The sequence below is a fragment of the Drosophila novamexicana genome, unplaced genomic scaffold, assembly GCF_003285875.2.
Source record: "Drosophila novamexicana strain 15010-1031.04,08,12 unplaced genomic scaffold, DnovRS2.1 tig00000877-arrow-arrow-pilon, whole genome shotgun sequence".
NCBI classification, from domain to species: Eukaryota; Metazoa; Arthropoda; class Insecta; order Diptera; family Drosophilidae; genus Drosophila; species Drosophila novamexicana.
Window position 1 is genome coordinate 2,265,010 of NW_020824831.1, and position 70,278 is coordinate 2,335,287.

Genomic DNA, 70,278 nt, shown 5'->3' on the forward strand with positions numbered 1-70,278 from the left:
TTTTAGGAAATGCACTAAAATGCAAAGACTAATGTAACAGCAATTTAGTATTTACAACTTTAACTCATGGGTTAAACTAGATATTAGTACATACTAGTATAATTACTGTATATTGACCCAGTCATTTCTGTAAAGTTACAACGAGTTTCGAGTCCAGGATAGTTTATGAATGTTGCAATTACTATTCCAAGTCTCTAGCTGTTATGGTGCTCGAGTCGCCGAGATAGACGGACTTAGCCAGATCAACTGTTCGCTAGATAGGCTATTGATCCAGACCAAATATATATCCATTTTTTCCTATTTTAATGGGTTCAGGGTATATATACATATATTCATATATATGTAAAAGCGAGGGTTTTCAAATACTTGAACAATAACATGTTTTGTAAATTGCCATCTGCGGGGGAGGGAAGCTAGCTAGACGGCCAAACAAAGAGTGAGACTTATGAATACGAGTGCATAGGCGGCACTCGACCTGAAGCATAAGATTGGGCATGGCCACAGAGGCGGCACTGTGGTGCAAATATATTCGCAGCCATGGTTAAGGGTTTGCCGTTGCGCTGTCTGTCGCAATTACTCTGTTCAAAAGCTAAAAAATTATTTTCACTTTAGTGTCAGTGCAACAAATACGACGAGTTGAGGCTGTCCATGGCTTGAGCTGTATGAGAATGGGGCAGGACTGCTAGCTTGCCATATTGCTGAAGTGGCGACGTTGACGATCGTAGCCATAATACAGACAACGACGACAACATTGTGGGCGTCAGGCATTAAGATTGTCTTTATGTGAGCTCGTGCTGTTATTGTTCTTTATTTAGCGACTGGTCGTCTTACTCGAAATTTTAATTTCCAACTTTAGTTGGGCAACACTATATACCTTAAGCAGCACAGCTGATGCATGGGAAACATTTTCGTTACACGTGTTACACGTGCTGGAAAACAAAAGACTTAAGCAGCATACGTGTATATATATACATTTTGACACCCATTTTATTTCAGTTCTGGATTCTAAAAGTATTGTTATTGTCAATGCGTTGATCGAAAGCGTTTGAACTACGTTCTCGTATTTGGCTTTCATAATGAGAGAACACCATTGGAGCTTTTATGATTATGGCTAGTTTCTTAAATCCAATTAAACTTGGGTGTTAAATGTATCATTATCGTTATCATTGTGCCCCTCGCGGTGTATTCCATTTTTGTTATGCGGCAATAGCGATGGTGCGATGGCAATGGTTGTTGTCTTATGGCCTGTACTGCATAGCTTTGACTTGCCTGGTATTCTACAAGCCAAAGCAAAATACTTGCAAAACTCGCAACACGCATGGGGCTCCACATCAAATGTTTGCATTATACTTATATAAGTTTGTTAGCTTCGTACATAAATTGTAAAATGCCGCGCAGCTGTCAATTTGGCACTGCGGCGTCTAATGTGGGTCAGACAAGGTCGATTTCGAGTTGTTTTTCTCTACTTTAACTGAATGGAGCCGGCGTCCATAGCCACATAAAAATACGCAACATATGTCTATATATAAAACTGTTTGCTCGCACTGATTGAAGCTGACAATTGTCCGAAAAGTACGAAACACGTCTAAAACTATTTTTTATAATGATCCTTGGAAATTAATTCGGACGCGTAACTCTACCCGCCCTATTTCGACTCCCATTTCCACCAAGGAGTGATGGATATTCCACCTAGGAAACTTGGACTTGTAAAAAATGTGAAGCTCGTCTCAAAAAAAAAATTCCTTTCGGGTGGAATTTTCACGAAACTCCCCATTAGCTTGTACGTTCTTCACATAAATCACATATGGTAAAATAAAAAATATTCTCAATTATCTCGGAAAAATTTAATTTTCTAGGGCAAATATGTTTTCTTATTTCTTATGAATTTTCAATAGCATTTCGCAATAGACAGATTTAAATGTTCCAATATTATAATAAATATAATTTGAACGCGTTTTGATAAAAGGTATATAATTTGTCTTGAACTTGTGATACATTTAATTTACGTTAACTTTAATCTAGGAGTGTATATTACTTTCTTTTAAATTACTAATTGCGATTTTATAACATATAGCTTAACTATTTGCTCAACAAAATCGGTTTGCTTCACTTAGCTTGATATATTTTAGAAATATGAAACCAATCCCTTTTTTTTACACATTATTCATATAATTGGTACACTGTCTTTTACTGGACTGCGACTACTGTTACAAATTAGGTGTTGTCTGTTGGTAATTCTAAGAATGCAACCGAGAAGCATTGTCTTGCAAAGCAAATATCTAACTAACTACATCAGACTTTTTCAATTTGTCTTTGAGTGTAGGCGTATTCGCATTGTGTTTGGCACTATCTTTGGAGGAGATCACGTGTAAATTTGTTAAGAATATTGATTATCATGCCTTTTTTTCTGGCGCATGTATTCAAAAGTATATTCTAATTTTCAAGTGCATTTTAATAAAAATATAAATTGATAAAGCCTGTTATAAATACCTTATATGCGCAAGAATTATGATAAATATGTTGAAGTCCAAAAACAGGCCAGCTGTGTCATTTCCTTACTGCAGCTAGTATATTGTGTTATAAATGTTACATTTATGGATTTTTCAACATCTGAATATTAAATTTGCAAGGGCTGCGTCATTGTGTAGTTTTTATTAGTATTCCTATAATGTAATTGAGTTCACTATGTATGCTTGGTATGCTTGCTTCTAATTTGATTTTACGCCGATTGTTTACAATTTAACACATAATTAAAATGCTGTATGAGAATCTCAATGGTGCGTTTGTAACAAGTACTTAAGCAGTAGAATGAAAACAGGCAGTAACTCGTTTAGCGGTTCAGTGGCTTAAAATCGACCCTGTTCGCAGATTAAACAAACTGGATAAGAAACGAGCACATCACTTTAGACCTCTTTATAATGGGTTATATTTCTCTACTCAAATTTCTTGTTTTAAAGGGGTACATTCCGCATTAACAACATAACAAATGTGTATTGCGTTACACAAAGTACTTAAAATATGAGAGATTTATTCCATTATTCACTGCACTCCACTGTAATATACTTATGTATTAATAAATTTAAAGATCGTGCAAATTATACCGATGACCCCGAGCCTGTTCTGTTATACATTAAATAGATGCAATACTTCGATTTGATTGTTGTATTCCGCGTCGTTGTTAAAATGGTACTGCAGGTAAATCGAGCAGAAAGACCAAGCTGGAGCTGTGGCTGAGCAGTTGCCGATGGAGTCTCAGTTAAACCGAGACGCATTCGTCAAGAGAACGCCCAGAGATCGCACACAGCAACAGAAAGCCGGTTTTCTTGTACTAGTATCAGTATGTAAGTAGTTGGTATAATATCATTGCGCTCTTCCTGTTACGTTTACCAGCGCTCTTTGCTGATGGCACATTTGCGAGCCAGTTTCTATTCTGTTCTCTTTATTTAACCGGCCAACGTTCAGCTACATATTTAAGCAGCAACAAAGCAATTATATTGACGACGCCAGTGTAATATTACATACATATGTATGGTACATATCTAAAATATGTTCTTATACAGCTTTTATAGAATGGAACCTAAAAGCTCAAGATTTAACTCGTTTTTACTCTCCTGTAATGAAATAATCTCAATATAAAAAAACTGTTTGTCCTGTTTAGGTCTAACATCAAAGCTAAAAAGTTAACTTTTTCCTGTAATTGCCTTTTTTTAAGGAGGCTGAATAGGCAACGTCCGATTGGTCTCAAAATTATTTTCAGAGCTTTAGTATATTAAGACGATTTTGTGAAGTTTATCCGCTGCTGTTGTAAATTGACAGCAAATAGTTGTATATTAATTTTTTGTTTATCATTTGATCGGGTTACAACCCATTTTTGAATATCTTTGTGAAATTAAACTTGTGCGAAGTTTTATGTTTCGTCCTATCGGTTGAAACGTGCTTTCGAAACTCTGCATAAGGAACTAACAAATACTTGATATTTGAAATTTGTATTTAAAGTATTTAAAACAGTTCTAACTTTCCTAACTGACTGATTTGTGATCATCGCACAAAAACGTATGAGCAAATCTGATATTTTTACATGTTCCACTCGAATCTTGGAAACGTGGATAGTTTACCGAACATTATTATATGAAACTTATTTGTTTACTATCTGGTCGTCTATAAGCTCTTTTTTTCCTAAATTTTCGGCTTCCAGTCTATTTTTAAAGTCCCATTCTAAAAGAATGAATACGTGTTTCATTATTCATTACTTTAAACTAACTGACACACTAATAACACCATAAACTTATTGAACATAAGTATAAAGGGTATAGGGTTTTTATTTTGCAAATGTACGTAGCTGGATAAAGACGACGAACTAAGGGAATATAGCCATGTCTGCCTGACTGTCTTTCCGTGTGTATTAGCGCGAAAACTCCAAAAGCTAGAGACTTGTAATGGAAATATATATTCTCGTATAGCTTTTGAAAAACACATTTCCGTAACATCAAAATATATCGATTATGTATCATTCGTCTTAAGGCGTAGCTCGAAAATTATTAGTAAGAAGATAATACACTTAATTTGGTATGTACATCGGCCGTATGTATGTACTTTTTGAAGCATTTCAAATATTTTTTCATCGTTAACCACTCATCTCAATGCAATATCAAATTTATATACATATACATATGTATTTCCACGTCATCGCCTTTTTCTTTGAGATCTATTTTATTTTTTGGTTACAAACAATACTAATAGCTTTCATCATAGGTCTGGGTCGAAAAAGAACTTCAGTCAACAGTCTGCTTTATTGTATTTGTGATAATAATCTAATTGTTAACGACCTGACCTTGCTAAGGTTTCCTGTTACCCTTGCATAGTCACCTTTGTGACGCATTATAAGTTATTACCATTATTGGTGCAAACTTAAAGATATGTATTTTATATTTTTAGAGTATTTCCGGACCGACTGATTGCTGATAGGGATCTAAAATCTTTACAGAATCTTGCATTTGGTTCGAAAGGGAGTCGAATTCGACCTACGAGTTATGGAAAATATTAAAATAAAAACGCAAATTGGAAGTCATGAGCCTTTATGCGCAAGTTCTGTAATACGTATAATTAAAATATTCACAAAAAAAAGTATAAACGGGTCAAATTATCGATTATTTGAAACCAACTCGTATTGCGTTATCAAAAATATAATATACCATTTTCCTTTTGCTTTGAATGTTTTCTTAACTACAATTCTTGTACGCGAACTGGCAATTGGAGCAGCTAAGTATATTAATGGCGCTAGTTTATAGGTACACTACATAATTAAATATTATCCTGACTGCGGTTTTTCCTTGCGTACATTTAGTTGGGCATTATCGTGTTAATATGCTCAGCATGCAAAGTACATTCTAGTGCTGAGCTCACGCGATTTCCTCGAGAGGTGTTTTTTACAAGTTTGAATTTTGACACCCGTTTATGCTATTACGTAAATATAAAAATAAATATCTGCACTGAAGTAACTCTCTAAGTTGTCTGAGTGGTCTTGCGGTATGTAAAAGAAAACAAAAATTTCCAAATAACAGAGAGTTTACCTCAGAATACATGTTATCTACCCAACTTACACGCAACCAAAAATTTTATTTAGATTTAGGTTAATTGCATTGCCTGTTTGGAAGTTCACACATACTAACAAAAGTATATGTCGATGTAAAAAGCAAGTATGTACTTACAGTTGGTACTAGTTTATGCATTTCGATTTATTGCTTATCTGCGTTGATGGGATAAAACGTCAGTTCACTAAACTACATTTTGAGTACAACGACCTCGGCGAGCTTATCTGTAGGTTGTACTTAAGGCCAAACTTTTATTGCTTGAGCTGTTTTAAGTAAATCAGTCGGTCTTGGATGTGTCTGCAGTAAAAGACAAAACAACGATAGTTGTTAAGAAAAGAGTATTCGATTAAGAGATACCCTCTAGTTAGCTGAAATTTACCTCAACATGTGAAATTTATGAAAAACATGCATGCACAAAACACGCAACGCTCTCAGCCCCGGATAATGATGAATGCATTCTTGAATAACCGGTGCTTAAAAAATGCAAGTGGTATCGTTTTGTTTGTGCAATTTACTTAAGCGAGATTTCAAGCCGTTTAAATTGTCAGCACGTCCCTATACATTTGCGCTATATATACTTTCTTATATTTATGCCCCATGTCCACTGAAAATGGTTAAAAGGGTTTTGTGCAAATTTATATAAAAGGCAATAGATAACATCTACGGTTCTAAAAAACTTACATCTTTTTAATTAACAACAAAAACCGAGTCTGTCTATCCACGTCCGGTTGCCTGTCCGCATGTATCGATATTGAAATCCGGGTTTTTTCACAAAAAGTTGGGCTTTGGGATATGTACACATTTGGACGCCATACTGATGTCCCTAAAATTTCATAGAGGTCGCCCATTTAATAAAGATAGATAGGTCGTACATGTGTTATGTTGTGTATAAGGAAGCTACAATGTTTGTGAAGGCAGCTTGGATCGGGGTTCAGGGAATCTCCTAGTGGAGCACTCCCAACTAGAGGAGTCCTACTTGTTTGTTAATATTCTATATGTTAATTTATGTCCACGTGTTATTAGAGATCCATGTTGAGGTATTTACGGGTATCTTAAAACTAGATCAAAATTAAAAAACAAGGTTGTCTGTTGAATTCAATAACCACAAGCTAAAGTAGGTCAGCCCTGTCTGGCTGACTACGAGTTTGGTAGCAGCTGATGTGCCTTTTACGAAGCCGTTGAAAATTTTAAATATAAAAATAAGTTTGAAGCCGAATGGAATGGAAAGTTAAAACTTCCCCTAAACAATTTCACCAACTTGAAGGGACGGATTTTCTGAAAAGTGTAAAAACACATATCTAATGAATGTAAACAAAGATATTTGGAAATTAATGAAATGTAAATTAAAAAGTTTCATGCAACCGTTTTTCGCGATATTTTCACTTGTGGAAATTCACAAATAAGGTCGCATTAGCTTCCGTCAAATAATCATATAAGAACACTTTAATAAAAGCAACTTCCTAGTTCTTACGGTTCGAGCTGTGGGTTGATCGTCAGTCAGTCTGAACAATCAGTTTTTTATAAAGATATATAAATTATTTTGATTATTTAGTAGTTTAAATATTCCGTTGATAGACATACAATTTAAATAAATATTCATCACTTCAATATAATTTAATATAGTTTAGCAAGCAACAATGCATTAAGAAAGGTGTTTCTACCTTTTAAATAAAATAAATAATTTTATACATATGGACTTTGTGCATATGCTTATGCTTACACGAAATTTATATTGCAGTTAGATCATATTTCAATGATTTAATAGCTAATTTTTAAGAGCCAATGTTATGATTAGCTAGCGCACCCCACTTAAACTTTGTTAAGCGCCCGCACAAAACACAATTTAACACAAGCTCTTGACCACTTCTAAAGGACTGCGGATTTGATTTGCGTATGGCTTGACCGCGAGCGCTAGCTTGGTATATTAAGTATTTCTAGTCTTGGAATAACACTAGCGTGTCTGAGTCAACGAACAAACTGGAACTTGGAATGGCCATGGCTTTCGTAGTTGGTAGAAATTCAAATTAATTGCTTACTCAAGAATGATTTATGACCTCAAAACAAAATCTTCAGGAATTTTGTATGCTAACCTTTTACTTATATACATGTGACATTAAATGCCATCTTAGTTCATTTATAACGAAATAAAATAATTGGCACAGACTGAGAAACCTTCGCAGTGCCAAATTTTTTAAAAGGATTAGAAGGGCGTTAGGGCCTACGCCAAAAATATTACTGAAACACCCTAATGGGGAATTCATGCAAGTTATTCTAATGACCTCTCTGGCTCTCGCCGTAAAGTCTACAACCATGGTTACCAGTAGTGGTCATAACAAGCAACTGGACTTTCCATTAATTCGTAGATATTCATGAATTCTGACCTGGAGGCCGGTAACGAAACTAAGGGCTAAGTATAAATATCATGGGGACGAAGAGGAATTGTGTTTTGGGGTCCACCGATTTATTGTGTCCAGCTAATAGCTAAAAAAGTCAGAAGTTATACATATACATATGTACGTTAGCTTAGTATGGCAAACTAAGTGAAATGTTTGGGTTTAGCTGTGTGCTATAACTAGGGTTGACTTGTTGAGGTTTCATTTGCATGCTGACGCTATATTCATAGAGAGTATGTGGGAATACTTAATTACTTGTTTGCCTTAATTTTATTCGTATGTCCACGCAAGCAATGTGACCGCCAACTGGAAAATCAAATTCAGCTTTAATGGCATCCATAAGTATTTTCGCCTTGGTTCGCGTGTGTAGATGCACCAAAACTACCAGTTCGCCATATTTTTAATCAGAACTAAAGAATTTATTTGGGTCACAAGAATATGGAATAAATAAAGGAGCATTTTGTATAATCTATCAAGGAAATTTAAGTATTTATGTTAAGAAATACCAAAGTTATAAATTCAAAAAACATTTTTGGGGTTTAGTATTACTGATCGAATCATGGCTTACCATATCATTAACCCAGGTTTTATTTTAACTAATGATGGGAACGTATTTTTTTTCGAAAAGGAACGACTGGAACGACTTTCTCCTCGAAGTTCTTTTTATTGTGGACCCAAGGCCGTCTTTAAAAGCAGACATAATAAGACATGTTGATGCTTGAAAATATACGATGAAGCCCGAAAAATAGCTACGTCGAAAACTGTCTAATATCTGCATATCGCCGCTAATCTCACCTTTATATCGAACTATTGATGCGAATAAGCGAAAGAATTGCCTAATTTGCACATTAATATTAACAATAATCCAATATACGTGAAAATACTTGATCTGCATATACTTTTCTAGAAGCAATGTGTTAAATTTGGTGACTCTGGCTCTTATAAGCTAAGATATTTGTTCAAAAAACAGGATTTTGATATTAATTTTTGTTGAGTAGCCAATGTTTTTTAGCATCTGTCTTGAAAACAGAAAAAGAATTAAATAAAACTATATATTGATTTATTGCGTATTATTTGGCTGTGGCTTAAAACAATTTCTTTGGTTCGTCTAATGTATGCCTGAGTGAGCTAAAGAAGAATACATATGTATGTATTTTATACCAGCTGCGACAAGTGTAAGAGAGGCTTGCCAACTTTGTTTACAAAGGACAGATGTTGATCAACTCCAAATGTTTGAATTTGATGAGAATCCAACATTATCGATGATTGGAATCACTGGGATAGGAAACCATAGGAGAGCCCATGTTTCAAGTCTCTTTTTTGTATAGGTGCTAACATCGACGGACGAAGGGTCACAAGGGTGCAATGTAGATCAGGCTAAATCGACTTAGCTATTAATGCTGAGTAAATATATTATTATGTGAGGTGGGAAATTTTTTCAGCTTACCCTTTTGAACACATTTTCAATGGGCTCAGAGTATAAAAACAACAATCAAATGTAAATGAATGGAGCCTACAATTACAATTAAAGTATTTCTATTCTTTTGATTGTTTTGTCAACTACAATGATGTCATATGAATGTTGGCTGGCTCAAATCAGTCTATTGGGTAGTGTAGTGTGTAGTTGGCTAAGCGTCGACATATCACCCTTTACATGGCAGTCTTGAAACAAATTTGAAACGTTTCATAGGTCTCTTTTCGTCAATATATTTGTAATAAATAGTTTGCGAGGTGGACGGGAGTATGGTGGTTCATTTTAAATATTATTCAATTGACTTTTCTACAGGAGAGCACAAGACTTCATAGATGCGTGCTAAAACTCTTACCGAAAATTCTTAAAATTGAATTTATAATCACTACTCCTTAAAAATCAGCAAACTCTAATCAATTATAATATTATATAGCCGCCATTATAAAGTGGGCGATTCTGAAATTTTAAAAATGAAATGATGAAATGTTCAGTAGTAAATCTTATTGTACTACAAAATATTCATATATAGTCAAACAGACAACAGCATTAAAATTGTGGCTTAAATTGCTGTGTAGCTCCAAATAAATAAATTATTTGATTTATAGTTAACAGGGAGAAGGCAGAATCTCCGACCGCATAAAATATATATATTATTGGTAAGCATCAATAGCCGATCTACTCTTGTTCGATTGCCTGTCAGTCCGTCCGTCCGTATGTAGGAACTCGCCAGAGCCTAGAGATTTGAATTTTGAACGCAGGTCACCCTGTCGGTTAAAATCAATATCGAACTAATGTTTCTGAACAAGCCTCTTAGTTTTAAAGAACTAAGGCCACCGAATTTTGAATGAAGCTTCAATATAAGAGTATATTTATGTACATTTATGTATATTTATGTATTATGCACTATGGCCATTATGAAAAGGTTGGGTCTACAAGGGTATTTAATATTCGGCGAGTCGAGGATAGCCCATCTTTGTCGTTATGTTTGCATAAATGTTTGCTAACGCTAAGGCGATCGACTCCTGCAGAATCCAACAGCGTGGTGCGTTTGGTGTTGGAAGAAGTTTAGTTGAGTAAGAATATCATTAATACATTAATACATTAGTTGTCGATATCCAAACAGTAATTTTAAGGTGATCGATCCGATGTATCACTCAATCTTTTTTCGAAAATAAAAAAGGACTGCGAAAAACAAAAAATTAAGAATAAGTGAAACTTCTCTTTTGGGCAGTGCCCAACTGGGAAATTATAAACCATGAGCCAGGCTGCCGTCATCATTCTGACTTCCTTCTACACAGTCATATCCAGCCCACACAGTTAATGCACCTTAAATTGTGAAATGCTATCTTATAATGATTATAATTTCAAGTTTTTAGCTTGTGAGATGAAATGTCGATCTCGTTCATAACAACAATCAGAATAACGGACATAGAAAAGTCCACTTAGTCGCATTTTGATCATTATCATTGGGTTCAGTGTATTAAAGTATTTAGAATGACACATATTCAGAGTCCTAATTTATTTGGAGTGCATATTGTAGGTATAGCTTTTTAGCATGTCCAATATTCTGTCCGTCCGTATGAACGAGCTAGATAAACCAAATTTGATATGTAGATTAGCGATCTTGATTATTAACAGATTAAAATTGCACAACAGTGAGGTCCATTTTTCAATTTAAAAGAATTTAGAGATCGTGTGTCTTAATTTACGTCCATACATATGTACCTAATAAGTGATTAATATAGTAAATACGATAAATATGTACTTTTATTACATACGCACATTCAAATAATTAAGTCTATTGAGTTCTAGCTGGATACGGAGCTTCGCGCCTATAGAAGGCTGCTTCCTTATCGAGCAGCCTATAAGGGTACAATGAGTCGCGGTAGAACCCGAATCTGCGTACCGGGGAAAATATGTAATTGACGTTTGCGAATGGCTTCATTGTGTTTCGAATTTTTAACTCAAGTGTTTCCTTTTATATTTTTGTTGAGTTATTTTCATTTGAACGAATTTTACAAATGACTTTTAACAAACATCATTCGACGACCGCCTGAAGGTAACTGCCGAACGCAACAAAAATTAATTATGCATCTTCACCGTTGCCTAGGTAAACTTTTGGGCTCAACTGCAAATATTCAAAGTTCGCGTATGCAGCCAACTCCAAGTCCGCAGCGTTTGCTTTGAGTTTCACGTGCTGACTGTCAAAGCAAATAAAAATAACAAAATGGCTTCACCTGGCACCTGTATCCTGGCAACATTCATTTAAACACCTTAGACGGAGCGGTAGAGTTGTTGGCAGCGCACATTGTGCTCCGACAAATTTGGTGGTGGGGTGCTTGGTCCGCCGAGGGCTTTCTGAAGCTTATTAATATCCATTTGCATTCTTGGTTCAGCCTTTGATAAGTTCGCTCTCAATACCCGCCAAAGTCGAAGCATGCTCTACAAATCGAACGAAATATTTAATGATCCCGTTTGTTTATTGAATTGCAGTCAAAAGTTTTGGCACGGACGGAAACCCTACCCACCACCTCCATTCCCCAACCTCCATCAGTCATTGGCCGCAAGCTGGTACGCATGTGAATGTGAGTTGGGAGTCCACTTCCCAACCACTTCTGCAGTCGTTGGCGGCAACAGCCAAGGCAATGCGGCACTTTTATCCTGGTAAGAATACTGCGACGCCGACGCCCAAAAAGTGAAATAGCTTCTGTCAATATTCTGTCAATGAGCATGTTTTCGCTTAGTCAAGTGGGTGAATGGGAAGGTCTAACTGTTTTGTTTTTATAGGACATATTTATGTATATGAGTCTCTGTTGCAGGGATTTCGCTTAGTACTCTTTACTCTTTATTAGCGCAATCAATCTATTTAAATATATATTTAATTACTGATTGACTGACTGAACGGCGCCCAGTGCACAGTGTAAAGCGTAGAAGTATTCGTTGGAGGCTTGGAACGGTGGTCAAAAATTGTATCAAAAGCATAAAAAACAATGTAGCCATTTGATTGTGCTTTCAGCCGTAACGCCAACACAAGCCTGTGCGGCTTGGGTGTCTGGGATTTGGCTTCAGCAATTCTCAATTTGTTTCTTTGCTTATTTAATTTTGTTACAACAATTCACAAGTAACACACATTTTTCATTGGATTTATTGGTTTGCATGGAAATTAGGGTACCAGCCGCCGAGAAGAAGAAAAATAAAAAGGAAGGCACATTTATATTTTATTTCAAGTAAACGAGAAAGAAGGGCTATCTTTGGCACGGCGAAGATTTAATACCCTTGCAGACCCAACCTTCTCATAATGATCATATTGCTTCTTGGAAAATAGTTAATACCGAGATGGTTAATATATCTTGAGAAATAAAAAGTTTTTCATACACGAACCTCATTGTGACCGATCGTTCCTATGGCAGCTATATGATATAGTGATCCGATGTAAGCCAGATTTTGGATAAATGCAGGGAGCATAGTGAAACTTATAAATAACAAGTTTGGTCAAGATATCTTAAAAAATAAATAAGTTATACATAGAACAACAATGTTAATATGATTTTGCATATATACTAAAAAGTTCTTTATACAACAATCTATTCGTCGACCGATTGTTCCTATAACAGCTATATGATATAGTGGACGACGTCTTTAAAATTAAGAGACTACAGACGGACATGGCTATATCGACTCGGAGATTGATACTGATCAAGAATATATATTTTATGTGGTCGAAGATGTCTCCTTCTATGTGTTACACATTTTGAGACAAAATTATATTACCCTCTGCAAGGGTATACAAATATGTTTACTTAGTTTGTTGACTGGGCAGCAACGGCCATAATGGGACCGTTAAGTGTTGGCACCGCCAGATGTCAAGAACAATTATCTTTCTAATAGATTATCAATTAATATTGTTAGATGGGAAGAGGAGGGTGGGAGCAAGGGTGAGAACTTATACATAGACTTGTGTTTTTTTATATTACTTCTTATACAAGCCGGTTTTTGCCCGACCTTGCCCGTGGAACGTTTTGTGCTACAAATTTCTCCACTTCTATTTAAAAATATGTTTAAAGTACATCGATTATAGAACTGAATGTTGGAATCAGAGGTTTTTGCCCTTTAGAGTCTTTTGGTAAAAATCTTGAATCCTTGAATCCCATTTCTACAGAAGAAGCTTGGATTCGAAAAGCGTGAAAAATGTCTCAAATGATTCTTCTTACAGATCTTTGGAAATAAATTTTAACACAAAACGTCGCCCACCAAATTTTTAAAATCCATTTCCAACAAGGAGGAAGCAGAAGAAGAATACCCTTGCGGCGAGCATGCATAATTGTTTTATTGTGCGAATATATGTTGAAGAAAGTTCAAATGCTTGTGAAGGCAGCTCGGCTCAGGGTTTAGGTAGGGTATCTCCAAGTTGGGCACTCTTATTTATTTATAATAAGTCTTGCCAAGTCAATTTGCCCACAAGCTTTTTTCCCATGAACGATATGCAGATTCGAAATGTCAAACGAAGTCAGCGATAAATTCAGCTACTTAATTAACTCTTAGAGCATTAAATCTATCGCTTCGGACCGGAAAGTATTTGGGTATAAAAAACGAATTCGTTACCATCTAAACAATTAAACCGTGCTCTCAAATTTGTCGACACAACTCTTCCATGGAATATGAAATTGAGCATATTAGGTAAACAAGAATGTTCTCTGGACAATATTTTATTAATAATGTGATTTTCCGAGAGCAACAAACTGCGTAAAGGCTGAAACTTTTAAAGTTTACCCCATTTGTGTACCTTCAACTCAGCAACGATTTGCTCTTATGTGCCTACTGCTAAAATTAATTTTTGATGCAGATTTCTTATAAATACAAATTCCTTTTCCGATCACGTCACTTCTTTTGATTATTGATGATGGAAATTAGTTACTTATGCACGATGATCGTGGTGTTTATGAATAAGGTGCGCAGCAGAAACGTCAATAGCCTAATAAATTGCAGCTTGTATATTCTGAAGCACGTCCAATGGAAAATAGTTTGATTGTCAAAATACTTTAAAGTTTAAGTAATGCGGGTTTTTGATTGTTTTTTATGCCTCGATTGTATTGAAAATGGGTAAAAAGGGGTTTAATGTTTTTGTGTATGTGTATATAACAAGCAGAAGTAAGCTTCTTCGACCCTATAAAGTAAGTTGTATTAACGCAAGGCTTTCTGAAGCTTATTAATATCCATTTGCATTCTTGGTTCAGCCTTTGATAAGTTCGCTCTCAATACCCGCCAAAGTCGAAGCATGCTCTACAAATCGAACGAAATATTTAATGATCCCGTTTGTTTATTGAATTGCAGTCAAAAGTTTTGGCACGGACGGAAACCCTACCCACCACCTCCATTCCCCAACCTCCATCAGTCATTGGCCGCAAGCTGGTACGCATGTGAATGTGAGTTGGGAGTCCACTTCCCAACCACTTCTGCAGTCGTTGGCGGCAACAGCCAAGGCAATGCGGCACTTTTATCCTGGTAAGAATACTGCGACGCCGACGCCCAAAAAGTGAAATAGCTTCTGTCAATATTCTGTCAATGAGCATGTTTTCGCTTAGTCAAGTGGGTGAATGGGAAGGTCTAACTGTTTTGTTTTTATAGGACATATTTATGTATATGAGTCTCTGTTGCAGGGATTTCGCTTAGTACTCTTTACTCTTTATTAGCGCAATCAATCTATTTAAATATATATTTAATTACTGATTGACTGACTGAACGGCGCCCAGTGCACAGTGTAAAGCGTAGAAGTATTCGTTGGAGGCTTGGAACGGTGGTCAAAAATTGTATCAAAAGCATAAAAAACAATGTAGCCATTTGATTGTGCTTTCAGCCGTAACGCCAACACAAGCCTGTGCGGCTTGGGTGTCTGGGATTTGGCTTCAGCAATTCTCAATTTGTTTCTTTGCTTATTTAATTTTGTTACAACAATTCACAAGTAACACACATTTTTCATTGGATTTATTGGTTTGCATGGAAATTAGGGTACCAGCCGCCGAGAAGAAGAAAAATAAAAAGGAAGGCACATTTATATTTTATTTCAAGTAAACGAGAAAGAAGGGCTATCTTTGGCACGGCGAAGATTTAATACCCTTGCAGACCCAACCTTCTCATAATGATCATATTGCTTCTTGGAAAATAGTTAATACCGAGATGGTTAATATATCTTGAGAAATAAAAAGTTTTTCATACACGAACCTCATTGTGACCGATCGTTCCTATGGCAGCTATATGATATAGTGATCCGATGTAAGCCAGATTTTGGATAAATGCAGGGAGCATAGTGAAACTTATAAATAACAAGTTTGGTCAAGATATCTTAAAAAATAAATAAGTTATACATAGAACAACAATGTTAATATGATTTTGCATATATACTAAAAAGTTCTTTATACAACAATCTATTCGTCGACCGATTGTTCCTATAACAGCTATATGATATAGTGGACGACGTCTTTAAAATTAAGAGACTACAGACGGACATGGCTATATCGACTCGGAGATTGATACTGATCAAGAATATATATTTTATGTGGTCGAAGATGTCTCCTTCTATGTGTTACACATTTTGAGACAAAATTATATTACCCTCTGCAAGGGTATACAAATATGTTTACTTAGTTTGTTGACTGGGCAGCAACGGCCATAATGGGACCGTTAAGTGTTGGCACCGCCAGATGTCAAGAACAATTATCTTTCTAATAGATTATCAATTAATATTGTTAGATGGGAAGAGGAGGGTGGGAGCAAGGGTGAGAACTTATACATAGACTTGTGTTTTTTTATATTACTTCTTATACAAGCCGGTTTTTGCCCGACCTTGCCCGTGGAACGTTTTGTGCTACAAATTTCTCCACTTCTATTTAAAAATATGTTTAAAGTACATCGATTATAGAACTGAATGTTGGAATCAGAGGTTTTTGCCCTTTAGAGTCTTTTGGTAAAAATCTTGAATCCTTGAATCCCATTTCTACAGAAGAAGCTTGGATTCGAAAAGCGTGAAAAATGTCTCAAATGATTCTTCTTACAGATCTTTGGAAATAAATTTTAACACAAAACGTCGCCCACCAAATTTTTAAAATCCATTTCCAACAAGGAGGAAGCAGAAGAAGAATACTCTTGCGGCGAGCATGCATAATTGTTTTATTGTGCGAATATATGTTGAAGAAAGTTCAAATGCTTGTGAAGGCAGCTCGGCTCAGGGTTTAGGTAGGGTATCTCCAAGTTGGGCACTCTTATTTATTTATAATAAGTCTTGCCAAGTCAATTTGCCCACAAGCTTTTTTCCCATGAACGATATGCAGATTCGAAATGTCAAACGAAGTCAGCGATAAATTCAGCTACTTAATTAACTCTTAGAGCATTAAATCTATCGCTTCGGACCGGAAAGTATTTGGGTATAAAAAACGAATTCGTTACCATCTAAACAATTAAACCGTGCTCTCAAATTTGTCGACACAACTCTTCCATGGAATATGAAATTGAGCATATTAGGTAAACAAGAATGTTCTCTGGACAATATTTTATTAATAATGTGATTTTCCGAGAGCAACAAACTGCGTAAAGGCTGAAACTTTTAAAGTTTACCCCATTTGTGTACCTTCAACTCAGCAACGATTTGCTCTTATGTGCCTACTGCTAAAATTAATTTTTGATGCAGATTTCTTATAAATACAAATTCCTTTTCCGATCACGTCACTTCTTTTGATTATTGATGATGGAAATTAGTTACTTATGCACGATGATCGTGGTGTTTATGAATAAGGTGCGCAGCAGAAACGTCAATAGCCTAATAAATTGCAGCTTGTATATTCTGAAGCACGTCCAATGGAAAATAGTTTGATTGTCAAAATACTTTAAAGTTTAAGTAATGCGGGTTTTTGATTGTTTTTTATGCCTCGATTGTATTGAAAATGGGTAAAAAGGGGTTTAATGTTTTTGTGTATGTGTATATAACAAGCAGAAGTAAGCTTCTTCGACCCTATAAAGTAAGTTGTATTAACGCAAGGATCTCAAGATAAGACAATCCTTAAAGATTTTAAAATTTAGAGCCAGTACGAGTATGTCTCAAATCATCGAAAACATTTCCCATTTCATTGACTAGTATAAGCCTACCTACGTTAGTACTTCGACATTGAGGACAATAATCCGTCGCGTTTCGCCCAATATACTACCTTTAGAAATCTTCGAGCAATCTATGAAGCACCTTATACTTTTTTCTGTCCATAGAAGCTTCCTCTCCCACTGAATACACAATACTGCCGTTAAATAAGCGCCGCAAGCAACGTGCGTGTGTGTGTACATGTGTGATTTTTCATGTAGAAGAACGATATAATATTTGTGATGGAAGGGAATCTTCTAGTCGGACACTCCCGAGTTAAGCACTCTTACCGTCTTAATTCATGGTTTTGCATTAAACTGTAGCCGGTGCACGTATACAATAAATAAACTAAACGAGAAAGAAAGGCTATCTTCGGCACGCCGAAGATCTAACACCCTTGCAGACCCAACCTTTTCATAATGCTTATAGTGCTTTGCCCGTATCTAAGAAGCACAGGGAAAATAGTTAATGCCGAGTTTGATCAAGATATCTTAATAAACAAAAAAGGTTTTAAATCAAAAACCTAGTTTTCGACCGATCGTTCCTATGGCAGTTATATGATATAGTAATCCGATCTTAATAGGATTTTGCATATATAGTAAAATTAATTAATTAATAAATAATATATTCTGCAAGGGTATAAATAGCTTTGAAAATGATTTTGAAACAAATCGGACGGTAAACAAACAAAAAACTTTCATACAAACGTTTACCACCAATTTACCACTCTGGTGGGAGGAATTTTCCAAATAGCTGAAACACTTATTCATTAAGTTCTTATGTAGAATGTAGAATTCTTATGTTTGAATCGCACTTTCCACCGACGAAAAAGTGCGAAACACCCCTTAAATGAATTTGAACAAAGTACTTTGAAAATGAATTTGAGGCAATACAAACTTTTTTCACGATTTTTCAACACAGGCGGGTGCAATTTCCCGAAACCCCGTCTTAATTGCACTTTCATCACATATGGTAACTACAGTGAAACTCTTAGCTTCATAGCTCTTACGGTAAGGGCTGGGCGTTAATCACCAATCAGTCAATAAGTCAGTCGGTCAGTCAGTCAGGACAAAAAGTTTTATATTTAGAGATTTATCAGATGTTAAAGAAAACAGAGCTTACAGAGATTTGACAGTTGAAACTGATAAAGAAAATAATAATTAAAAATACTGTTTAAATATGTATGCACAACTTCAATTATAAATTTCTAATAAAAGGTAACTGTATAAATAATATTATAATTTTAATACGTATATTCCATATTTCTTTCCGACTATTTTGGTGCTGTCAGGTGCACCATGTTCGGTCATATTGACACTTATTGAAAAACCAACGTGTTATCCATGCGTTTCTCTTGGACATTTGTGTAGTTTCAATATCGATATCAAATGTGTCAATATTATGCTGAAAACAAAACATATTAATAAATATTCAAATATAAATGTATAATATATTAAAAAGGGCCTTCGAAATGAATTTACTATTGGCTTAGGGAAGATGCGCTTCATATCAACACGATGCAAGTGCTCATCGTGAGCTTCTTGTAGCCATTTATATTCTGTTCCACTTATACAAGGCAGGCATAGGCTGCATTCTTCTTTATTACATGACTTGTCGCAATCGTTGGATGTACAATTATTTAGCGCAGTCGCCAAATTTTTATCAGCAGTTATTACTTCTGAAAGTCTAAAAGATCTTAATTAAAACCAAACACCAATTATTTAATGGCATTCATAACATACGGGGAATGGCTGATTTCTGATTTAATCACTGGACGAATGCCTACCAGGTTGAACACACTGTAAAGCACTTGTTTATACAAAAGTGAGTTTTCTTTGAAGTGAGCGGAAGAAAGATTCGGTGACATGTTGGCCTCCATTAGGTGTACATTTAGTTCCTCATCAATAAAAAGGTCGAAACGCAACAAATCGAAGAAATTATGCCTTTTATACATACGTAGAGTATCTATTAAATCTTGTTCTTTCGTCAAAATAGTGGTACGTATAATGTGTTCCACTTGGGGCCATATTTTTGAGGGATCCATGTTTTGATCGCGTACATACGCTTCAAAAGAAGCACGCATGCTTCCCCCATAGTTGTTATAATACTTGCGTAAAGACGGAACCTCCCAGGTGGGTAAATAATTGTCAGCGACAACATATTTGTCCTGAATTTCGAAATCGAAGGGATAATACTTGACAGGGCAATACCGAAACAATACATCACCGTTGTATATGTAAACACGCAATGGATTTATGGAAGTGATCACAACATATACTCCGATATCAAATTTATGACCATCGACCAAGAATGGTTTCTGAATGAACTCCTGGACAAACGAATCGTTGGAATGAAAATCGATATCATTTAAAGCCCGAACTTTAATGTGACGATGCTCGTTGTGCTTCTGTACAAAGAGTGCCTCCGGATGCGCTGATGCGTATTCCAATAAGGCGTTTCTCTGATCTGGGAGGCGAAAAGCACGCGGCAAAAAAGGTAGTCGCGTCGTACACAAATCAACTTTATTTGTTAAGTAACCACAACCAGGTAAATGGTTAACAAATTGGTGCTTTTCTAGATTCTTTAGTTTGGGCATAACGCGGAACGGATAGTCATGGGCCCACAATAAATCCCAGTTGTCTTCTAGCTCAACTCTCTTATAACCGAATATGTTCAAAACGTCCAGTACGTGCACCAAGTGTTCCTCTGTGGGGCTGGTAGTATAAATTGAATAGGCCCGTTGACGAACCAAGGCATTTTCTGTACCATTTAATGGTTCAATCTCTGTTTTTGTTTTAGTATAGTGTGGTAGAATCTCAAGAAGTACTGCAGTAAAGACAGTTGCAGCCAAGAACAACATAACTGCTCGTAATGGTATTGTGCCTAAAGTAAGTGCTGACGACTTTGTCCGTTTCTCTGATAACTGAAATGGTGAAAGTTTGAATTGGATTTGCAATGAAATGTTTCAATAAATATGTAATTTACTTTATATTCATTACGACTTTCACTCTGGGTTTCGGATATTGATGGTGGTTCCATTTCACTGTCCAATAATATAGCTTAAATTCGAAAAGTTTTGATTATTAAAAAAAAATGGATAAGCTATTATTTAAAAAAAATATTCACAACGAAACCCGTATTATATTAATCAGCTGTTGTTCTTCTTCTTAACATTTTCAAATGGAAGAGAGAGTAATCGATAGGCATAAATAGTGCAGAGCTACAGTCGCAGTATAAAATACCGCCATCTAGCGGATTTACTATGCATAACAGAGGGGAACGAAGTGCTAACATACAGCTACCAAATTACTAACTAGGCGGCACATACTACTTTTAAATACTGGGCTGTTCCTTCTGTTTTAATCTTTTATGTACAACTTAAGTATGTAAAAAATGTAAGTGTAAGAATGTAAAAATGCCACACATATCTATGTATATAAATTTGAACAGACAAGTTGCGTATGTGCTTTAAATAATAAGACCAGCTCGATTGTATTTATTTTTTAGTTTATAGCTCTATTATTTTATTTTCGTATATATTTATATACGTTTTTGGCCCAACCGCCTGTTGCAATAAGGGAGGTCAATTGGTTTTTTGTTCAACTAATATAATTTTACAAAAGCGGTAAATGTTTAGTTTAGATCCCATTTATAACGAATGACCCATCGGTCGGGCTTTTGGATGAATCTATGGTGGCAGAAAGATGTCACATTGCATAAAGACATAAATGATCTAAAATAAAACTGTTCTAACAGTGCCAAATGAGTTAATTGCCCTAACTGTTGTAAGATGATTTGATAGTCTTTGCCTATCGATTACAAATTTAAATAAATATCGTCAAATTCACATAACCGATTAAGTTAGATTTAAGTTTCCGTGTTTTTAAAAAACAATTAACCTAACGATCAGTAATTGCAGAAACTTTCTATAAGAGGTAATGGTAAAGTTGGGTTCAAGGTACATTTAGGAAATCGAGATCAGGCAAATACACAAAGAGTGCTTTTTAAACAACAACATATTTCAGATACAATATTTAAATTTTCAATGTCATTTTTGTTCCTACGTCAATTGTAATTGTTATCTGGTTTGAATTAAAAGATATTTTTAAATGATATCCAAACGTGTGCGAGATGCAGAAGAGGTAAAAAAAAGAGTGATTCTTAAAGCTTTATTTAAAAAGGTAGTCCGTGTAGTCATTACAAATAACCAGTGGCTCGATGGTGAAAGTGACGATGTTCCGAAAATTTCCGCAAACGTTAGAAAAAATATAGCATTGCTGATGCGTACGAAGCGAAAAATGGGAATGCTTACGGCAGCTGTAAGTATATAATATATAATAATGTATATATATATATTTATTGTGATCCGATGATATTTAACCCTAGCATTTAGCGAATCGCTGTGCTGATTGTAACTGATTCCAAATATTTGTATACCCGTGTAAAGGGTATTACATTTTTTCTTAAGGAAACATCTCTGATCGCATATAGCTTATATATTCTTAATCAGCATAAGCAGCCGAGTTTTCTGTCCGCCTCTCTTTTTTCAACGCTTTAGCACTAACCAAACAACATAGAGATAAGACATGCAGTACAACCAAAACGGACACACCAAAACGCTGACATCTGGTCCAAAATCGTGGGCAAGAGAGTAATTTGTGATTTGTGTGGTAGAACGGCATCGCTGTCTTATAATTCGCTTGCTTTTAAGTCGTATCCCTTAGATTTTTTAAACGTAAAGTCCGTATGTCCACGCAATGCACCGAATGAACTTCTAGACACGACCCACAGGCAGCAGAGCAGCGGCTAGGCTTTCCGAACCATTTTAGTTTGTAGTAGCCCACAAACAAATAATTGTTTAATTTTTATATATACATTTACATTACTAATAACAAAAAGTATCATAAAATAATTGACTTTCCAAAATACAGAAAGCGCAAATTATGTAAGATATAAGTTATTGAATCCAATAAATATATAAACATTATTTAAAATGAAGGTTCTATTTGGGCGCCAACTAATCTTGTTGAGTTAACGATGACTCCAGTAATGGGTGTCCGTAGGTGTCCTGTTCATTGATTTTCGTTGATGTCCTTCTGACTTACTTCAGCAAGAGGCGATGTTCGATCTCATTTATGTATATCTAAAGCTGGCCTTGCGCTTTAACAATAAAAGAAATGATTTAAAGCACTAACCATAGTGATGCTGCAAATTTTTATTTAGTATAAACTCTACTTGTTTCAAAAACTATTAACTTAAATATTTTAATATATCAGGAAAAGTCCTTAATACGTACACCACATTTGGTACGGACAATATCTGACCGAAAGAAACTATGCATTTTATTTGCTGGATTGAAATGTTTTTTTTTTATTCCACCAGTAAGTATCAACTCCTAAAATATGTTTGGTTCTTACAATTTATGTATTTATTTTAGAAATTACGTGCTCGCTTGGTGCCTGCTATTAAATTTTTGTCACTCAGTTCAGGTCGTACAATTATAAGACAGGGTGATTTGCCGCTTACAATTTATTTTATCGTAACGGGAGAAGTTGAGATGATAAAAATATCTGGCAATAAGGTAACGCACATTTAAAATCGGCAACAAAAATCGTATTTCTTTTAATACTACTTTTAGTACAGTTTTCTAAAAAGTTGGTATCGAAAGGGGAAATCATTTTTGGACCAGGTGATTGCATAGGCGATGTAGCGATGGTGGAAGACTGCACACGCACTCATACGTTCATAACTACATGTAAGTAGATGTTAATTAAATTCGTTGTTATATAAGATACACATTCTTACCCCTCACCTATACAAACTGCCATTTCTCGGGCTTGTCCGGGGCCATTTTTTGTTTCGTATTTTAGGTTAAACACTAACCAAACAACATACAGATGAGACAACTAGTACAATTAATGTGGACATTCAAAATTGCTGACAAATGGTCCAAGCTCGTCTTCGTTTTTGTTTGAGCACGGGAAGCGATCACTTACTCCGAGAGCAAGAGAGTAAGAAATTTGTGTGGTAGAACGACATCGCTGTCTCTTATCCCGCTCCCACTACTACCATATGATTTTTGCGACAGAACGGCATCACTGCTTTGGCTTACTCTCAGTGCTCTCAATGCGCTCTCATTATATCTAGGGATCGTTTAAATGTATTTTTGAGTATGTGTCCGCACAAGCAACAAATCAATTTCACTTGCAAATATTACGGATTTCCAGAACTCTGGGGCCTATGAAACCATCTCTGCAATTTTACTTTGAGAGAGACGGTACTTAAAGTGGCTTATAACCAATTCACTTTACTGAATTGTTTTCGAGGACCCATTTTAAATATTTCCTATTCTGGACAATTTAAGTGACAAATTCAGAATAAAATGCTTGTAAAAACTGTTCTTAAAGGCATACATAAATAAAGTACCGTTAGGTAGTGCAACAGTAAAGTACCGCTCCAATAGAAGTGATTGCATTAAATAAACTGTGGCCTGAAATATTCAGTATTTTAAGGAATAAAGTAACTATACAGTATTATTAAGTGATGGTCCTATTAAACTATATTATATATATTATATGTTATATGTATATTACACTTTCAAATGGTACCAAAATATTTAATGGTATCAAAATCAATTCCTAATAGTTTTGTTTCTACATAAATCGTGAGAGTGCACTGCATAAAATAAGCTGAATACGTTGTTTGGTTAGTGGTAGTACATAAAGGAATACAAACTATGAGTATAGACTAAGACTAACTACTTAATAGAGTAGGCTCCAAGCAGAATAATCTGTAATACTTGTTTTCATTTTGTGTTCCTATAGAAAGTCATTACCTTTTTTCCATTTAAAGCCTCAGCTTAACTTAAGACAATAACCTTATATGCACGTCACACATTAAGATCATCAGCATTCATTAGCACTCGAGAGGGTGAAAATATCGAGGGAGGGTCATTGATGAAAAGAGTAAAGAGTAGCGAATGCATTTAGAAAACAAAAAAATCTCTGAAAAGAAACTAGTTATATAACTTAGATACTCTGAGATCCAATTGAGAATATTGGCTGGGAAGCCAGAAGGCATCATTGCTTAAGCAACAAAGGGTGGTTTACGGAACCGAAGGCCTGTCCAAAAATGAGTATAGATGATGTCAGTCTGAAATCTATTCCCAAAACAATCAATTACTAGAAAATTAAGACTAAGAAAAGTAGTTAGGATCTACGCTTTAAGAGCCAATTCTAGGATGCGCAAATAATAGAGCTGCATAACATTTGATATATACGATTCTCACAAAGGCTTTAGGAACAGCGGATAAATAAATACCTCTATAGTTTTCGACATCATATTTGTCCAATTCTTATGGGGATGCATGATAAATGATTTTTGCTATATAAACGGGAATGATATAGTGTTTACACACAAAATAAAAAGCATTAAGCAACACATTACCTAAGAAGATGAACCATCACGGCCGGGAGAATATAGCGGCTTGAATATGTAAGAGTCGCTGAGTAACTGATGTGGATAAGGTTGATTTGTATTATACCTAGATTACGTGTAGGTAGTTTGAAAAAAGTTTGCGAGCAGATCGGCAACATTGCAAACTTAATCGAAGATAGCAAAATCATGCGTCTGGAATTAACAAAGTTAAAAATTGTTTGCAAAAACAAGAGTATTTATAGTCAAATTTACAGTGCTGGCCGAATACACTTTGTCTGAGGGTATTGCGCTAGTGTAACATACCCCAATAGGCAATATAATTATAATGGATAAGTATTTTAAACCAGAGATGTATTATTTTTCAATATAATGTGACTACATATGTAAATATAAGTACTATATAATATGATCGGAATCATAAAAGTGAAGATTCACTGGATTAATAAATATACCATATACTCATACGCTCCGGTAATTCGACGAAATAAGTATTACATTAATAATCATTAAGAAAAATTTATCGAAAACCAAAAAAATATAGACTCACGGTTAAAGTAAACCACAAATTACAATGTATAGAGATATACAAGTAGTTCAAAATAAATTTAAATAAAATTTTCTTCGCTCTGACGGTGTCGGTCTCACATCCATCTACAACCGAGCCAACCACTTGCTGTCGCTTCATATCTTACAGCCATACCAAGAATTGAGTTTTAAATAATAGCACATATTCCCAGAACAGAATTAAAAAAAAGACACAAATGTATGTGTGCACATTTTTGCAGGAATTCTTGCGCTATCTGTTTAAGCCATGTTAAAACTTGCATAAAGACCTTAACATTCTTGTAAATTTTATGCTAGGATACTGTAATTGATTAAAATAAATTTACAACAACGATCAGCCAAAGGCCTGTAGTAGCCAGGCTATATTAAAATAAAATAATAAATATGTTAATAATAAAATAAGAAAGTTAATTTTCCAGCAGTGCTCTGCAGTTGACTTTTGAGCTCTCTCGATTGCATATATATATCTAGGACATGCAAGATATTTAATTTTCTGGACACTGTTTGCTTATGTACAGATAGAGACTGTATATTGCAGAGATATCTACATCGAAAGCAAATAAATAAGCCCGACACGCGATATCATAAGTCCGTTTGTAAATGACGGAATACTTCGTGGCCAAAAGCAAAGGCATGCACCAACCAATTTAATCAGCAATAAACAAAGTTAAGTCCTAATTCGATTCAATCAAAATGAATAGCAAAGCAGAGCCCCCTCCGCAAAATCCTTCCAATCGTGTAAGCGATTGCGACTGCAATACGTAGGCAGCGAATATATGTAGGTTGGCAGCCTCAATCGACCCCTAGGACCTCAAGCTTATTCCCAATTTAGCTTTCACTTCGCAACGTGCTGTTTATTTTTATTTTTTTATTTATTTATTTTTTTTTTTTGTTTTCGACATGTTTTCCTCTTTTCGGTATATTGGATGGAAATCTTGAAACGGATTGATGTACTCTAACTTGTATTTCGTTCCCATTGTGCATTTGTCGTTCTTACCCTTCAAACGTATATTTTGTGTGACGGCTCCGTAGCGCAATGCGAGCTACTAGTTTTGTTCGACAATGATTTTATTTCTATTTTAAAACCTTACATGAAGAAGATTTGGAATGAAAAGAAAACAGCCTTGATGGCTTTAGACTACTTTGACTTTCTCACCGAGGATCAGGTAAGTAAATTGGACTAGAGGTATTAAAAAGATAGATGCAAGCTAACTGTTTATTATAGATTTTAAAAGCGTGTAAATTATGCACCCTTAAGCAATATAAGCCTTTGGACACAATTTACATTCATGATAAAGGTACATTTACAAATGTTCATTTTGTTTTAAGTGGAGAATGTGTAATTCTACAGTGTCTGGAAATGAAGGTATATCAAATATTTATTCTCAAGCCAACATGCCTATCAATTTCTAATTTTTTAAGGTTATCATAAAAAATGGAAGAAAGATACACATGCTTGTAGATCAACTGGAAGATACTTTTTTAAATTTTGATAGTGATTTTAAAACCGGCAAGCATGTAGCCAAAAACACGTCGGATACAAACAACAAAAGTCGAAATAGAACGGTGAGTTATCTAAATGCATATTGACATAGATATGGATATCAATTATTCTAGAACGCTCTAAAATGTAGTTAATTATCATTAGCTCGTTATCATTATCGTTTTAGTCATCTTAAAGGTAAGGTTGACTGTTATTTTCAGAATACGTATAGGATTTATAATGGCTTAAAATAAATTATAATACTAATGCAAAGCGTACAAATATGCACGATAAGCGGCATCTTAGCAAACATTCGTACTACTTAAAAGAGTTAAGTGATATCTGAAATATATTTTCACGAATTTAATATAAATGAAATTTTCACTGTTACACCTTATGTGATAAAGGTGCACGTTAAGGTGGGGTTTCGGGAAAAGTCACCCGTACATGTGGAAATATCTCGAAAAACGGTTGTATGAAACCATTTTTTACCATCCGATCCGTCACAAACTCATTTTCAAAGATCTTTGTTCTAAATTTCGCAGAAGCTTCGGTAGAAATGCGTTTGAAATATATTTTTGGACGAAGTTTTGTCCGATTTGCTTCAAACTTCCAATTTCCAAAGCTTTACGTAGAAAATGAAATTTTTCTTGTTTTAGCGATTTGGGAAATTCCATCCACAACAGTGGTTAATTAGCGAAAAACTATTGTGTGAATGCCTTTGGAAACTTTGTGAGAATTTTTTGATACGTTCTTGCGTTGCGAATGCGGTTCAAAAGCTTATTAAACGAGAGTATATTCTTCAGCTTCAAGATTCTTACCGCAAGGCTAACATGGGCGGAAACCGTTGATTCCAACACTTGGTTTTTTATTCGATCCAGCTAAAACATATTTTTAATAGAAGTGGAGTTCAAGATGGGTAGATTTTAATTTTACATCCCCACAAGGGAATTTCGTTTTTAACCCACCAAAGGTATCCGTTGATTTAGAATATGATGTGCTATAGGGTATTAAACTACCTTATAAATATGGATGGCTACAATGGCCTTCGCTTTCCGCCCAGAAAAGTCGTGATTTTTGTTGATGATTTAGAGGCTGGCAGGGCAGTCTAATTAACTTCTTTATAAACATACGTAACTGTTATTCACCATATTCAATTTAAATAAACTTATAATATTTTTTTTTAAGTTTGAAAAAATTAGCTTAAGTACAGAATTTGTATGTGGAATTGGCAGCAAAGCTTCGGCCATGATTCCATTAACTTATACTAATTCGCAAACGAATAGCCAATATTCCGAAGATGAAAATAAGTATTTCGTGGAAGAAGAAGTTGAAGCCATTGACGAAAGTCAATCAAGTTCCCTGGGGTCATTTAAAGGCAACTTAAGAAACCTTACCTCTGTATCAGGGTCAAAAATTAATTCAGATTCACAGAGTAGTAAACAGTCCATTGAATCTGAAACTTATACAGGTTCACCGTCGTCATCGTCATCAACGTCAAGAACCAGCATAAATGTAAGTTTTATACGAACTGTTTAATAGTTATACAATATTCACATTTGTAAAATTTATAACTTGTAAAATAAGTTCCACAATTATATTTAATTATAGAAGGACATCTACGAAAGTCATTTTATTGATGTTGGATCGCTGACGTTTGGTGGAATCTTTGGACTGGGCGAAAAAATGCATCATCGTGTAATAATGGCACGGAATACAGTGCAGTGCTTGTTGCTTCCCAGATTTTTTTTGTTAGATAAAAAACAAAATCCGGGAAACATATGGCAACGGAGACTTTTCTACCTAGATTGCATCATTCCATCAAGAGAAGCACTGTTTGATGATTTCCTGAAAACTCTCAAGTGGAAAAAGTTTAAATTCGATTTCATTCACCAAAATATATTATCTAACACAATTGACCACGCTAGAGGTGATGACATACCTATATTATGCCGCATTGAAGAAGACAGAGAAACCTATTAATTTCTGAAATGTCTGAAAAATTGTAAATGTGTAGTTTTATGCAAATGAGTCGTATATCTATACAATGTATCATATTTAAAACTGACACAGATCCCCTTTTTATTTTTTATCAGGAGGTACTTCCTTGTCATCACCTCAATAGAATGTCTGGTTCAAATCAGTTCAGTTTGCTTTTAAATAAAATTAAATGTAAACTCAATTCAACTTTTAAGGATTTTTAAATAATTCCATTATCTGTTTCCATAATTGGTTAAGTCGCCACAACAGCTTCATTTATGGTATATCCTTATTGATTTACCCGAGCCTTTCTCTGGAACCGCTTGCAGTTGCGAAAACTCTGGAGCCCCAAAACGAAAAATGAGAATTTCGACAAGAACTAGAATCGAGCTGTAGAGAATGCATTCAGGCATTAACAGCAACAATATTGTACCAATAGCAGAATAATACAAATCCAATAAACAAGTAAAACAACAGCATGACTTTATTGCACCGGTGGATCAGGATTATTGCAAGAATATGGCATATGAGGTCAGTTCAAGGTAAGGCAAGAACAATTTAAGCATTATCCACCCGAGTATTGGAAATAACTATTCGGACAATGTTCTTCCCAGTGAAAAGACACCAAGCTTCGCTTCAGCTATTTTGCCTGCGCTACGAGCTCGATTTATTTAGTACTGTTGGATTCTGCAGCCGACGCATTAGAAAAAGCAAAATACTTGTAAACATAAGAAGAGGTCATAATCTTAGTTTAGTGAAACTTAGTTTTGTAAACAATGTTGACAAGCCTCTCTCACAGCTTCTCTAAAAATGCGTATCTTCTATTATATAAGTTCTTACAATTTATATAAGTTCGATAAATAAAACTGAATTGTAGCACGTTGTTGTGAAAAGCCAAACTGACTTTATATCTTGGCTAAAGTGTCAAAACAGTTGCTAAAAAATATTAGCAACTCAACAAGTAGTAAAATAAATAAATAAAACTTTCTCTCTTGCCACCGCCTCTGTTCAATAATGACACGCATGATTGTGTGTGTTCATGCATACGTTGTAACTAAGCAAACACTCTCACACACAATCTCAGACATACTCAGACTTGGCGAACATTAACACACATATTATATAAGATCTCATTATGCTAATCAAAATAATAAAATGGAAAAAAAAGGAAGCACTCATAAGTGACGTGTTGCACTGTCAGCGGCTTTTGCGGGAGTTGAACGGGGCAAAATGTCAACGATTTTAGGAAGTAGGGATGCTTTCATTATAAAACATTATGTTCTTTAGAGTTAGTTGGATTAGGGACGTAGCTACCCCAAGAGGTCTTAAACTTTTTAATTTATACCGAAATGCTTGCAATTTGCGATACAAACACGAGTTTAGTAGGGGCACATGTTTTATTTAATTCTTCTTCTGTGTTTCTTAAACGATCTTAATTGGTTGATCCGATTGTACGATAGATTATATTCTCAAAAAGGCAACAGCATTGAAATTGTCAATTTGGTGAGTAGGTCTAATCGATTTGTTTATTTTATATATAGTTATTAAATGGAGGCGGAAGGGTGGCGATAGCTATAAAATGAAACAAACTTTATCGGTTTATACCCATTGAAAATGGGCAAAATGGGTTTTCTATTTTTACGCAAATATAAAGTACATTAAGTCTTGATCAGTATCAATTGCCGAGTCGGCTAGCCATGTCCATATGTCTGTTCGCCCACCAATATCCCTGTCCGTCCATTCGTCCGAATGTATAAACGCGTCGATCTCAGGGCCCATTAAAAATGGATATAAGGGTATATTGTATTTGTGCGAAAGCCAAATGTATGTAACAGGCAGAAGGAAGCATCTTCGACCCCATAAAGTATATATATTTTTGATCAGCATCAATAGCCGAGTCGATCTAGCCATCTCCGTCTGTCTGTCCTTCCGTCCGTCGGTCCGTTCGTCCGTCCGTATGTATGAACGCAAGGATCTCAGAACCTATAAGAGCTAGAGACTTGAAATTTTAGATGTAGATGCTCCTAGTGCCTGCACATATATCGATATCCTGTTTTTTGGGCAATTTTGGTAAATAATAAGAGCTAGAGTCACCAAACTTGACATACAGCTTCTAAAATAGAATATATATATGCATTTGTTGTTGGAAGAAGAGGGTTCAGGGTATCCCCTAGTCGGGAGCTCCCGACTAGAACCTCTTACTTGTTTGTATTGTATTTTGTGCTGCGTATATGTGCTGCTATTTTAATCAGTTTTATTCCCTTAAATAGTTGGTATAATTCCTAAGTAGAGGCAGTGCAAATAGTTTGGTTGACCATAAATACGAAACCAATCGGGGCTTTTCTTTTTCTTTTTATTTTTTTACCTCCTTAAGCTCATAATATTACTACTACTAGCTCATAGCGTGTGCTAAATTTGTTGTTGGTCGAAAATGGTTCAGGGTATGTATGAAATAGTAGACATCCCCAAGTCGGGCACTCCCAACTAGAGCCTCTAAACAAATTTGGTCTGTATATATTCGTAAAACTTTCCTGCTGTTATTTTTCAAATACCTAGAACTTTAGGTATAAATTACGTTACTCAGAAGCTACATTTAGGCTTGGATACGGACCATACAAATTTCTCTGAATTCAATCAAATAACTAAGTCTTGCATTTCCTCCTTAAAAGTGAGTCAACAGTTCAATGTGACGTAAGTTGTTAACTGTTGTGGCTTCCATTTGGTTATCATGGAAACAGTCAGCAAACGCCATCAGGGTTTTCAAGCAAGAAAGTCAAAATCCTCTGTCAGTATTGATTTAACAATTGCAGTGAATGGTTAGAAGTTTGAAAAATATATTTTTGAAATGGTAGACGTCAATTTACCAAGAGTTCCGGAAGGTCTACGCGACCTGGTAAAAGCTTATACAAAAGATGTTTTACACGAAAAACCGAAAAACCTATATGAGTTCTCAGTTCAATATTTTGAAAATATTGCGGCTCAAAGAATGGACAAAAATGTCGTCAAATACGAGCCTCAGCAAACTTATCAAATCATTATGAAAAATCGCATTCGACAACAAGTACCATTGTCACTAGCTTTTCAAATTATTCCAGAAAATCTTACCGACGTAATAAAGAAGTTTATTAAAGCTGTCCTTAAAGAGAAACCACAGTACTTAATTATTTTTGCTATAGAATATTTTAAAAACCTTCAAATCAATTCAGCGCAAATAGAGAATATCAAGTATGCAGCCTATGAAAAATATATTGTGGAAAATAGGATGAAATCGCCTACAACCAAGGTGACATGTGAATGTGGACGTATATTTAATTCAAAAGAAATTGGAGCCCAGGTAAAAAATACACTATCTGATGCAAATCAACAATATACGTCATTAGAAATCAACAAAATGAATCAATATTCAAAAGCAGTTTACATTATCCAAAAACACTTTCGACAATATTTAAAACGTAAAACTGAAAATTCAGCCAAGGTCAATTCAAAAACTTCAGACATTTATAACAAGCAAGAATACTTAAATGCCATAATTCTGATTCAAAGACAATTTCGCCGGCTCTTATTAAAAAATCGAGCTAACAACACGAAACTAAAAAACGGAAACAGGGAATCCTATAATTCTGTTAAATATATAAAGGCCGCACTTATTATACAACGGTACATCCGACAATATTTAAGCAAGAAGGCTCAGCAACGGTCATTGCCTCAATTTGTAGATTCTACTGCTGGCAACAAGGTTTCCCATACTGCAGCAGCATTTATTATTCAAAGAGTATTTCGAAGAATGGTTAAGGCGCGGAAAGCAAAACCGCATACAAATCCTGACTTAGAGCAATGCGATGATATAAACGACAATGCCTCTGAAGCAGCCTCATATACGTCGGCTTCCACGGCTTTAATTTCATCGGAATCGGCAGGCGAGCACAACGAGTTTGGAAACGCTAGTTACGAAGAGGGTGTCCATCAACAAACTATTAAGGAAGATGAGGAAGTCGAAAACGACAATACAAACAATAAAATGGAATGTGTAACAGGATCTATAAAATCAAGTAAAAAATCAATAAATTATAATGGAAAAGGTAAATAGTGTATGCATTATATTATTTATAAGCTGATCCCATTAGAAATGGGTAAATGGGTGTAATGTATTGTATGTAACAGGCAAAAGGAAGAATCTCCGACCCCTTAAAGTATATATTTATTCTTGATCAGCATCAATAGCTTAATCGATCTAGCCATCCATGTCCGTCTGTCTGTTCGTCCATCTGTCTGTCCGTATGTATAAACGCAAGGATCTCAGAACCTATAAGAACTAGAGACTCGAAATTTGTAACGTGATGCCCGCGCAGTACAAGTTCCGATAATCGCTAACTTGGCTCATTTCCAAGTAATCGATAAGAATCGACGTCAAAATCTTATTTTTGAGAAAATGTCGTAAGTTATAAGAGTTAGCGTTAGTTTTATCAAATGTCTTTCATTTTATAGATATCGCCACCTCCTCACTAAAAAATCAAGTAAATAAATCAATTAGTATTGTCCACCAATTTGTGCATCACGTTTACGTTATTTTGGGTTGATATCGGATTTTATTTTATTGAAAGTTTATCGTTAACAATTAATTTGACGGAGGTGGTGGGTCTTCTGGCTGCACAAAATAAAAGCTTAGCTGATTGGATTTCTGAAGGAGCTTATCGACTTTCTATCAAATCAGTTGCGTCCAGCGCGGGTATACTTCACTATATATCGTCGAATCGGGCACAATTTTTTCAAACGAGTTTATATTCTGCTTGACAAAGCAATGTAACTCTCCGTATAGGATTTGTCTAATATCGTTTATATTAGTGCAGATCTACTAATACGAGCTTTCCAGCGTTTAACTTTTGCATTGAGGTTACCTTCCTAAGCCTCAATGAGTGACTGATGATCAGTAAAACTGTTAATGTGTTTTGCTCCATAGAGATCATGTGAAAGCTTTTTATACCCTGAACCTATTAAAAATCGGTATAAGGGTATATTGTATTTGTGCAAAATCCAAATGTATGTAACAGGCAGAAGGAAGCATCTCTGACCCCATAAAGTATATATATTGATTCTTCAATTGATAAAAATCGATATCGATATCCTGTTTTTTGGATAAATAATAAGAGCTAGAGTCACAAAACTTGACATATAGCTTCTAAAATAGTATATATATATGCATTTGAAGAAGAGGGTTCAGGGTATCGCCTAGTCGGGAGCTCCCGACTAGAACCTCTTACTTGTTGGTATATCAAATTTAGTAGGATCTTATCCTTACCATATTTATAAAAAATTAATTTTGAGATTTGGTTTAATTAGCGCGTGACTATGCGTAGATAGAAGTTAAAATATTTGTATTAGCTGTTTCTCCCTGGGCTTACGATAATTTAAACCACCTGCAAGTTGCAACTCAGTCGTAAAACATTTCCAATTTACCATTTTATTTATTTTCAGACATAAGTGAACCCCTATTAGAAGACCATGGAGATGAAAATACAAATGGACAAAAGGATCGGCAGATGGTTACAAAAAAAGATGCGGGTAACAAAACTTCAGAGCTTCAAACTGAAATACATAACGATGATATTACTGAATATAATGTTAATGTAAATGAGGAAGCCGGGGACAATATTAAAACAGTACAAGACGACATTAATATAAAAGAGCCCATTACAATATTCAGCCCTCAAATAGATAGCTTGGAATCTATACAAGAGTCCCAAGCGGAAGTCATCATACCATTTGGTGAAAATAATGAATTAGTTTCAAAATCTATTATTGCTGAGGGCCCAAAGAAAAATATGCAAGAGGAAGGAAATATGAAGCCTATCAGCCCAACAAGTACATCTATTTTAGAACCTGAGAAACGGCTAAGCCCAAGTGATACAAATAATACAGCAGCGGTTTATGACCAAAATGCACCTTTAGAAGCAACCAATTCTTGGGAAAGTGGTGATTATGATAAAGTCAATCAGGTAAACCTATTTGAATTTTTGTGTGGTATTGACGAAAACATAATGTGTTCTAAAAATTCTCTTTTTAAGAATCCACCAATTTTGACTGCGACCACATCAGCTAAATGTAACAATGAGAATATTGTCAATGCTAATAACTTAGGTAAGCGAACCTGTGTAATTTATTAATTAATGTATCAAATGGTCGCCAAAGCGAGTGTCTTTCTTATTATTTAATATATCAAATTATAAAAGCCTAATTAGAATACACAATTTTCTAATAGCATCACCGACACGATGGACGTGTTTTATTCTTCTTTCCTTTTCACAGTTAATTTTGCCAGTGACGCTATTAGAGCCTACAACTAAGAAGAAGGGTGTTAGTAGAGAAAATATTGTTCTTAAGTAAAAATTAAAAAATCTTAATATAATAATTATTATATAACTGAGAAGAAAACTAAACTATGCGTAGATGGAAGTTAAAATATTTGTATTAGCTCCCTGGGCTTACGATAACTTAAACCACCTTAAAGTTGCAACTCAATCGTATAGCTTTTGTATTGTCGATAGATACTTTTCTATGATTAGTGAGAGGTGATTTCCTGGGAGCTGGATATATATTAGTTGGGTATTCTCTACTACGCCACACTATAATATCTCTAAGAACATTTCCAATTTACCATTTTATTTCTTTTCAGACATAAGTGAACCCCTATCAGAAGACCATGGAGATGAAAATACAAATGGACAAAAGGAGCAGCAGAAGGATACAAAAACAGATGAGGGTGATAAAACTACAAAACTTCAAACTGAAATAGATAACGATGATATTACCGAATATATTGTTAATGTAAAGCAAGCCGGGGATAATATTAAAACAGTACAAGACGACATTAATATAAAAGAGTCCATTTCAAAAATCAGCCCTCAAATAGATAGCTTGGAATCTATACAAGAGTCCCAAGCGGAAGTCATCATACCATCACTAAAAAGCCCAATTAGTGAAAACAATGAATTAGTTTCAAAATCTAATGTAGGCCCAGAAAATAATTTGCGAGAGGAAGCAAATATGAAGCCTATCAGCCCAACAAGTACATCTATTTTAGAACCTGAGAAACGGCTAAGCCCAAGTGATACAAATAATACAGCAGTGGTTTGTGAGCAAAATGCACCTTTAGAAGCAACCAATTCTTCTTGGGAAAGTGCTGATTATGATAAAGTCGATCAGGTAAACCAATTTGATTTTTCTTAGTATTGACGACAACGTAATGTGTTCTAAAAATTCTCTTTTTAAGAATCCACTAATTTTGACTGCGACCACATCAGCTAAATGTAACAATGAGAGTATTGTCAATGCTAATAACTTAGGTAAGCGAACCTGTAAAATATTTTTTTATACTTTCGGTCGCGAATGTGTACCTTTAACATGTACAGTAACGATAATAATGGCATTGTCTTGTTTACCTGTCAAACCCTCAAGCCAAAAATCAACATGTAAGAGGTTCTGGTGTATTTGTGTAATGTTTCCCTGGAAACGAGCGGATTGTCGTAGAGCTTAGATTTCTGAAGTTTATCGAGTTGATCGGATTTTCTATTGTGTCAATGATGTAGACCGTCAAGTATAACTCACTGTAAATTGTAGCCGCGTCAGATTCTTGGCCATATTTTTAAACGTGTTTATATTCTACCGTGACAAAACATCAGCAATATATTATAATCCTTATCTGCTTTATAAACGATACGATTGTAACGAGATTGTTAATCATAATATTCTAGCGCCACAATCATGAGTAGGCAGGTAATTTTTAGGACCCATACACAGAACGGACTTATCCCTACCATATCATAATAAAACTCAGTTCGGAGCTTTAGTTTTGTTTGTATTAGCAGTTTTGCCCTGAGTTTAGGGTATTTCAAAGCACCTCCCAATGACACACCTATTTACAAGATTCAACCCAAACGTATGGCTGGTGTACTGTCGATAGATACTTGCAACAAATGGGTTCCAGCTGCTCAGTCCTAGAATCTGGATATATATAAGTTGGATATTCTATGCTACGCCACTTAGATGAACTTAGAGTCAAATTTACCATTCTATATTTTCAGACATAAGTGTTCATGATAACTTAATTGAACCCCTATTAGAAGATAATGGAGATGAAAATACAAATGGACAAAAGGATCGGCAGATGGTTACAAAAAAAGATGCGGGTAACAAAACTTCAGAGCTTCAAACTGAAATACATAACGATGATATTACTGAATATAATGTTAATGTAAATGAGCAAACCGGGGACAATATTAAAACAGTACAAGACGACATTAATATAAAAGAGCCCATTACAATATTCAGCCCTCAAAAAGATAGCTTGAAATCTATGCAAGAGTCGCAAGCGGAAGTCATCATTCCATCACTAAAAAGCCCAATTGGTGAAAATAATGAATTAGTTTCAAAATCTATTATTGCTGTAGGCCCAGAAAAAAATTTGCGAGAGGAAGGAAATATGAAGCCTATCAGCCCAACAAGTACATCTATTTTAGAACCTGAGAAACGGCTAAGCCCAAGTGATACAAATAATACAGCAGTGGTTTGTGAGCAAAATGCACCTTTAGAAGCAACCAATTCTTCTTGGGAAAGTGGTGATTATGATAAAGTCGATCAGGTAAACCAATTTGAATTTTTTGTGTGGTATTCACGAAAACATGTATTCTAAAAATTCTCTTTTTAAGAATCCACCAATTTTGACTGCGACCACTTTAGCTAAATGTAACAATGAGAATATTGTCAATGCTAATAACTTAGGTAAGCGAACCTGTGTAATATTTTTTATACTTTCGGTCGCAAATGTATGCCTTTAACATGTACAGTAACGATAATAATGACATTAACCTGACTTTGCCTTGTTTATCTTTCAAACCCTCAAGCCAAAAATCAAAAACAGAACAAGTGCAAGGGCATTAATCAGGAGTGGCCGGCTAGGGTTTACCCTGAGCTACCAATACAAGAACCTTCTTCTATATATAACATATGTACATGTATACTCAAAGTCACACATACATATAGACAAACACGCAAGCAAGGAGGCTGCCTACAGCGTACCTAACATCAAACAAAGTATAATTAAGAGTAAAGCTAGTGGGAAATACAAGACATTTATTCCGGCCGATGTTTTCTATTCAATCAAGACATAAGGACTAAAAATACATTAGAAGATTTAAAGCTGAACTGTATGGCAATTGTGGCTATTGATGTGGCCCTGGTATAGTTCGCAAACGTAATAGTATTGGGAATCCAACCACGTTGATTTTCGCTCTGTATTTCTATAAGTCGGTAGGTGAGGCGTTTATTTTGTTATTGATTTTATCGGAGGATGTCCCTGTTGACCACTCTTCTCTATTAATGAGGACCTATGTTCCCATGTATGCTTTCAACTCTTCTTTGGTACATATTAGAAAAACTTTATTCTCTAGCCTCCTATTTCCTTTAAGTACCCTTTTGTTATGTGCGATTTGGGATCCCAGTACTCTATTTTGTTTTCCTAATGGAAACTGGCTGTGTAGGTTTATAAATCGCCTATATGTATACTTTAAAGTTCATGACTACCTCATTTAAGAGGCTGATCAGCATTTTGGGAAGTAATAATCGGCAGTGATCTGCTTAAGCCGTTGTCATAATTTACCGCGTTCAGTATGATTTAATTTTTTAAATTTATCGTATAGCTCACTATAAATTGTAGCTGCGTCGAATTAAGTGCCATTTTATCAGACAAGTTTATATTCTGCCGTGTCAATATGATTCTGGTCTTCTGGCTTGTAAATGATACAATCTCATCAATGCTAACATTCTAGCGATTAAATATTGCATATGAATCCCCTTCCTAAACCGCCATCGTGACTGGAAGGTGATTATTACAAATTTTAATGTGTTTTACGCCGTAGTGGTCATATGAAAGCTTTTTTGTATATCATACACAGAACGAACCTATCTTGGCCCTAAGCTTAGGTTATTTCAAACCACCACAAGCCAACTTAAGAATGGCAAACGTATGGTTGGTATACTGTCGATAGATGCCTTGCTATGATTAGTGAGGGGTTGATTTAATAGCGACGTAGCCCTCTTCTCGCAACAAATGGGTTTTAGCAGCTCGGAGCTGGGAGCTGGATATATATTAGTTGGGTACTCTCTATTACGCCATTCTATTATGTTCTTAGAGTCCAATTTACCATTTTTTTTTTTTGCAGACCTAAATGTTCATGATAACTTAACTGAGCCACTATTAGAAGACCATGGAGATGAAAATACAAATGGCCAAAAGGAGCAGCAGAAGGATACAAAAACAGATGCGGGTGATAAAACTACAAAACTTCAAACTGAAATAGATAACGATGATATTACCGTATATAATGTTAATGTAAATAAGCAAGCCGAGGACAATATTAAAACAGTACAAGACGACATTAATATAAAAGAGTCCATTTCAAAAATCAGCCCTCAAATAGATAGCTTGGAATCTATACAAGAGTCCCAAGCGGAAGTCATCATACCATCACTAAAAAGCCCAATTGGCGAAAATAATGAATTAGTTTCAAAATCTATTATTGCTGAGGGCCCAAAGAAAAATATGCGAGAGGAAGCAAATATGAAGCCACTCAGCCCAACAAGTACATCTATTTTAGAACCTGAGAAACGGCTAAGCCCAAGTGATACAAATAATACAGCAGTGGTTTGTGAGCAAAATGCACCTTTAGAAGCAACCAATTCTTCTTGGGAAAGTGCTGATTATGATAAAGTCGATCAGGTAAACCAATTTGATTTTTCTTAGTATTGACGACAACGTAATGTGTTCTAAAAATTCTCTTTTTAAGAATCCACCAATTTTGACTGCGACCACATCAGCTAAATGTAACAATGAGAATATTGTCAATGCTAATAACTTAGGTAAGCGAACCTGTGAAATTTATTAATTTATTAATTAAATGGTCGCCAAAACGAGTGCCTTCCTTATTATTTAATATATGAAATTATAAAAATTACGTGCTAAAAGCCTAATTAGAATACACATTTTTCTAATAGCATCACCGACAAGATGGAAGTATTTTATTTGCCTGTCCCCTTATCACAGTTAATTTTGCCAGTGACGCTATTAGAGCCTACAACTAAGAAGAAGGGTGTTAGTAGAGAAAATGTTGTTCTTAAGTAAAAATTTAAAAAAAATATTAATATTATATTATTATTTAAGAGAACACATTAAATAGGAACAAGTAAGAGGTTCTAGTCGAGAGCTCCCGACTAGGGGATACCCTGAACCCTCTTCTTCCTACATCAAATACATATATATATTCTATTTTAGAAGCTATATGTCAAGTTTGGTGACTCTAGCACTTATTATTTACCAAAATTGCCCAAACGTACTTATATTCTGCCGTGACAAAGCATTAGCAATATATTATTATCTTTATCTGCTATATAAAAGATACAATCTCGTTAATCATAATATTCTAGCGCCACAATAATGAGTAGGCAGGTAATTTTAAAAACCCATAAACAGAACGGATTATCCTTACCATATCATAATAAAACTCAGTTCGTATGTCGATAGATAAATCGCTTTCATTAGTCAGAGATGATTTCATTGCGACGTAGCCACTACTTGCAAAAAATGGGTTCCAGCAGCTCAGTCCTAGGAGGTGGATATATATAAGTTGGATATTCTATGCTTCGCCACTGAGATGATCTTAGAGTCAAATTTACCATTTTATTTTTTTCAGACATAAGTGTTCATGATAACTTAATTGAACCCCTATTAGAAGACCATGGAGATGAAAATACAAATGGACAGAAGGATCGGCATAAGGTTACAAAAAGAGATGCGGGTGACAAAACTTCAGAGCTTCAAACTGAAATACATAACGATGATATTACTGAATATAATGTTAATGTAAATGAGCAAGCCGGGGACAATATTAAAACAGTACAAGACGACATTAATATAAAAGAGTCCATTACAATATTCAGCCCTCAAAAAGATAGCTTGGAATCTATGCAAGAGTCCCAAGCGGAAGTCATCATACCATCACTAAAAAGCCCAATTGGTGAAAATAATGAATTAGTTTTAAGAACTATTATTGCTGAAGGCCCAAAGAAAAATTTGCGAGAGGATGCAAATATGAAGCCACTCAGTACATCTATTTTAGAACCTGAAAAACGACTAAGCCCAAGTGATACAAATAATACAGCAGCGGTTTGTGACCAAAATACACCTTTAGAAGCCACCAATGGTGATTATGATAAAGTCGATCAGGTAAACCTATTTGAATTTTTGTGTGGTATTGACGAAAACATAATGTGTTCTAAAAATTCTCTTTTTAAGAATCCACCAATTTTGACTGCGACCACATCAGCTAAATGTAACAATGAGAATATTGTCAATGCTAATAACTTAGGTAAGCGAACCTGTGTAATTTATTAATTAATGTATCAAATGGTCGCCAAAGCGAGTGTCTTTCTTATTATTTAATATATCAAATTATAAAAGCCTAATTAGAATACACAATTTTCTAATAGCATCACCGACACGATGGACGTGTTTTATTCTTCTTTCCTTTTCACAGTTAATTTTGCCAGTGACGCTATTAGAGCCTACAACTAAGAAGAAGGGTGTTAGTAGAGAAAATATTGTTCTTAAGTAAAAATTAAAAAATCTTAATATAATAATTATTATATAACTAAGAAGAAAACTAAACTATGCGTAGATGGAAGTTAAAATATTTGTATTAGCTCCCTGGGCTTACGATAACTTAAACCACCTTAAAGTTGCAACTCAATCGTATAGCTTTTGTATTGTCGATAGATACTTTTCTATGATTAGTGAGAGGTGATTTCCTGGGAGCTGGATATATATTAGTTGGGTATTCTCTACTACGCCACACTATAATATCTCTAAGAACATTTCCAATTTACCATTTTATTTCTTTTCAGACATAAGTGAACCCCTATCAGAAGACCATGGAGATGAAAATACAAATGGCCAAAAGGAGCAGCAGAAGGATACAAAAACAGATGCGGGTGATAAAACTACAAAACTTCAAACTGAAATAGATAACGATGATATTACCGTATATAATGTTAATGTAAATAAGCAAGCCGAGGACAATATTAAAACAGTACAAGACGACATTAATATAAAAGAGTCCATTTCAAAAATCAGCCCTCAAATAGATAGCTTGGAATCTATACAAGAGTCCCAAGCGGAAGTCATCATACCATCACTAAAAAGCCCAATTGGCGAAAATAATGAATTAGTTTCAAAATCTATTATTGCTGAGGGCCCAAAGAAAAATATGCGAGAGGAAGCAAATATGAAGCCACTCAGCCCAACAAGTACATCTATTTTAGAACATGAGAAACGGCTAAGCCCAAGTGATACAAATAATACAGCAGCGGTTTGTGACCAAAATGCACCTTTAGAAGCAACCAATTCTTCTTGGAAAAGTGCTGATTATGATAAAGTCGATCAGGTAAACCAATTTGAAATTTTAGTAATTGTAGTATTGACGAAAACATGTGTTCTAAAAATTCTCTTTTTAAGAATCCACCAATTTTGACTGCGACCACTTCAGCTAAATGTAACAATGAGAATATTGTCAATGCTAATAACTTAGGTAAGCGAAATTGTATAATATTTTTTTATACTTTCAGTCGCTAATGTGTACGTTTAACATGTACAGTAACGATAATAATGGCATTGTCTTGTTTACCTTTCAAACCCTTAAGTCAAAAATCAAAAACAGAACAAGTGCAAGGGCATTAATCAGGAGTGGCCGGCTAGGGTTCACCCTGAGCTACCAATACAAGAACCTTCTTCTATATATAACATATGTACATGTATATACAAAGTCACACATACATATAGACAAACACGCAAGCAAGGAGGCTACCGACAGCGTACCTTACGTCAAACAAAGTAGAATAACTCTGTCAAGAGTAAAGTGATTCAAAAATACAATGTAGTAATAAAGATAAATAAGAAAAAAGTTCCTACGGCAGGGTTCGACCTCGCAACATACCGTACCACTTGCCATTGCCTCTACTAAACAGCCACACCTATACTTGACTTTTGTTGAAAAAAAAGCGAATTAAAAAAGCAGCACAGAAAACAATCGCAATTGTAATGCTGTTAATAGAATTCGAAGAAGACGCGCATGAATATGTGTGTACATATATACATAAATTCTTGCAATTTGCGCTAGCTGCTGCAAGCACGCGACCAGCCGAAACACGTTTACTTTAATAACTTTTGGTTCTTAAACAATCTTGATGAAGTTTTCAACAGTATATCCTATTGTACTATTTTCGTTTCTTCAAAAAGATAATTGCATTAAAATTATGGCTTAAATTGGTGGGTAGTTCAAATTGGTTTTTTTATCTGATTGGTAGATATGAAGAAGCTATTTGTTAAATTTGATAACACTAGCTCTTCAAACTTACGAAAAGTGCTCAAAACACAGGACTTTGATAAGCTTTTTATTACTTAGAAACGGAAGATGGGAAACAAATTCGTACTGCGCAGGCACTAGGATGACCTACAGCTAAAATTTCAAGACTCTAGCCCTTATAGACTCTAGCCCTTGCGTTCATACATACGCACAGACAGACAGGCGGAAATGGCTCTCTCTCGGCTGTTGATGCTAATCAAGAATACATATACTTTATAGGGTCAGAGATGCTTCCTTCTGCTTTTTGCATACATTTGCATAAATATATTATAGCCTTTTTACACATTTTTATGGGTTCACAGTATAAAAAATTGAAAAAAAGTTCCAACTGCAGAATTTTTTTAGTGTTTTAGTGATAAACAAAAATATTAGTGTAATCAGCGTGATATTTACGTAATATAATTAAACGGTGTAGTTAAAAGATATTCGTTATACATATTCTTGATCAGGACGACGAGTTTTGTCGATCTAGCGTTCGTCTGTGTGAACGCGTCCATTTAAAAAACTACAAAAACTGGACTTTTAAAGACTTTGCGTTTTGCCTAAGTCTTAGATTCCTGTTGACTGGTTACCTTCTTCCATTACATTTTTCCATTCGAGAAAGTTTAGTAAGAGTACAGAATGCCCCTGTTGGACCGAGGTGCTTTTCGGCGACGTCTGCAATTGAAGGGTGAAATTGTATGAACGAGGTAGGGGGATATGAATGTAGTGGTATAAACATGGGGGTGTGCATACATGGGCACCTCGTTGTACTTTTTTTTCCGTCCGGAGGTAATAGGTTTAGAGCCATATTTTGGAATAGTTGGAATTCTTTTTTATTGCTTGCGTCCGTCTAAAATAGTCCCAGGAGAAGTAAAAGTATTCGGAAAAAAAAGATTTTTGAGAAAATGAAGTATCCGTTAAGAGATTTTTCACGGAATATGTACATATACAGAAAGGGAAGTTTCAATTTTTGTGATAGCAGCTTAGAGGTTGGCCCAGGTATCTCCTAGTCGGACGCTCCGAACTAGAGTTATTTTATTAGTTTTTATATAACATACACGATTCCGGACTAATTTACGTATTACTATTTTCAAAGCATCAAATAAAATAAGTGAGGAAGTGGAAACTGGCCCTCTAGTTATCGAAGTAAATACTGGTGAGAATTCAAAGCAATGTAGTATTCTAAAACTTGTCCTTAACATTAGCAGAACCAATCTTCGTTGCCTTTAAGTAATCAATTAATTGGCACACATATCAATAAAAGTACAACAAATACAATAAAAAAAAAACCGACCGCTAAGGATAAGCAATTAACAATTTCCACATCGAGCCGGTTAATGAATCCACCCATTGCTGAACTGCAACTTAAGTCATTTAAAACATCCGAAGAAGGCTCATGGTATACAGTTTATAATGCACCCAATGCGTTAAACATTAATACTAATGAAGCTAGTCAAATTAATAGCTGCGGTTGTAAAAATAATAATCTGGCTTTAGAAGAAATACGCCCATTCAAAGAGGTTGAGCGAACTGCAAGCTATATATATGGAGAGCAAATTAAAAACAATGAACCACTAAAGCATCAGAAATCAATTACATTTTTTATTTCATTTGATGGAAACGAAAACAAGAAAACTTTCAAAATACCAAAAAAATTTTTAAGAAAATCAGAAAGTAATATAACAAATAAAAATAATAAAGACTACCACAAAAACGAGGTCCCACAAGATGAAAAGAGATTCGATCGATTCGCATTATCTGATTTAAGCTACCAGGAATTAAGTACACTAAAGTTACAAACTATACATGAGCTCAATGAATATGAAATAGGCAGTGACCCGAGAATTGATATAGGTATATCAGTTCATAAACAGCCTGAAAAGAAAGATGAAGAAGAGATTAAGGATAATTATCCAGAGGCTAAATTTATCGCTCAAAATGAAACTATTTGTGATAGCAATGAATTAAATTCATTAAAATCAAAAGAAAAAAATCAGCATAAGAAACCTTTTGCTAATAATATAAAACACAAGAAAAGCGCAAAAATTATAGAAAGAGCTTATATCAACTACAAAGCTCGACGAATGCACGTCCAGGTAAACACTGTGAATGACAGTGGAAACAAGAAGACTGCTCTTCTCAGTAATGAAGACTTGACAACTACAGATATATATTCAAAAATTGAACAAAATAAAATCCTTGCAGCCACTAAAATTCAGAAATCATTTAGAAGATTCCTGGCAAGAACCGCACCAAAGACATCTGAAACTGGGTATTACACAAATCAAAAATATACAAATGTTGGTGCAGCAACCAACCAAGCAAAACCAGAATGGTTTGTAGGTTCGCAACGTATATTACTTTTACCAAGCGAACCTGCAACTTTTGAGCCTATTGAGGCTACCGCAGCTTCTGAAACCGCTTCACGCATACCCGAGTCCGGTACCAGTACATTTAGCGAAATCAGTAATATAGGTACCCAAATAAATGGCTCATTAAAATTGGCTACTGATATTGGCAACATTGTTAATGAATTATATTCAACCAACGTAATTCAAAAAGATAATGGAGCTTATAATAATTTAGCAGGTTCAACGAACGGAGACGAATTCGATTTAGTTAAGGACCTAAGAGTATGTTTAGAAGCGGGTCCAGACTCCAAAGGTAAGATATATATAATTATACGCAATATTCCTTTACAAAAATTGTAACACCTTATATTTACTTTTAATAGAAACCAAACTCTCTTCTAAAGAAGAAACTAATTCCCATGTTCCAGTGGGACAGGATAATGGATCAGATGAGTTGCATGAAATCGAATTTGTAAAAAAAACTGATTCACATACTAATATTTATGACGATAGCGCAGATAATGAAACAGACACTAAAAAAGAATACAAGCTCCATCCTCAAAATGAAACTCAAAGTAGTTTAGATACACTGAATAGTACAACTTTGAAATTATCGCGAGCAGATAAAACAATTGAGAAAATGTCACAACGGCGCTCCTCCGAAACTCAAGAGAGTATAGAGAAGGAGGTTTTTCCTATTACTGATGCAATATATGAGAAGCCTTCTGTTCAACCTATGAGCTCCTTGCAAGAACAAAATTCATTCGATATCGAGGATGGTGACATAATAGTATATAATCGCCTACAGCGCGAAGAAACTCGTGAAAGCTCAGCTCAAAGCGAATCTATTGTGTTTGGAAATGCTGATGACGACAAAGCTCTTACAAATGACGTAGAAATTAGCAGATCACACCTATCACGGTATTACACGATTGCCGGTGACGATCCACATAGTATTTTTAAATCAGGGACAATAGTTGATCCAGTCAAATACATTGACGAGGGAAATGAACACGGTGTCAATGAACCAAACATCAGCAGCAGTTTATGTTTAGACGATGAAACCTCTGAGAACATTCGTAAAAAGATAATGGCGTACTCCCTGTCAGAGGCGGACTCTGATTATTACGATACTAACAAAATCATTAAAGATGATTATCATATAGACACTGCAATGACTGATGTTATAGACACATCCACAGAAACTGAATCGACTATTGTATCAACATCTGCTAAAATAAAGCCAGGAGCACGAGGAATTTTATCTAGACGAAGGTTACGCGGTGCCAGTGCAGGTACAAAGTCATCGACCCAAGATACAAAAGCATCTTTCGGGAACGATGCTTTAAGCGAATCATTAGAACGGTTTATTGAAGAGGAAGCTGCTAAGAAAATCCAAGTAGCATATCGTTTACACAAAAAAAACCCTAGAAAACAAACTAAAGGTTTGGAAAGTATCAGTTTGGAAAACAGTTTGGCAGCCAAACGACAAACACTGCAACGTGGCGACGCACTGCAAAATGATTCAAATTCTACACCAGAGGATGAAAATACCGATATCACTACTGTCGACCATCTGCCAATAATTGTCAGGAAAAATGATGGGTCTAATAATGGTAAGCTATTAACATTATTTGAAAAACTAGCCAATTTCAAAATTTTATTGTCATGCCCTTTTTACAATAGAAATATGCTCGTATAAGACAAGCGACATGCGCGTAACCTGGACTGCCTTAAGGCAAAACTCTATGCCCGTCCAAATTGATTGTGAAGTTCTAAGAATTATTCCCAAACACAAGCGAAGACGCATAAAAAGTGCAGAGGCTGGAAAGCAAAAAATTAGAAAATAAGTTTTACTTAAGGATTACAATACTGTCATATACATATGTACAAGAAGATAAAAATGTTCCGATATAAGAAGCAGTGAAAAGCATCGCATGATTTATGTTATTTATTAATTGAAAATCGATCTCTTTATTTTAAACAGTTTGTACTGACTGACGGGCTCACTGATTGGTGATCGACGCACAGACAGTGTGTAAAAATCGCAACGAGAAAGAAAGGCTCTAATATCCTAACAGATCCAACCTTTTCATAATGCTTATAGTGCTTTGCCCGTTTCTAAGAAGCAGAGGGAAAATAGTTAATGCCGAGTTTGGTCAAGATATCTTGATGAACATAATGTTTTTTCATACAAAAACTTAATTTTCGACCGATCGTTCCTAAGGCAGCTATATGATATAGTGGTCCGATCCAGCGGTTCTAGTCGGGAGCTTCCGACTAAGGGAAACCCTGAACCCTCTCATTCCAACACCAAATGCAGCTCGCCCTACGCGCTCGTTTGTTGTAATAAAGATAAATTAAAACGAGAAAGAAAGACTATCTTCGGCACGCCGAAGATCTAATACCATTGCAGACCCAACCTTTTCATAATGCTTATAGTGCTTTGCCCGTATCTAAGAAGCACAGGGAAAATAGTTAATGCCGAGTTTGGGCAAGATTGCAGGTTATCGATTGGCTGCTGATAACAAGCTGCACACGGATGCAAGTTCCATTGGATTAGCCGAAGGGCTGCTACGGACAAAAACCAAGTGCTGCCGATCGCTTCCTTTAGTTGAGCAACTTCTAAGAATCTCAATTTTTTTTCTGAAGATGTACCAGAAACGAAATAGAGCTAGCCACTAATTTTCCCTACGGATTGTTATTGATAATCTGAGGAGAACCAAAGACGCCCTTTATCTTAGAAAGGGAGGATTTAACACATATGATCTACGACCGATCATATAGAATAAGAACAATTTTGTCCATGGTCACCAGTCTAAGCGGTGAAATAGTAAGCAGGAGTGGTAGTTTACTTCTTTTGTTATTTAGTAACACTGCACTAATTGGAAGATCTGAGAATGCTTATCCTGCATATATTCAGGCTTTCAAAATATTGTAATAAATTCGATCTTTTCGTTTTAATCTTTGTTATCGAAGAATTCACACAAACGGAAAACGGGCGGATAGGCAGACACACATGACTAGATCAACTTCGTTGTTGGTGCTAATAGTATATACTTTATGAGGTCTTCTATCTATATTAATATATAATAAAATACGACGATTGTAAGAAGACATTAGCAATCCCAGAATACACAAATGTATGTAAGCATATGTATAAAATATTTGGTTGACCACAAACACATTAAAGATTTTTAAATGTACTATATATAAGTACTATTACTTAACAAAAGTACGTTTATATTTATTTTCATGTTTATATTTCTCATGACAATAATCTACTTCTATATATGTACAATATGTATTTGCATGCTAGAACACACAGAACTAGAATGTATATAAATAAATTTAAAATATACACGTTACGAAGATTACGCTTCAAAACTACGGCTGCTTGAATTTTTCAACTTCCTTGCGTGCCTTGAATCCACGAAAGCTCGACTGTATTTTAACTGCTGCATCCGTCGCAATTTTCTGCTTCTTCCGCACAAGAAAGCCACGAAAGCCAGCTTGAATTTTTGTTGCAGAACGGTTCTCCACCGAGCTTACATCCGCCATGACGGGATGTGGCTGCCCGTCAGCAGCTTTAGGCAACTGTGGTTGATTCTCTTCCATGATGAAGTCGTTAATGTGGGGATGCTGTTGACGTTGCTGACGTCTAGCACCAATCGAATGCTGATTTGCGTAGCGCTGAGACAAGTGGCCGTTGGTACGAGAACTATTAGATTTGGACAACCGGTATAGCTGTTTGCGTACACGATAGCCCCGAAAACCAGCTTGTATCTTAATGGCTGCACTTTCTTCAGACTGTAAAGTTAACTCTGCTTCGGGCGAGCTCGGATATATGTACATGATCTTTAACAGCCCCAAACACAGCTGTTTTAATTTCCAGACAATTAGGTAAGGCAGGGGTCACATTTACAATCAGACAGATACACACAATAGATTTTCACTAATAGTTTTCTGATTTCCCTAGGTAACTGTATGAACTGGCTCTTACGAGAGCTATAAACGTACTGACGTATATATAACGGAATTGGCTGCTGTGTGCCGAGAATTTTCATTTAATTTTTCCATTCACAAAACAAAAGGCCCCACTCATCGTTTATGCTCTCGTACATAGTCACTTACCCCGCCGTTGTATTACGTATTTGTATCTTTTATATTTGTGTACATTGTATACAAATACATTTATGAATATACATATGCATATGTATATACAAATGTATACGTATGCACACTCTTGTATGTAAATATTGAAAGTACAAAAATGTATGTACATATATACACATATGTGTCGAACATGCTTTGTATATGTTTGTATTTTATTGTATTTGTGAGTTTACGTATTCAAATCTATGTCCTATGTAGTATGTATGCAGCCAGATTTGTGTGTATCTTTTAGTCTTTTGAAAAACTCGCGGATGTTCATGACGTTAATGATTGTACTCTGTTTCCAATGGAAATAAACAGTATATTGGACGAAGCCAATTCGTATGTAAGGTCGTATGCAACATTTTTAGTATAAAAGTATTTCAGTTATTTCTAAAATATCAGAAAAATATTTTAAAATGTATTATACATTTGGAAAGCTCCTATACGTGCCAAAATTGTATTTGGAATACTGTTGGACTGATATTATTTAGGGAACAGAGTATTGTACAGTTGATATCCAACAACTGTATCGTTCTTTATGTGCTTAATTGAAAAATATAATCAAAAATCTCGACAGTTCTGTGAACTAGTCTTGCATATTCAATTGCAATTGCTGTCTCAATTATGTATTTACATAAATATGATTCGAAATGGCATATGGCGTCTTTATCTGCTTACGCTAACCTCTTTACCTTTTGACTGGTTGGTGATCAGCAGAAGATGCAGAAGCTTGGAAGCCAAAATTTGTATATCAACAGATTCACGCCAATTTTTTTAGTCTAAAATCGTTGAGACACGCCTTTACTTATTGCTATGTATGTATAAGCGCATACAGCATTTGATCTCCTTTTTTTATCCAAAGCGATTGATTTTTCAAAAATAATGAAACACCTTCCAAATGTGTTTTCACAAAGATTTCTTAAATGAACTTTCCGCATTTTGGAAGAAAAACATAAAAGTTTTAAACAAACCTTTTCCACAAATTTTCTACAAAAGCAGAAAGAATTTACCAATTTAATTTTCGTGGCCATACATCACATACTGTAACTTAGTTAAAAAATTTGCAGCTTCCTAACTGTAAATTAGTAAAATAAAAGCATTAAATGAAATTTATTAGTAACACCAACGTAAACCTTTTCGTACATTTCTATGTTAAACAGTTCTGTATCTACATATGTAAGTATTCTAAAACAAGTAAGAGGTTCTAGTCGGGAGCTCCCGACTAGGGGATACCCTGAACCCTCTTCTTCCAACATCAAATGTATATATATATTATATTTTAGAAACTATATGTCAAGTTTGGTGACTCTAGCTCTTATTATTTACCAACATTTCCCAAAAAACAGGATATCGATATAGATTTGTATCGATTGCTTGGAAACGGAGTATGGTATTGATTATCGGAAACAAACTCGATCTGCGCGGGAGCTAGGAGCATCTACATCTAAAATTTCAATTCTCTAGCTCTTATAGGTTCTGAGATCCTTGCGTTCATACATACGGACGGACGGACGGACGGGCAGACAGACGGACACGGCTAGATCGACTTGGCTATTGATGCTGATCAAGAATATATATACTTTATGGGGTCGGAGATGCTTCCTTCTGCCTGTTACATACATTTGGATTTTGCACAAATACAATATACCCTTGTACCCATTTTTAATGGGTTCAGGGTATAAAAATGTTTGGTACGTTATAACATACAATTGATTAATTATTTTTATTATTTTTACACTGTCCCAATTAAAAATTTGTAAAAACGGTATATTGGCTGAATGGAAGAAAATTGTTCTATGGACGGTTGATTGCCGGCCCCTAACTTAAGTCCAATATGCTACCGGCTATTCAAAAGAAAATACTCCGTCAGCGAGGATACACTTCTGCTGTTGCCTCAAATTCAGACAATTATTGGTGGAGCTACATATATGCCCATGTACAGTGTTCAATAAAAGTAAATTGCGCAGCCTTCCCGAAACTCAGCCTGTCACCTTCAAAATAGGTTCGCAGACGCGCATGAAAGTGTGCACATGTATACAGAAATTCTTGGAATTTGCGCTAGCTGCCGCAAACACGTGGGCAGTCGATAATACACATAACTTTTGTATGTTTCTTAACCGATCTTAAAGATATTTTCTGCAGTATATCATATTGTACCATAGAATATTAGTGTATTCTCAAAAAATAAATTGCATTAAAATTGTAGCTTAAATTTGTGGGCAATACAACTTGGGTTATTAACTGGATTTATAGCTATGAGGTAGTCGCGGGGTTGTGGCGATAGGTATAAAATGAAAGATACTTGATACATATATAATATTCTAGAAGCAACTTATCAAGTTTGGATGTCGATACCGATTTTTATCGATTGCTTGGAAGCGGAGTAAGTTATCGATTATCGGAAACAAACCCGATCTGCGCAGGCACTGGGAGGACCTGCAGCTATTTCAAGTCTCTAGCTCTTATATGTTCTGATATCCTTGTGGTCATGCATACGGATAGACAGACAGACTGACATGGCTAGATCGGCTCGGCTTTTGATGCTGATCAAGAATATATATACTTTATGGGGTGGAAGATGCTTCCTTTTGCCTCATAAAGTATGTATATTCTTGATCACCGTCAATAGTCAAATCTATTCTGAAACATTAATATTTGAGTTACATTTCGTTAAAGCAAATATCAATCAGTTTTCGGAACTAGCATTTTGCTCACTGGTTTGATTTCATGAACAGTCGGAACAGCTTATTAACTGGCACAAAACTACACAAGAGAAAGGTTTTAATGCTCTACATATTATTGAACATCTACATATATTTTAATTACAGCAATGATTTCTCCTGGCTGCAAACAGAGCTTAAAACATTTTAGAAATTCGAATTTTTACAAATGTTATTATAATGTTTGTGAAATACCTAGTCGTCCTGATACACTAATTAATGAAGTTCAGCATTATTTAATTATTATTTAATCAAGAATGAACATTGTACAGTTCGAGGATATTAGACTAAGAAAACTACCCGTTGATATTAAAATTTCAAATTTGATGAGTTTAGTATAAATTACATTAAAAAATTTTATTTGTTGATAAGAATATTCGTGTAATAAGTTGATTAAAAATTGTATTTTGGTTCAATATTAATAATATGAAAGAGTTGTATTTTTCAGCAAATGCGATACAGCATCTTGCGTTGCATTCTATGTTGAAGCTCCCCGCGGCGAATCATCGTATGAATAACTTTCATTACAGTTCGCTCCTCGTATTTTTGACGCAAGAAATCCTAAATTGCAAAAAATATATTAAATAAATTGATATATTATGGTGTACTGCTGTAGTGATAATTACCTGCATAATATTTTGTTCAGAAACTTGCGATCCGATAGCAAATCGCCTTTTAAGTTGCTTTTCTATGCGGTTTAAAGTTTCCTGGTCTTCCTCAGTGGTAAAGCCCTCAGCACCAGCCAGACTGCCTGTCATGGCAGCGTCAAGGGTAGACACTTGAAACAGACGAAGCGCTTCATTTACATGGTCATCCATAACAAACGGAAGTAAACGCATTTTCGCCAATGACTCAGATATACGAATGACAGCTTCCAACTGACGCACTGTAATTGGAATACAATGACGTTTATCCGCCGACTTTTCCTGCTGGCCAGCACCACATCGCATTAAAACGTAGCGGCTTTTTAGTTTTTCACCAGCAGCCTCGCTTAGACGCGGACCGCAATGAGTACGACAATAATGGATGTACTTTTTAAACATAGGCAACGAAATTTCACCTTCTTCTGGCTCAAAGGGCGCCGACTTGTTTGAGCTCAGATGAACGTTTATTATGTGCTTGGCTAAAGTGATGTCTCGAGTCTCGTCGTGCACATCTTTTACGATAAAGATCATGTCAAAACGTGAAAGAATCGTCGGCATGAAGTCAATGTTCTCTTCACCCTTTGTATCATCCCATCGACCGAATATCGAGTTGGCAGCTGCAAGCACTGAGCAACGGGAGTTCAATGTGGTTGTAATGCCAGCTTTCGCAATCGAAATCGTTTGCTGCTCCATGGCTTCATGAATGGCAACACGGTCATCCTCACGCATTTTATCGAATTCATCAATGCAAACTACGCCACCATCAGCTAGAACCATAGCTCCACCTTCCATAACGAAATTACGCTGTGGATGAAAAAATAATCTTGAATGATTATTTACTACAGTTAAGATTGCGTATACAAGTATTAATGTTTATTATGGTATATTTCATTTTAATATTAATCATATAATATAATACTCACTGTGTGCGGATCCTTCATAACAGATGCCGTAAGACCAGCTGCGCTTGAGCCCTTTCCAGACGTGTACACCCCAATGGGGGCTACTTTTTCAACAAACTTTAGAAGCTGCGACTTAGCGGTACCTGGATCGCCCAAAAGTAACACATTTATATCGCCACGACGACAAAGTCCGTCCGGGAGACGTTTTCGTGAGCCCCCAAATAACATGCAAGTTATGGCCTTCTTAATGTCGTCGGAACCAAATATGCTCGGTGCCAAGGATTTTGAAAGACGATCATAAATATCTGATGAAGCGGCGATGCGCCGGAAGTTCTCCTCCTCTTCAGTGGATATGTTAGTATAGCGCGAAACAGCGCCTGCTCCTTCTGCATCAACGGTTATGCCAACCACACGCATATATGGCGCACGCACTCCGAGAACAGCCTTTTCGCGACCATCTTGTCTCGTCGGCTTACCAACCTTACGTATTGAATAAATTCCTTGTATAAGCACTCGATTGCCGGGAACAACACGTTCGCAAAGTGAACGATCGCAAAACAATTGCAAATGGCGTGGAATCTCTCCTTGCGGCACGAAATCTGGCAGCTCTTGAAGTTTGAGAGTTTGAAAATCAACGCACTTACATTTGTCCGGCATAATGAAGAAGGGATCCAAAGGACATTTGGGCCTGCCGGCCTGTTCGGTAGTACACTTTCGTGGCAGAGCATACCCTTCAAGTCCCGGATTGACTTTCAGGTTCGGTATAACAGTACTACATGAGCGACACATAATCGACATTCGCGTTGCCTTTGCCTGAATGCCTGAAGCGGCAACTATTATACCGGCAATTTTAACCAGACGCGATACACTATCCGACTTTAGTTCGCGTATGTTTGTGGGATTCGCACTTGACATAAGCAATATTTGAACGTCGTGCATGTGCTCTTCATGCTCGGGACGAGGTGCTGTAATTTCATCAGCTACTTCACGCGCAGCCTCTTCAAAGATTTGCAAGTGCTCAGTGGGCTGTTTATTTAATTTGTCGGCAAGCGTTTCATCAAAACCAACCACATCCTCCATTTCAATCTCCAGAAAGTAGCGTCCATTAAGATAGTTCCGCTTTAAATTGTCTCTACACAAATATAAAGCTTGACAATCATAATTTTCCAAATCATTAAGCGAAACTTACCGATATTTATAAAAAAAATTGTCTTCATTAAAAGTACGAATGAACTCTTTGTACTTTTTTTTCACGGCTTGTAAGTTTATTTGGGCGCCATCTGGGGTTTGATCATTTCCAAAATTGTCTGAGAAAAATACGCCAGCGTCATCGAAGCCCTCCATTATGATAATGTATCAGTTTAATAACTAAAGATTACACAAATTGACTACTTCCACAAAAGCCGCCTCAAACACAATGTGAAGCAAGAACTGGCCGCCAAAAATATGTGTGCAATCGATATATTAAAACCGATTTTACAATGTGGCACAGCATTGCTTTTCCGATATTTAATTTCATTAACAACAGTGGTGTTACTGCAATTAAATAAAATCGTAATTCCAACTTACAATAATCATTAGTTTCAGTTCGAATCTACAAAATAATTAAATAACCAACACAAAACAAATCGTGGCCCCGTAAGGCCCCAAATTCAATGCATAGACTTCTTATAACTACTACAAAAAGAGCCAGAAATTTGCGGCCACGCCAAAACTGCCCATGACATGCCATGTCTTGACTCGGTAATTATGAGCCGAGCATTGCGATGGCAGTTATACCACACTGCAACGTTTTTACTTGTTTTTAACCCATGTCACGGAATGTGTGCGACGTAGAAGACGACAACGACCTCATAACGTCAACATGTTCTCTATCAACAGTCATCGATAGCTTAAAAATCGCTTTTGTTTGATATAATTGTTTGCCCTTAAATCTGAACTCGTGGATATACGCATTAGATAAGAAACTAAATTTTATCCCACAGGTTTATTGCTTTTTTTACAAAATAAGTCTGTTTATTTACTGATTGCTTCCTTAAGATATGGAGCCAAAATTATGTAGTCTTGCCGACTTCCGTTTCCATAAATCGCATAAATCGATATTTTGTCGCAGTTTGTAAGGTACTGCCACTGACCATACAATGCATGCCTTACTAACAGGAATACTGTGCCACTTTTTTACATGTCTTTCTTAAAAATTAAAAATATTGAACAAAGTAAGTATTGTTGTATATGTATATCATAATTAATATTTCAAAACAAAATCGAACTGCGTCTAGTATAGTGGGACTTTTCCCATTAAATTCTTATATTTTAATAATTGAGCATTCTTATCGATATTTTCATTAATTTTATAATACATATCGTAAATTTAATTTTCATATATCGATATGCACTCACCATCCCTAGTAGTGGAATGCTGGGTAGCACTTTTTCGCGTGTGTTTGGAGGGAGCAGACTGGTATCTTATACATTTCTTAATTTCTTTCAGTTGTCGCAAGTCACGCCAAGTAAAATTAAAAAATATGGTAAGTACGTCTTATTGAGTTGCGGTATCATGACTGAATTGAATTTTTACAGTCGTCAACAGATATAGCAATGGAGTCGAGTGTTGAGCTCGAGAGCGCGCCCGCGACCGGCCTCATACCAATCGGAATTGCTAACTCGAACAATGTATTAAAGAAAGTAACCCACACCAACGCCGGCGGCGGTGGCGCGGCATCTCCTGGCCCTGGCGATGCAAGTGGTAATGCAGACGAGATGACTTCGAGGGACTATTATTTTGACTCGTACGCTCATTTCGGCATCCACGAAGAAATGCTTAAAGACGAAGTCCGGACCGTCACATACCGGAACGCAATGTACCATAACAAGCATCTTTTCCACGGAAAGGTAAACTTTTTTTATTGGAGTATGACACAAGGTGGTATGTTGTGTATTTTGCCAAAGTAGATGTTTTCTCTTATCTAATATTGATATTTCTTTTAAGAAAAATACATATATCCGGTTGTTCGCCTTGCGAAAAACCAACAAGTTAGCATTGTTACAATTTTGCGCATTAAACACAACACCCAACAGGTCTCATAACCACATTGAGATTGAAATAAACTCAGACGAACTATACATTAAATTGTTTGCAGACCGTTTTAGATGTTGGATGCGGTACTGGAATACTATCCATGTTTGCTGCTAAGGCCGGAGCCGCCAAAGTTATTGCTGTTGACTGCTCAAATATAATAGAGTTCGCTCGACAAGTGATTATTGACAACAATTTGCAAGACGTAATTACAGTAGTAAAAGGGAAAATTGAGGAGATTGAACTTCCAAATGGTGTCGAGAAAGTGGACATTATTATTTCAGAATGGATGGGGTAAGATCTGTTGAGATTGTTTATAATAAATTACTATGAACTAAAGTTACTTTCTCAAAACTTTAGGTACTGCCTATTTTATGAGTCAATGTTGGACACGGTGTTGTATGCGCGTGATAGATGGCTCAAGCCGAATGGTATGATGTTTCCTGACAGGGGCACACTCTATATTACAGCTATTGAAGATCGCCAGTATAAAGACGAAAAAATTAATTGGTGGGATGATGTGTATGGCTTTGATATGAGTTGTATACGTAAGGTGGCGGTTACCGAACCACTCGTTGATGTTGTGGACCCAAAGCAAGTGGTTTCCACGGCGTGCATGGTAAAGGAGGTGGATTTGTACACAGTGCAAAAAGCCGATTTGAACTTCTCTTCAAAATTTAATCTTACTATCAAGCGTAATGACTTTGTGCAAGCTTTGGTCACGTACTTTAACATTGAATTCACCAAGTGTCACAAACGTCTTGGATTCAGCACTTCCCCTGATTCCACATACACACATTGGAAGCAGACTGTCTTCTATTTGGATGATCACATAACTGCCAAGAAAAATGAAGAAATTAATGGAACGTTTCAAATGAAGCCAAATGAACGCAACAATCGAGACTTAGATTTCGTCATCGATATAAATTTCAAGGGCGAGTTATCTGAAATTCAAGAATCAAATACATACCGCATGCGCTAGAGTAACGCCATTTTACCAATGTGGCCTTAAGGCTACTTGCCTTCTTTAGACAGAGGGAATTTAATGATGACTAGACGTAAGATATAATCCAGTGCGAAATGTGCAACGAATTTGTGTTGCGTCTTCAACTAAGTTTAAAGTGTACCTTTTTAGTATACATTATATTTTTACAAGTGTGCGCCTGTTTAAATTATGATTCAAGAGTACTTCTAAGAAAATTGTACAGTGGCACATAAGTCTCACATAAACAAAATAAAGTGTGCGGTAAGCACACAATTTTACTGGATTTTAAGCGCCTTCGCTGTCTACATGTTTTAATTTCTTTAAGATAAATTGTGTACATTTTCATACATTTTATAATAACGTCGAACTCAAAGCTTATATGAGCTTGAGCCTTCAAACTTTGAACGTAGATAGTTTGTACAATCGGAGATGGTTCCTTTGGCCAGTTACATACATTTCCACAAAATATACCCACTTCAAAATTTTTTTGTCCGAACGGCTTCGAACTTATTTTAAAATCTCAATATAAACAGTAAGCGTGCTCTAGTCGGGAGTATCCACAACCTTTTTCTACCAACCCCAAATGCAGCTCACGCTACGCACTCTTTTCAACTTTACCATCGTCTCATACCTTCTCAAAGCATTCTCAAAGAATTCAGTTTAGACGAAAAAAATGCAAGGCGTAACTTCACATTATCGACAAACTTTAGCACACAAGGAAAGGTCATTTAAGAACATATTGCAGAGTAGTGGTTGTAGATGACTGCCTTGGGAAACCCCAGAAATCAGCTTAATACATTTAGAGTATGCATTTCGTAAAAGAACCCTTTAAGTGCAGCTGCTTAGGTACTTTAAAACACAGCTAAGAAGAAGGTAGGTATAATATGAATAGTAACAAGGAGTGATGTGCTAGACTGCATCGATGACCTTTCTAAAATCAGCTTAGATAACGTCAGTCTGCATTCTTTCCTAAAACTTATAAAAAAGGAGTACAAGAAAATAAAAATATCCCTCAATTTACAAATATTCAAGGTTTTTAACACGGACTAAAATGGGCGGTAAGTCCATTTACAATGGCCTTTTTATACCCTTGCAGAGGGTATTATAATTCTTTAGAAACTTTGCCTCTTTCTGTTGCACGCAGTATAGATGTCGGAACCAGCTGGATCGGACCACTGTATCATATGGAACAATCAGTCGAAAATTAAGTTGTATGCATTTTTTTTGTTTTTTAAGATATCCTGACCGAACTCGACATTTATTAGTTTGACTATGCTTCTCATATATCCAAAATCCTATCAACATCGGACCACTATATCATATAGCTGCCGAGGGAACGATCGGTCGAAGATTAGGGTGTTATAAGGAAAACTTTTTTGTTTTTTTAAGATATCTTGACCATGCTCGGCAGTAACTATTTTCCCTGTGCTTGTTAGATACGGGCAAAGCACTATGAGCATTATGAAAAGGTTGGGTTTGCGAGGGTATTAAATCTTCGGCATGCCGAAGATAGCCCTTCTTTCTCGCCTTAATTGAAACCTGTATACATTTTAATATGGAAGTTACGAGCTAAGTCTCTTTAACCAAAACTGGCATCTATCAAGTTATTTGCTTTGAGACTGAACCTCCCCCCTTAAAATTTATTTTTTTATTTAAGAAAATTGTTTTTGAAAATTAGTATAGTTTGTTGCAGCGGATTTTGCGGAAATTGGTTTGGTTTAAGGTTCGGTTCGTTAAATTGGCGCTAATTAGAACATTTCGGTGCTACTCGAGCTTTTCAAATTATTTGAACCGTGCACCGGGTTATTTCTTTCAGAATTATCAAAGGGCAATCGTAAAGTTTTAATATTAAATAAAATAGATGTTTAAATACATGAAAAAAAAGTTTCCTTAATTTAATTACTTAAGGTAACTTAGTTCAGTTAAATGCTTGTTTTGATCCATTAAACATAAATTTGTTATTAGGGGTACCAAGTAGTTATATAAGTGACTAAGTTTAGAAAGGTACAATTTTGCTTATAATTTAATTGCTAGTTAATGTTTTTTATATCGATCACGTGAATTGGAACGACTTCTATTATCTCTAGAGAAGCTTCGAGGTGTCCGAGAACGCCTTGGTGAACGGGATCTGAAAGAATATGTGCAAGAAAACAATATTATCAGAACACCAATTAAAATATTTAAAGTAGGTTTCGTTGCTGGGAACAATTGAATTTGTAAACTAAACATTTTTGGCTGCCAGCTTTCCCAAATAGACAAAACACCTAACTTACAATGTTTCTCCCTTGTCGATAAATTGTGATCACATTGTTTAATAGCTTGAATTTAATCATATCGGGGATTTATTAAAGTGGGCTACGAACGCATTTATTGCGTTTTGTCCGATTTGCTTCAAACTTATTTACAAAGCTCTACTTAGGAACTTAAGAAATAAAAATTTCAGCGATTTGGGAAATCCCAACCGCAAGTGTTAAATTGGCGGACTACGCTTGTATGAAAGTTTTTTGCTTTCAAAGCTTTTTGAGGAAATTTAAATTTACCGTGCCACGGGCAAGGCCGGGTTATACCCGCTACTATATTTATAAATAGTCACGTAGTTTTCTTAAACTTTTCGCTGAACGACGCAATTTGAAATTAGGCATTCAAAATACTGCCAGTAAACTTTTAGTAAATTGCTAATACTTCTTTCAACAGGTATTTTTAAATAATTATGTCAAATATAAACCTTATCGGTTGAAAATTGTATAATTTATTGATGCTTGACGAATTTAGGTTTGAGATAATCGCGTCCAAAATTGTATGTTTTAAAGGTCGCGTGCTTCTAAGCTTCTAAAAAAAACTATTCTTCTCACACATTGTCCTTCAATACGTTATTATTCAGACCCTAAGCACCATATAAAGCAAACAGATCGATTTTTTGCAAATCTTAGATTGTAAAGTGAAACGTATAGAATATAATTGTGAATGATGGGCTGATTCTATGTAGCTAAAACTGGATATTTATATCCAGCTGATTTTAAAAAGCATTTTATATACGTTTTTATAAATCGAAAGACCTAAATCATTTAATACAAGTCTTCGACAAAATTAGAACATCTTTATCAGTAAAGATGGCGAGATTTGTATTATTATGATGGAAAAATTGTTGCTCGAAACCATGTTGGAGGAGCTGGTTGTGAGGATATTGGAAGAAAAGTTTTGAATTTTAAAGATGTTGTTCTTATAGTTGAAGGGGAAGGTAATTGTAAAAGTAGTTTTTAAAACACAGCTAAATATATTTTTAAATACAAAAATAATTAAAAGGAACTGATTTAACTAATCTAGAGCATTTAAAAAAAATAGTTGCACTTCCGAATTCTACATTCATCTAATCGCATATTTTATCAAAAATTTTAAATGCACGCATGTCTATCGATAGCAGTAATATTTGTATTAAAATAAACATGATTTTATAAAATTACCTAAATCGTCCATTACCGCGCCCACCACTATTGCCGCTTCCTTCGGCAACGCCACGCAGAGCTCTGTCGCGAGAGCGTCCTGAAGACATTTCTACACGGATTCTAGTGCCACAGCAGCGTGTTCCATCAAGTGCTCGGGTGGCATCTTCAGCATCTCGCCGATCTTCGAACTCAACAAAAGCAAAACCAGGCGGATTGCGTGCTATCCACACGTTTCGTAAAGGCCCATATTTATTGAATGCATTTTCAATCTCAAATTTTGATGCTGATGATCCCAAGTTTCCAACATACACTTTGCAGGTCAAGTCCCATTCCCGATAGCGTGACATACTGGCTAAGTGTTGATCTGGTTTTATTTTTGAATATGTACACCCTTAAAAGGGAAATGAACAAACAAAGGCAGTTAGGGAGCAGTATAATATTTAATACTTTTATAGAAACATGGCTTATAGTTTTTCAGTACGGTGGAACTTGTAAATGTTTAGTTTGGTGAAACACAAAATTTGTTACCATAAAATGCTAATTTTTCGATTGATTCCCTTAAAGTTTTGCGATTTTGAAAAGACTTTTCGGTCGTTGCTCCCGCTTGCTCAAACTTTACAATTTTTGATCTATTAAATGTGTAAGTATAAAAAAATATATTTTTTTATTCCGGGGTCGGATCGCAACCACCGAGCGAACTACTTGCCATCGCATCATTCATAACGGACATACAAACAATTTTTGTGGAAAAACATGCAATACGATCGCAACTATAATTCGATTGTTTGTATGTATAAATTATTGAGCTTTGCGCTAGCTGCCGTATGGCTTGACAACGTTCTTATTGTGCCATGTAATATTCTTAGATTTACAAAAAGACTACGAGCCAAAATTGTGACCCTGAGCGTAAAGAGGAACATTACATGGAAAACGAGCACTACTATCTGAACTCCAAGTCCATAAGGCGCACACTTTCCGACTCTGACGAGTTTTTGGTCGCAACAACCATGGCGACCCAAGATAACGATCTTAATGAAAAGCTTCAAGAATTTATGGCGCAATGTTGTCCCTGACGATCGCAAGCGCAACTTGGTGTCGATACACTTGGAGGAGGATTTAGCCATCACCATTGAGGTTCCCAATACACATTCACCTCAACGGCTTTTCGAAACAATTGCGGATTCGGAGGATTCAAAATTAAAGAGACTTCTGCAGGGTCGCGACAGAAATCCTTACCACATTCCATTCCAATATCTGCTCGTCCGATAATTTCTGCGGCGAGGAAAATTATTTAAATAAGCACAAACAAACTGCTACTGACGAGCAAAATCAGGAGAATCTTGACGCGGTCAGTAACCATAGTCCCAGAAAGTCGATAGCAGGACGAATTCCGTAAATGCCAACTGAGTTGCCCAAGTTAAAAACAGTTAAACTAGAGCAGCTGCCGTTTAATCAGGAGAGGGGCGGCATCATTTTTACGACCAGTCACCATTCAGCACATGCAAGGGGGGGCAAAACCACCGGTAGTTCATTCAGCTCTCAGGTGGATCTCCAGTATCAGATCGTCCACTGCGGCTGATGGGTGAGAAACTGTCATCTTCAAAAGCATAAATCCATCAACTGATCGACGAAGGAATCTGTCCCTATTCCAAAAGCCCATGGGTGATTCCGCTGCACATGGTAATAAAGACCATGGTATCATGGTAGTACATGTCGAGCATGTGACGATTACAGGAACCTAAACGCGATAACAAGTCCTGACCGTTATCTGATACCGCAGATACACGACAGAAATACTATTGACATGCTAAACACATTCTTTCGACTTTGGTCTAAGAACGTGAATAGTATCAAATAAGGATGTGCGTGCCAAAGATAATCTTTTTTTCTCGTTTAAGAACTCAAATCGTCCTTCGTAAGTTACGTTTTAATAAAATGAAATGCATGCCCATAAACTAACACACATGTAGAAGCAGAATATGATGTTCTAATATCAGTGGTAGAAGTTGGTATGTACATAATCATATTAATACATTATATGCATATAGATATGTAAGTTACAAGATTTTTAAGCATGTGTTATTTTAAGAGTAGCCTAAGCACTCACTTCATTTTTGTGTCTCATACCGATATTTATTATATTGAATGCAATTCGTATCAATATATCAAAATTTTGTTGAGGGTCAACTTACAATATACATACTTTTTAAATATTTTGCAACCAAGTATTAAAAACAAACAATATTAAATTACAATTGCAGCAAAGATGCCAGACTTTTTCAATTAGTGTGACCGTAGTCAAAAATAAATAAAATGGTTTCTTTTCAAAAATATGTTGGGTGTTCCTTTCATTAGCTTAAAAATATTTTGTAAGTGTCGATTTTAAATAACATAAAAAAAAACCTGTTTCCACGTAACAAATTGCTAATAACGTAGTTATAACTTTTAAGCTTATTATAATAATATTTTTATACTAGCACTGCGTTTGCATTCATACCATAATAAGTGCCTTTTAGTGCACAACTTATTAAAGTGGCTAGAGTGTTGAGTTTAGCAGACGCAGGCATATGAAATTACTCAAAATTTTAACCTTTCTATTTTTGCAATGTATTCAATGAACGGGAAATGTTATTTAGCTGATAACGATCATTTTTGCACTAGCAATCGGTAAATCAGCTGTGAAACTTGCCAGCATGTAAAAATGATACGTATATATAAATTGTATATACAATTTATTATACATGTCAGAGATATTATATATGTATATCATATTTTCACAGAACACAAAACAAACAGCAACTGATTGGATGTAGAAGTGTATGCATCCAGAGTAGAAACGCACTATGAATGAAAAATATTCATAACATTCGATTGCTGAATAATTTCTTGCGATAAGCCTATCGATTAGATCAGTAAATTTTTATTGATAAAATCAGCTGGTATAATTTCATAACCCTACGCTGTGAGATTTGTATATTTTGACATAAAACATAAAAATGCGGCTTACAAATAAATTATATGCACAACATATTGGTTGGCATTTTAAAAAGCACTGGCAGGTTCAAGGAAGGCGCGTGCCGAAGGAGACAGGTGCTGCCGCTGAGCTTCTGAAAATGGGAATTCAATTAAAAACGCCGGAGGAAGTGCTGAATCCACCAATAGAGTTCCAGTCGTAAGAATAGTCAATTTAATCAATTAACCATTTTAATTTGCCAAATTGAACGGGCAGTGTTGACATTGTTGGAGCAGTCCGGAAGCCGATTTCTGAAGACCAATCTCATCCAAACTGGCATTCAACCGCGTGCCATCGCTTTGGGGATAACAATGTGCTACTTGGTGGATTGCCGCAAGCCCAAGTGCTGACAAATACGATTGAAATAAATAGTTTTCCACAAAAAATAGAGGATGCTATACTAAGCGGACAGTATTCAAAGGTCGTTGATCGAAATGTTCAAAATGCTATATTTTCATCCCATTTGCTGGATGCGCAACAAGTGAAACTGCCAAAGACACGACTAATTGATCGACCAGCATATGTTTTACCACGCCTTTACGGAATCTCCCACGAAAGACGCAAGTATGTTTCGCAATATTTAGAGATATGTATATGTGTCTAGGTAAAAAATCTTGGTTTGTTATATCCTTGTAGAGGTGGTTTTAATTTTGAAATGAAATGTGTAACGCAGAGAAGGGGACATCTCTGACCTCCATAGCTCCGTAGGTCCACCCGGCTCGAACCATAATATAGCTGGCATATAAAATATTCTGTTTTTCAAAATATTTTCAGCATTGACGAGCCTAATTTTTCTCACGAATATGCAAAAAGCAAATGTTTACAAGGGTATTAAGTCTTCGGCGTGTCGAAAATTTCAACAATGCAAGGCGCAGGCAAAAACAAAGACACCAAACGCCGTTTCTCCCTTTCAGTTTGAATTCAAACCAATCTCTTAGTTAAAATGTAAATATTTCGCCCAGATCTTGTCCCAAATAGGGAATCTATTAACAATAGACTACTATTTAATATAGTGATTTCTTGTATTTAGTTTTGCTTGTTTTAAAAGCTAAATACGTCAAACTTATTCATTGAAAGTTTTTTGACGAAAATAATGTAAAATGCAAAAATTTTTCTCCAATAAACCAATCACTAATTTGTTTTACGAATCTCTGTTGCATGGTGAAGATTGTAAATATAAGACATATTCTATATATTAAAACAAAAACTTAAGATGTATTCTTTATGCGTTACTCATTACATAAAAAAATATACCATCTTAAAGGGTATTAAAATATGCCGATATTTTGAAATTCCGTGTACTGTATTAGTGTCATTTTTAATTTAAATAATGGTATTTATTTTTCAGTCGCCTCGTAATAAACAAGCTTCTGTTTGAAATCGAGAAATTATGTGGCCGCTCTGTGACTTTGAGTCGGAAGCTAACTGATTATGTCACATTTCAAACTTCATTATCTAAGGACAATGATTTACTCGCATTTACAATTAGTGGAGATAAATTAATAAGCTCCACCCGTGCTTTGGATGCTGTTAAGGGTAAATTTAATGGAGAATTACCAGATTTGTATCCGGTCAAGTGCACAGTTTCAATGCAAAAGCAGCACATATACACGGAGAAAAATTTCTATCGTAAGTTAACTTTTCGGTTAAGTCAGAAACCATAAAATTATATTATGCTTCAAATTTTAGCAATTCGCTCAGAAATAAGCTGCTCCCATCCACATACAATTATAACGTTTTTTGATAAAACAATTGTGAATAACGTACACGGTGCTGATGTAACAAAAAGTCAATTTTATGGACGTACTATGCTGAAGGCTTTTATTGCAGCTGTAGCCCGCGCTAAACAGTTGCACGGTGGTTCTGCCAAAGGGGATCTTCAGAAACCTATTGTTGTACAATGCGTGCAGACGGACGGAAGAGTGTTTCATTTTGGGGTGTTCCAACTTAACACTCTTAATCTAAACTCTAACAGCACAACGAAAAACTATTGGTTCCATCGACAAAGTGTAGAATTGTTTACGGAATGTTGTTATAAATCTGGAAGACCACATATAGAGGGGTTCAACAGCGAACCTTTTTATATATTAAACGCGTTTTATCACAACGTTTAAGTATAACCTTAACTTCCTTTCAACAAATAAATATTTTTTTGTTATGATGTGGTCGTGTCTATTATTTAAGCGAGAAAGAAGGGTTATCATCGGCATGCCGAATGGCCTTGCAGGCCCAACCTTTTCGTAGTGCTCATAGTGCTTTGCCCGTATCTAAGAAGCACAAGGAAAATAGTTAAGATAATTTGAAAAACTAAATGTTTTTCATACAACTTTATTTTCGACCAGTTTTCAGAAGTAGGAAGATCGAACGTTTGTTTGTTTGCAGTCTTGGAGAGCGTATTATAGTTTTGTCAAGAATTGTTTAAGCCATGGGAGACATGTCCGACCCCGTTAATTATAACATATATAGCATTGATTAATTAATTGTCCTTTTCTATGCGAACCAGTCTTAATAATACCCTGAACCCATTGAATATGTGTAAAAAGGGTATTATGTATTTGTGCAAATGTATGTAACAGGCAAAAGGAAGCATCTCCGACGCCATGGAGTATATATATTTTTGATCAGTATCTACAGCCGAGTAGAGCCATGTCCGTCCGCCCATCTGTCCCTAAAATTTTAGCTTTAGTCTTCCTAGTACCCGCGCAGATCGAGTTTGTTTCCGATAATCGATAGCGTTTCTAAGCAATCGATAAATATCGATATCGAAATCCTGTTTTTTGAGCAAATTGGGTAAAAAATAAGAGCTAAGTCACCAAAAGTGATATGTTTATTTTAGAATAGTATATATGTATCAAGAATCTTTCATTTTATACCTATCGCCACCTCACCGCTACAACCTAGTAGCTAGCGCAAATTCAAAGAATTTTTGTAATACACACACTTTCATGCGCGATTGCTTCCAATTCTATCAACAGCATTGCAATTACGGTAGTATTGTTTTCTCAAAAATTAGTAGTTGGTGTGGTCATTGAGTAGAGGCGGTGGCAGGTTGTACGGTCTGTCGCAAGTTCGAACCCTGCCAAGGGAACTTTTTTTATTTTATTTTTTTTACTTCAAACGAGCGTGTAGCGGGAGCTGAACTTGGCGTTGGAATAAGAGGGTTCAGAGTATTTCCTAGTAGGGAGCTCCCGACTGGCACATCTTACTTGTTATGCTATTTTTTTATTGAATTTGTATGTATTTAGGTATACACCTCTAAAGTGAATTTAACACACGCTTTTATGCAGGTGGTATTTAAAACGGCGTATCCCATGGCAACGAAAATAGTGCAAATCCTAATTTAGAGTTGTTAAAAGGAAATAAACAAGTCAGTAATATGAGGAACGTTCAGCAACAAGAACAAACTATTACCAATAACAGTGCAACATCATCCGAAAATAGTGAGACACAAAGCGTGGAAGAGCTTCAAAAGGGTTTGCCACCAAACAATCAGAGTGCGGCTCTAATCAGGTACGTTTAGAATGTCAATTCATGATTTGAAATACTTCATTGTATTTAAAGCGTTTTATTTATAATTATATTACGCAATATTTTCTATTTGTGAGCCTTCAAACATTATAATGGTTCCATGCTTTATAAATACATATACAAGCAGCCATTAGCGGACCACGCTTTTACATTTCATAAATGACATTTCCAATCAATTTTTCCAGCCTTCCTTGAACCCCCCATTCCACTAGTGATATTTATTTTCAGGAATAACAATATTTGAAATCGATATATTTCTACCCCTTTTTTTTTGTTCTGGGAATTTCAAAGACGTTTATATGTGCATATATTTAAACTAAATTAGTAAATCTAACATTTTTTATTTAGAGCGAAAACGAGTTGGAAACGCATGAAGGAGCTAGCCGCAGAAAAAGAAAAGGAAAATGAAACTAAACGACCTCCTTGGCGAGCTGTTAGTGTTTCAACTCTCTCTAAGCCGGATAAAAATGCATTGCTCCGGGCTAAATTGCTTGATGCTTCCAGGTTTGTTCATAACACCTCAGAGCATGAAAACAATGTGCCTTCAAACTGTTGACTTTTACTGGATATAGACGTTTACGAGCTGGCAAGACCAATGTAGCGCTACAAACTGATTTCATTCCCACTAAAGTGATGAAAGAAGCTGTCACAGGTGTCCAGGATGATATGATTTTATTTAAAGATATTGGAATATTAACGGATGGCCAATACTCAATTAAAAAGGATAATAATCAACAATGTATAAGTACAAAATGGAAAATAATCCCTTTAAGACTAACACGTAATTCTTTCAGATGTATTAACCTATTCCATATCGCAAATGACCGACCGTGTCGACAAAACAGATGTCTCAACACAAACGCTTTTACCCAAAGCATATAATAAAAGCATTATCAACTCAAGTCTATTTGACTTTAAGCTTTACGGCAAGGATGACGCTTGTGACTTAAATAAAAAAAAAGAGTTTCAAATTAATAATACCCATAAGAAAAATACAGCGTTTAATCCAACTCTAGGCATACATGATATACACTTGAATCCTACTTTATTATCGTGGCAATTTGATGATGACGCTATTGAAATGGAGGTAAAAGAAAGTTTCATACCCTATACTATTGAGTCTTTTAAGCCGTGGCGCAGTTTTATGCCTATTCCGTTTTATATAAGGAGCAACAACTTGGTGGGCAGGCAGAAAGTCGACTGGGGTTTTCTGCTCCAGTCCATTGATGACTTAGTGCGAGAGTCAAATAATTTGCTAGATAGGTTGCAAACAATAATACATCATAAGAATTTGCAACGTAAGCATGTGCATAAAACAATGGATGAATTAAGAAAGTTCCAACCAACAAATTTCATATTTCCATCTGACTACTGGCTACCGATAATTGAGAAACAGGAAACACAGCTACAACTATTGCTGGACACAAAATAAAAACATAGTCTTAAACTTTAAATAAATATCCCAAACTATATTATTATATGATGATCTCAATAAAAACATTAAAAAATATTATAGTGGCTTCGTGTATATATATATAATACTTAGTAAGTAGCTAGAGTGAAGGTTTTTGTCTTATCATATGTCCCTGCAATACTTCATTATTGCTAAATATCGAGTTTAAGCTCAGGGGTTTTCAACTAGAAACATTAAATTTGGTACGTATGCTGTTGATCATTGAGTAATAAATGGATATCTGTTGATATAATTCAATAAAGACGCGCATGAATGTGTGTGTTTGCATATGTATATATAGAAATTCTTGCAATTTAGGCTATTTGCCCCGTTTGGCACGTGGGCAGCCAATATTTTTTTAATAAATTTTGTGTTTCTCAGCAGATCTTGAAGAATCACAATTGTATGAGTGCCCACAGATTCCGACCCCTAGCCTAACCGTCACCGAACCGAGTAGTGTTTCTTATATGTCCTCAGTCGGACGTTAGGCCACAAACATTCCGGAGCAAGTTCT

At 35.6% G+C, this 70,278-nt stretch overlaps 9 protein-coding genes across 13 annotated transcripts; 5 read left to right on the forward strand and 4 right to left on the reverse strand.

The window, feature by feature from the left end:
• Positions 1–18,710: 18,710 nt before the first annotated feature.
• Positions 18,711–20,723, reverse strand: LOC115764896 (tubulin polyglutamylase TTLL6). Its single transcript, XM_030708187.1, has 5 exons — positions 20,704–20,723; positions 20,563–20,636; positions 19,320–20,500; positions 19,059–19,263; positions 18,711–18,981 (listed from the first exon to the last, which is right to left on the reverse strand). The coding sequence occupies exons 2-5, from the start codon at positions 20,614–20,616 to the stop codon at positions 18,865–18,867; spliced, it is 1,557 nt and encodes a 518-aa protein (XP_030564047.1). The 5' UTR covers positions 20,617–20,636; positions 20,704–20,723; the 3' UTR covers positions 18,711–18,864.
• An 886-nt stretch (positions 20,724–21,609) lies between these two features.
• Positions 21,610–29,141, forward strand: LOC115765011. Of its 2 annotated transcripts, XM_030708363.1 has the most exons (10): positions 21,623–21,719; positions 21,772–21,896; positions 22,854–22,958; positions 23,015–23,158; positions 23,221–23,332; positions 26,611–26,744; positions 26,804–26,944; positions 27,001–27,144; positions 28,250–28,576; positions 28,673–29,141. In XM_030708363.1, the coding sequence occupies exons 2-10, from the start codon at positions 21,858–21,860 to the stop codon at positions 29,042–29,044; spliced, it is 1,518 nt and encodes a 505-aa protein (XP_030564223.1). In that variant the 5' UTR covers positions 21,623–21,719; positions 21,772–21,857; the 3' UTR covers positions 29,045–29,141. The 2 variants fall into 2 exon arrangements, with proteins under 2 accessions (XP_030564221.1, XP_030564223.1); XM_030708361.1 differs by having other exon boundaries at positions 21,610–21,896; positions 28,673–29,135.
• A 17,207-nt stretch (positions 29,142–46,348) lies between these two features.
• Positions 46,349–47,727, forward strand: LOC115764973. The gene is made up of 2 exons (XM_030708298.1): positions 46,349–47,458; positions 47,529–47,727. Exons 1-2 carry the CDS (start codon positions 46,483–46,485, stop codon positions 47,690–47,692), a joined length of 1,140 nt encoding a protein of 379 aa, XP_030564158.1. The 5' UTR covers positions 46,349–46,482; the 3' UTR covers positions 47,693–47,727.
• A 1,352-nt stretch (positions 47,728–49,079) lies between these two features.
• Positions 49,080–49,838, reverse strand: LOC115764933 (abnormal spindle-like microcephaly-associated protein homolog). The gene has a single exon (XM_030708243.1). The coding sequence runs from the start codon at positions 49,695–49,697 to the stop codon at positions 49,230–49,232; it is 468 nt and encodes a 155-aa protein (XP_030564103.1). The 5' UTR covers positions 49,698–49,838; the 3' UTR covers positions 49,080–49,229.
• A 3,237-nt stretch (positions 49,839–53,075) lies between these two features.
• On the reverse strand, positions 53,076–55,686 carry LOC115764898 (DNA replication licensing factor Mcm5). The gene is made up of 4 exons (XM_030708189.1): positions 55,456–55,686; positions 54,288–55,398; positions 53,347–54,168; positions 53,076–53,281 (listed from the first exon to the last, which is right to left on the reverse strand). The coding sequence occupies exons 1-4, from the start codon at positions 55,608–55,610 to the stop codon at positions 53,165–53,167; spliced, it is 2,205 nt and encodes a 734-aa protein (XP_030564049.1). The 5' UTR covers positions 55,611–55,686; the 3' UTR covers positions 53,076–53,164.
• An 893-nt stretch (positions 55,687–56,579) lies between these two features.
• On the forward strand, positions 56,580–58,604 carry LOC115764975 (protein arginine N-methyltransferase 1-B). 2 transcript variants are annotated; one of them, XM_030708300.1, is made up of 4 exons: positions 56,580–56,794; positions 56,847–57,158; positions 57,407–57,636; positions 57,703–58,604. In XM_030708300.1, the coding sequence occupies exons 1-4, from the start codon at positions 56,657–56,659 to the stop codon at positions 58,322–58,324; spliced, it is 1,302 nt and encodes a 433-aa protein (XP_030564160.1). In that variant the 5' UTR covers positions 56,580–56,656; the 3' UTR covers positions 58,325–58,604. The 2 variants fall into 2 exon arrangements, with proteins under 2 accessions (XP_030564160.1, XP_030564161.1); XM_030708301.1 differs by lacking the exon at positions 56,580–56,794 and having other exon boundaries at positions 57,111–57,158; positions 57,417–57,636.
• A 1,576-nt stretch (positions 58,605–60,180) lies between these two features.
• Positions 60,181–64,050, reverse strand: LOC115764894 (RNA-binding protein 1). Of its 3 annotated transcripts, none has more exons than XM_030708185.1 (3): positions 63,974–64,050; positions 61,789–62,161; positions 60,181–60,455 (listed from the first exon to the last, which is right to left on the reverse strand). In XM_030708185.1, the coding sequence occupies exons 2-3, from the start codon at positions 62,115–62,117 to the stop codon at positions 60,362–60,364; spliced, it is 423 nt and encodes a 140-aa protein (XP_030564045.1). In that variant the 5' UTR covers positions 62,118–62,161; positions 63,974–64,050; the 3' UTR covers positions 60,181–60,361. The 3 variants fall into 3 exon arrangements, with proteins under 3 accessions (XP_030564045.1, XP_030564042.1, XP_030564044.1); XM_030708182.1 differs by having other exon boundaries at positions 63,963–63,991; XM_030708184.1 differs by lacking the exon at positions 63,974–64,050 and adding an exon at positions 63,878–63,956.
• Positions 64,051–64,692: 642 nt separating this feature from the next.
• On the forward strand, positions 64,693–66,932 carry LOC115764891 (39S ribosomal protein L37, mitochondrial). The gene is made up of 4 exons (XM_030708178.1): positions 64,693–64,942; positions 65,000–65,347; positions 66,132–66,412; positions 66,473–66,932. The coding sequence occupies exons 1-4, from the start codon at positions 64,767–64,769 to the stop codon at positions 66,895–66,897; spliced, it is 1,230 nt and encodes a 409-aa protein (XP_030564038.1). The 5' UTR covers positions 64,693–64,766; the 3' UTR covers positions 66,898–66,932.
• A 1,227-nt stretch (positions 66,933–68,159) lies between these two features.
• Positions 68,160–69,754, forward strand: LOC115765077. The gene is made up of 4 exons (XM_030708453.1): positions 68,160–68,293; positions 68,660–68,815; positions 68,884–69,050; positions 69,106–69,754. Exons 1-4 carry the CDS (start codon positions 68,160–68,162, stop codon positions 69,741–69,743), a joined length of 1,095 nt encoding a protein of 364 aa, XP_030564313.1. The 3' UTR covers positions 69,744–69,754.
• The last annotated feature ends 524 nt before the right edge of the window (positions 69,755–70,278 follow it).

Coding starts and splice junctions, on each gene's coding strand:
- LOC115764898 (XM_030708189.1), bottom strand. CDS start 55,610: ATGGAGGGCTTCGATGACGCTGGCGTATTTTTCTCAGACAATTTTGGA. Junction 54,169..54,287: donor TTATGAAGGATCCGCACACA/GTGAGTATTATA, acceptor TTTCATCCACAG/CGTAATTTCGTTATGGAAGG. Junction 53,282..53,346: donor CTGAACAAAATATTATGCAG/GTAATTATCACT, acceptor TTTGCAATTTAG/GATTTCTTGCGTCAAAAATA.
- LOC115764975 (XM_030708300.1), top strand. CDS start 56,657: ATGCACTCACCATCCCTAGTAGTGGAATGCTGGGTAGCACTTTTTCGC. Junction 56,795..56,846: donor AAGTAAAATTAAAAAATATG/GTAAGTACGTCT, acceptor GAATTTTTACAG/TCGTCAACAGATATAGCAAT. Junction 57,637..57,702: donor ATTATTTCAGAATGGATGGG/GTAAGATCTGTT, acceptor TCAAAACTTTAG/GTACTGCCTATTTTATGAGT.
- LOC115764973 (XM_030708298.1), top strand. CDS start 46,483: ATGTCACAACGGCGCTCCTCCGAAACTCAAGAGAGTATAGAGAAGGAG. Junction 47,459..47,528: donor AAATGATGGGTCTAATAATG/GTAAGCTATTAA, acceptor TTTTTACAATAG/AAATATGCTCGTATAAGACA.
- LOC115764896 (XM_030708187.1), bottom strand. CDS start 20,616: ATGGAACCACCATCAATATCCGAAACCCAGAGTGAAAGTCGTAATGAA. Junction 19,264..19,319: donor TCAGAAATCAGCCATTCCCC/GTATGTTATGAA, acceptor AAGATCTTTTAG/ACTTTCAGAAGTAATAACTG. Junction 18,982..19,058: donor GCATCTTCCCTAAGCCAATA/GTAAATTCATTT, acceptor TTTTGTTTTCAG/CATAATATTGACACATTTGA.
- LOC115764894 (XM_030708185.1), bottom strand. CDS start 62,117: ATGTCACGCTATCGGGAATGGGACTTGACCTGCAAAGTGTATGTTGGA. Junction 60,456..61,788: donor CGCGGTAATGGACGATTTAG/GTAATTTTATAA, acceptor ATATTCTTTCAG/ATCCCGTTCACCAAGGCGTT.
- LOC115765077 (XM_030708453.1), top strand. CDS start 68,160: ATGAGGAACGTTCAGCAACAAGAACAAACTATTACCAATAACAGTGCA. Junction 68,294..68,659: donor CAGAGTGCGGCTCTAATCAG/GTACGTTTAGAA, acceptor TTTTTTATTTAG/AGCGAAAACGAGTTGGAAAC. Junction 69,051..69,105: donor AAAGGATAATAATCAACAAT/GTATAAGTACAA, acceptor TAATTCTTTCAG/ATGTATTAACCTATTCCATA.
- LOC115765011 (XM_030708361.1), top strand. CDS start 21,687: ATGATATCCAAACGTGTGCGAGATGCAGAAGAGGTAAAAAAAAGAGTG. Junction 26,745..26,803: donor ACTTTCTCACCGAGGATCAG/GTAAGTAAATTG, acceptor TGTTTATTATAG/ATTTTAAAAGCGTGTAAATT. Junction 26,945..27,000: donor TACAGTGTCTGGAAATGAAG/GTATATCAAATA, acceptor TAATTTTTTAAG/GTTATCATAAAAAATGGAAG.
- LOC115764891 (XM_030708178.1), top strand. CDS start 64,767: ATGCGGCTTACAAATAAATTATATGCACAACATATTGGTTGGCATTTT. Junction 64,943..64,999: donor CCACCAATAGAGTTCCAGTC/GTAAGAATAGTC, acceptor TTGAACGGGCAG/TGTTGACATTGTTGGAGCAG. Junction 66,413..66,472: donor CACGGAGAAAAATTTCTATC/GTAAGTTAACTT, acceptor TTCAAATTTTAG/CAATTCGCTCAGAAATAAGC.
- LOC115764933 (XM_030708243.1), bottom strand. CDS start 49,697: ATGTACATATATCCGAGCTCGCCCGAAGCAGAGTTAACTTTACAGTCT.